Source organism: Pyrgilauda ruficollis, unplaced genomic scaffold, assembly GCF_017590135.1.
Source record: "Pyrgilauda ruficollis isolate IOZ18807 unplaced genomic scaffold, ASM1759013v1 scaffold85, whole genome shotgun sequence".
NCBI classification, from domain to species: domain Eukaryota; kingdom Metazoa; phylum Chordata; class Aves; order Passeriformes; family Passeridae; genus Pyrgilauda; species Pyrgilauda ruficollis.
In genome coordinates, this window is record NW_024530488.1 from 3,657,391 (window position 1) to 3,729,479 (window position 72,089).

The 72,089-nt window shown below is 39.7% G+C and overlaps 1 protein-coding gene across 1 annotated transcript; it reads right to left on the reverse strand.

Annotated features, from left to right (window-relative positions):
- Positions 1–1,300: 1,300 nt before the first annotated feature.
- On the reverse strand, positions 1,301–51,436 carry SYTL5 (synaptotagmin like 5). The gene is made up of 17 exons (XM_041487926.1): positions 51,318–51,436; positions 41,440–41,655; positions 30,525–30,637; positions 29,138–29,267; positions 27,141–27,272; positions 24,204–24,333; positions 22,189–22,318; positions 20,317–20,423; positions 16,347–16,439; positions 12,521–12,586; positions 11,380–11,558; positions 10,044–10,146; positions 7,718–7,879; positions 4,492–4,600; positions 3,142–3,277; positions 2,055–2,263; positions 1,301–1,443 (listed from the first exon to the last, which is right to left on the reverse strand). The coding sequence occupies exons 1-17, from the start codon at positions 51,434–51,436 to the stop codon at positions 1,301–1,303; spliced, it is 2,277 nt and encodes a 758-aa protein (XP_041343860.1).
- Between the last annotated feature and the right edge of the window lie 20,653 nt (positions 51,437–72,089).

The following is a 72,089-nucleotide window of genomic DNA, read 5'->3' on the forward strand; positions in this document are numbered from 1 at the left end:
CTATCAGATTATATTCTGTTGTTCAATCTAGATTTCTTGCAATAATCTTTGGGGGAAAATGTAGGAACAGCTATAGGTGAATTTACCAGTGCAAATAGAAAGCTGTGTTTTAATTGTGGAAAATTCAGAAGAAATGCTTTTCACTCAGTTTCCTGATTTTCCTTTGTCTTACACCTTGAGGAATCACAAAATTACTGTTGAACAATTGTCACGGTTAATAAGATTAATGATTGTATTGGCCAAGACCACTCATCATTAAGTCCACTGGGGGATGTTCAGAAGAAAAGATGTCCCACTTGGATTATAAATAATGTGCATGGGCCTGGATGGGACCCCAGCCCATTCAGAGGAGATTTTACAGTTATGCAAATCATTTTGGCATTTAATACCATTCTGTTCTATACAATCTGTTGAATCAAGTTTTAGCTAACTCTGTCCAAACCTGGCATGTGTCTCATCTCAGCAACACATCAGATGGGGACTGGCATGTGGACATATTCCCTCTGTTCAATGACCTCAGAAGGTCTTGGCTAGAGCTGTCAACTGAATGAAAAACACGGTAGCATCATGCAATTCTGGAAACTGAGGATTTGTTATGGTTTATTTTCATTAGAGGCTCTTTGACTACGTTGAACCAAGTCTGCCTTTTCTGCATGTGCATTAAAATTCCCAGAGGATGCCAGGACGCCAGCACTGCTCACCAGCTCACTGCTGCCTGTTCCTAGGGCAGTGCAACACTGCTTTGGTCCTGCTTGTTGGGTTTTGGTCCCAAGCCTGTGGTGCTGCACCACTGCACAGCCCAACAGGCAAACACGGTGAAGAAACATTGTTTGTTGTCCTTCATAACATTATGGCTTCTTAACTTACAAACACCAAAGCACAGACTGACTCTGAATCTGCTTGTTCTGTGCCACTGCTGCCTTCTGGGCCATCCCTGAGCCAGGAGATTCATAAACCTGGCACTGCTCACTGAATGACCAGTGAGAGTTTGCTGTGTCTGAGCAGCCCTCAGGCAGAATGCTCATCAGCTGCACACCAGCCACCAGAGGGGACACAGAAAGCCAGTCTGATCTCTGTGCAAGGTCCACTTCTCACTGGCTTCAGGAGAAACAATTCACACAAGAAGCCTGGGTAAAGAATGTGTGCATGAAAGTGCGGAATGCATTAACATCTCACTCAGAGCCTTAATAGCCAAGGCAAAGGGTACAACCCTTCTCACGTTCAAATGGGGCAAGTGACAAGAGCCTGGAGACCCCTGAGGCCAGGAGTAGCTGTGGCACCCCCCAGCAATTAAAGTCTTTCAGAGTCTGCGTTTCCCCATGCTGGATCTCAGCATTAACACCCCTTCCACCGCAGCTCCCGGACTGTCAATCATCTTCTGCCAGAGGTGCTGCTCTTCCCCTTGGGAGTCCATCCAGTCAACCTCCTTGCCATTGCTCACACCTGAAAATTGTAAAAACATGGCAATTTGCCATTTTAGGAAGCAGTTGGATAACATCATTCCTCATTTACTACAACAGCGTACAAGAGAAATGATAAGCGCTCTACACTTCCACCTGTACAGGGAGTTGTAGTGAAAACAGGCAGCTCCTGGAGAGCGCCAGTTTGTCACTGAACACCTTCAGGCACATGGGTAGAGGCTCATAAACCTCCCCACACTGCACCACAAACAACTTTTTCCCAGCCAGCACAGGGGGAATGGATTCACCCCTCTTCCAGCTCGCACCATGGCCAGCAGAAAGGCTGCACAGAAGTAGTTGACTCCTTCTCACTGGGATGCTAAGGAATGCTTCCCAAGGTATTCACAGTTCTTTTAGACTGTGCAGAAATACAAATGGGCACAAAATTTTTGTGTCTCGTTCACTGGAGGAAAGAACTAAATCATCTACAGGTTAACTACATGTTGCCTTTTCTCCATTTTCAAATTCCACAACTTCCCGTGTATTTTCAAAACAATCTGTAACATTTCTGTCCTCCATACACATGAATCACATGGGGTAAAGGAAAGAGGAGAGCAGAATAAGAGAAGCAACCCGAGTCAGATGGAACCTTACCATTTCCAGTGCTCAAACGGACACCTCCCAAAAAAATATTACTGGAAAGTGACTCCTTGTCCCACACAGTCAGCTCCAGGCAGACATTCCGTATGTCCCCTGAATTCAAGCCACTGAAAGCAAAGGTGTGATTCCACTGGGGGTTCACACTCCTTTTTACTATGGGAGTTTTGTGTTTTGTGGCCTTGCTGTCATCTGGGAGCAGGTATCTGGGAGATAAAGAAAAGGATAATGAATATGGAAATGGATTTTCACATAGTAATCATAATATATAACAATCATGTAGGAGCTCAAATGGGGTCAGGACCCCATCTCCCCACTGGTATTATGTTAAGCATCTACCTCAAGTCTTGTTTTGCATTTGTACTCCATTTGTTCTCATACCTACAGTGTCAGTTACCATAAGCAGAAATTGGAATTAGATCTCCTTGCCCCAAGACTCAAACACGAACTTTTTGCTTCAGTGAGGCTAAATATAGAGAGAGTCATAAAAACATTGGCTAGAAAGGCCCTCTCTGGAGTCATCATGTCCAGTATCTGTCTCAAAGTGCAACAAGAGATTGTCCAGAAAGAAATGAAAATTATTTTTTCTACTTGAAATGTATGTGCTGAGTGATAGTTTTAAGCACAGCATAAGATCAAGATAAATTCTAAGCTCCACCAGGGAATTAAAGACAGGATGTTTCCTTTGGACCCTGTTTAGTAACACCACTCAACCCATTACTATGAATTGCAACATATCTATTAATCAGCAAGCCTGAAAACTAGCATTCAGAGCAAAAAATGGCAAAGAAAAATGTTTTAAGATATCTATTACTTCCTAAATGTAACATTTATAATGCATGTCCTACATTTATGAGAAATCCATTATAATGAGACATGCAGGATTTTTTTCAAACACAATCATTCTGTGTAGTTTGGATTTTGAGTGTCCAACACAAAATGCTGCATATCTAAAAAAACACACATATGTTGTCATACTACGTAATTTTTTTTGTGTACCCACATGCTTACAGGCATGTGATACAAATCTTACATTAGATTCAGTGCAGTCATTAAAAAAAGGAGAGGAAAAAACCCCACAAACCCTTTAACAAAAGTATCAGATGTGCCTCCTGATTTCACTGCTGTTAAATTCTTTGCTTCTTTGATGAGGACTTCTAATATGCCTCCAGATGGCAGATGAGAATCTCCTTTCTTTCCTTTCTTGAAGCCTCTCTTTCCTAAACATAGAACAAAGTTGCAAAATTACAATCAGAAATTATATTGTAGTGTATATTATATACTCACAGACTCCAGGCTGAGGTACTGACCCCGCTCTAATAAATATAATATCTAATAGATGTAATGTATCAGTATATATTGTAAGACTGATTTAAAAATGTAAATTGTCTTGGCTAAATTTTTAAAAGTAATCATCAGGAGTGATGTTAAAATTTACTAATTTAAAAAAATGCAGACTGTATCTGGACTGAGCTGATAACAATGAGTGTTTAGGGGAGCAAACCTTGAGTAAACCTTACTACTACTAGAGGGAATATCATCTGTGATAAAAAAAAAAAAAAAGAAAGGAAAAGAAAGAAATCTAATCCATCAAATGCAAATGCTGACAAGCCATACTGTCACTGAAACAGTGATATACCTGCATCTGGTACATCCATGTGCACCCAGGTGCTACCCAGTGATCGCTCTCCCTTCAAAGGTTTGCTGTTCCTCATGCTAATACAATGCAAAGAGAGAGTAACTCTTCTCCCTTGTTCATTGCTGGTGAAAATAATGGCTCATTCCAAAGAACTCAAGTAAGATTTTACAGGACTAAATTGCACCAGTAATACAGTAAGACTGAGCAGAGGAAAAGCAGTGAGAAAAATGTGTGAAAATGAGGAGGCAGATTAAGGTGAATTAAGCATGAAGAACTAAGTGAAGTCTATTACTTGATCAGCTAAGCACTGTATATAACTAGCTCAAAAAAGAACTCTCAGACTACAATGCAGACAATTTATTTCTCTGTGGATGCCCTTGATCATGTTACCTAATGTCTGGATTTTTTTTTTTAAATTAAGTCAGAGCCATGCATCAACCATTGACTGCATATTCCTCTTCCTTTCTCTTTCCTTAAGTTTAGTGTAAGAGAAAAGAATGAAGCAAAAGAAACATACACATGGTTCAGAATTTCCATATATAACCATTAAGCCAGGCTGGATAAGGCCTTGAGCAACCTGGTCTAGTGGAAAGTGTCCCTGCTCATGGCAGGGGGCTTGGGACTAGATGGTCTTTCAGGTCCATTCCAACCCTTAGCATTCTGTGATTCTATGAATGAGCATATTAAAGTATGATTTCAATCTTCACCAATACCATTACTTCACCCTAAGTGAGGATTTTTAATACATCATCATCACATGATTTTTCAAATCCTCATTATTAATGTTTGTTTTACCTTGGAACTGCCCCAGAGGAAGCATTAGGTTTCTGTCTGGAGGAATATAACGTAAAACCACTGTCAGTTCTCCTTTGTATTGAAGCCCAAAATCTGTCACAGCCTCCACCTGAAGAGAAAACAAACCAAGCAGAAACCCAGCCAAGGTTAATCATTCAACTTTTTATTTTGATTTTAATTCTGCTGAAATACAGCAATACATCCATATAATGTTTTAAACACTTCTTAAACACATCCAGATGTACCAGCCCACTTTCAGATAATAAGACATTCCAAATTGGAGGCAATCACTTTTTAGAAAACTTTCTGAGCTAGGGAATGCAAGCTCTCAGAAAAATAAACCCATGTGGCATTAGACAATGTTCAGTGAACACACAGAGGAGAGAGTTATTTAGCATAAGTGAAAAAAAAACAACAGCAAAAACCCCCTCAAACTTATTTCTGAGTATATAAACTATAACTGATTAAAGCTGATAGCTGGCCCTTGTTTGCACCAGTCAGGATTTAAAATGTAATTAGTTTCACGGATTTTAGAAAAATCACTCCTGAGTCAGTCTTTGACTAGATGTGTAGGGAACAAAGGTGAGGGAGAGCAGAGTGCAGTTTTGAAATAGAAAAACCTCTTAAAACTGTCATTCCCAGTGTCCTGTCTCTTTTCTACAGAGCTATTATTTCTGCATTTCTACATATTTTTAAATCTTCTTTAAATTTTAAATCTTACCCAGAAGAATGCAATCAATGCTCTTCAGTCCATCCTTTTAAAAATATCAGGCCTTCACTGGCAAGGTACTGAACTTCCATTAACATTGTAAAAAGTTGGAAACTACATTTTAAAAACATTGGGTGCATCACAGAGAGCTCTAACTTCACTGGTGGAGCTGGGACTACTCAGATGCTCTCAGCAGCCTGGTCCATGACAGCTGTCCCTGCCCATGGCAGGGGATTGGAATGGGATGATCCTTAAGGCCCCTTCAAACCCAAACCATTCTGAGACTCTGTGATGTGATTTCTGTACATGCTTCAGTGCTTAGGTTTGGTACAAATGAACAAAACTTCCTGATTTCTTCAGAGGGACGAAGGACATGGATAAAGGGAGAGGATCCTCCAGCACTGCTGGAGGCACATGAGACACCACAGAAGCCTTTAAAGAACTGCTTGTGGAGGAATGTCTGTCCTGTGAATGTCTGACCTTCTATGAGATGTATTCAGCTTGTTTCCTGACACCCACAAAGGTCAGAGTTCTACTGCCCAGAGAAAACAAGCCAAAAAACCCCACCAGGAATTCATAAGGTGTGTGCAGAGAGCCAGCATTGCCTTCACCTCACAGACTCCAGGCTGAGGCACTGACTGCTCACTGGGCTGAGTCTGCACCCAAGGATGGGACAGAGAACAAAGCCATTTCAGTCACAGCAACAGGGCTCTTTTGAGACTTTGAAGCATTTTTAGAGCAACACAAGCACTACAGTGTTGCTCCACACACTCAGAAAAACAGTCCTGTCTGACACCAGTGCCCAATGCCAGCTGCTACAACAAAGGACTAAAGAAAACCTGTAGTAAATGGCTGTGGAATAATTTCCACATCTACACTTTGCCAGTCAGGCAGCTCACAAAGCAAATTTAGGATCAAGTTTTCTAGAAAGGCATCAAAGGTTATTTTTTATTTAGTTCTACTAGTGGACAAGCAATGGTGTAAGCCCTAATGTCAGAAAAAAATTTGTCAGCCTCTCCCCCAAACCCACATGACCCTGTCTGTCTTTAGCCACAGAACTATTTTCTCTACTGTTTCTGACTTAATCACACTCCTCTGGAAACAGATCTCTCAATGCTCATAGAAGAAACACATCTTCAAGTCGCCAACCTTTCACTAAAGTAGCTAAATGATTCATGATAAAACAAACAAAGCACTGTAATAAATCCCAGAAAATGTTTGATTGCCATTCCTCCATTCCTGTCTCTATCAGGAGTCCATGTAGGAGAATAGTGTGTATTTTTTGCATGGATATTAACCAGTGCTTCTTTTAGTAGTAGTAATTGATATATTTTTTTAAATATCATCCTTGCTGATCAAAAACTTTAGCAGTGTTCTAAGTTTAGAAAGATTATTGGTAACAACTTAGGAGGCAGAGAAGACCAATTCTGTGTTTGCTTTCTTTGACAGTAAAAGAAGTAATTTAAAAATATTTTTATTGGGTTTGGAAAAAAATCAGATATCACCTTCCAGCTGGACTGGCTGAAATGCTTAGTGCCTCATGACTTATTTTCCTGAGCAGGAGAGCTTCATGAGTCTCTTGGTTATTTTCCAGTTAGGATTAAAAGAAATTACCTAGAAATTAATTACAGAGCAAACAGATCCATCTCCCACCTGACAGAATGGCAAAAAATAAACACTCTCTCCTGATACCCAAAAGATAACTTGATTTCCTTAAATGTAATGAACACAGAAAAACCAAATTATCTAGTCAACCTTGACAATATTAGCTGCATACCTTATATTTTTTTGAAATTAGAAAGATACACTTTTTTAAATGTCAGTCTAAACCCCTGGAGTTCCTGGGGATTATGGCTGCTGCAGGAGCAAGCAAGAGAGAAGCCTTTAATCCTTTAGTTTACAACAGCTCTTTGAATGTCTTCCAAAAATAAAAAAATGAACACCTTTGGCAGTGCAGGAGAGCCCAGGGCACAGAAGTCACCCTACCCTCCCCTGAGTGCAGGGCATGCTCTGTGTCACAGACAGCTCAATCTGCTTTTTCAGAAACCTTTTCTTGTGCCTTTGCAGTAAAGGTGAATGAGAGAGATTAAGAAGTTGTTTTGTCACATCTGAGAGGTGTAAAGCACTTTGAACGTAAAAAAATAAAGCTTGTTTCTTTAACAACCTCTTAAGGGTTGGGTAAGGGGAATCATAGGGAAGTTCTTTGTTTTATGTGCTATTTTAAAAGATCAATGATTTTACTAAGTCATTTTTTTATTGGAGTTTATTACAGGATGAATTTACGGTTTCCTCAAAAGCTTTTTTTGTTATTGTTTTTAAGTAGCCAATAATATGTGAAAATTTCATGGAGACTTTAAAATCAGCAAGCTTTTACTGAATTAAGAATAAGTATTTTTTTTTAATTGTCTAATGAGACACTTATAAAGTCCTGCTTATAAAAAAGTTCCAAAGGGAAAAAATAACTAACTCTTGCTAAATTTGCTTCACAGCACTTTCACCAGTCCTGGAAACCCTTACCTTGGGCTGGAGCACAAACCATTCATCGCCCTGATTTTCAAAGTTCCAGGAATCAAATGGAATTTCCACTTCCCCAAGGAAGCTATTGTGTCCAAATCTGTCATAGTGCCAGACAGAGACCTGTAGGGTCCTGGTTTCCAGCTGTGAGTGGCTGATGACATACTACCAACAGAAAAAGAGAGAAAGAAACTCTCAGAATAAGCAGAAATAATATTTTCCACAGAGCCTTTTATGGCTCTAGCTCAGTTGCACCAAGCCCACAGCAGTTAACAAATGGAGCATAAAAGAGAGATTTGTTTTCCTTGCAAGCAAGATTGACCTAGCCAGAAAGCTCATAATATTAATGTGAAATCTTTATTTTCTGTATACATCCAGTGATAATTTATATATACATAAATTCTATCACTATTGTGGCTTTTCTTTTGGTATAGTTTACTGAGTGTTTATTACTATAAAGTAAATTATGATGCTTCAAAATATGATCCTACAAGTTAATTCCCCACAAGTTTAGGAAAAGAAGCAGATCAACACCCAGGTTGATAAAAAGAAGCAGCCCTACTGGTTCTTTCATCCCTACAGACAGTCTGCTTAACACTGCTTTCCAGAAGGCAACCTTTCATTTCCAATTTTTTCTTTGTAGCTTACAAAAATTTGTTCTGAAAACACATACAGCAGCATCTGCAAGGCATGCACTGAGCCTATCAGTAACCATTGCTGGGTTTGAAAGCTATTAAAAAACTCATGTCTAGCTATTAATACACCAAAAATATTAAAAAAATTCACATCTAGATATTAATATATCAAAGCTATTAAAATACTAGCATTGTAGTCTAGCAAATACACAGAAAATTATAAACATCTGGAATTCTGGCTCTGCACACTCTACTTTTAGCAAAAAGTCTATTATTTCCTTGACATTCACCCTTCTCCCAGCGTTAGCTGACGAAGCCCAGATGTCTTATTTTTGCATCAGGAACAATATCTGGGCATGGACAAAAGCTGAACCAGTCAAGTCAGTTGGCCAATTATGTACAGATACATCTACAGTGCCTAACCCTAAATGCCAACTGTTCCACTGTGAGAAACCTCATATTCTGCAACAATGGAGTAAAAGTCAAAGAGGGAAGATACAAGACAGATTTGTTTATTTTTTTTTTCTTTTTAACAGGATTTTCAGTTGGAATGAACAACTCTTCCTTACCTACGCACATTTCAGGTAACTCCCTTTTGTTACAATCCGTATTTCTGAGAAACTTCTGTCCTATCTTCACCCAGCACTTATGTTTAGTGCTATATTACTTGATAAATAAGGTCAAATACTTTATTTTTCCCAGTTCAGACAAGCCTTAATTTTACTCTATACCATTTAAAAATGAGGCTATAAAAAGTCTCTCCCTTGGCAAGCAGCACGGCCAGACCGAGTGTGTGTGCCTGCAAAATGGTTTTGTAGCCAGGCTAAGCCAAGTACACCAGCCAGGGAACATCCATTTGCTTCTATTATAGGAAATTTAAAATGTAAGTGAAATTTAAAAAATAAATATAAATAAATAAATTCAGGAGAAACTAAAAGGGGTTTCTGGTTTCATGGCAGCCTGCTGGATAACTCCTTTCAGTTGGTAGGAAAGGGAAGCATCAGGAGCCTTGAGGTCAAGGTGCCAGAGAGGCAGAGAAGGGGCAGCAGCCCCCCCATTCCCTCCTGCCCCACAGAGCCAGGGAGGTGAATAAGCAGCTGGTGAGGAGCTCAGCAGAGTTCAGCCTCTCTGGCGGGGATGGGAGAGCTGTGGGCATTGTGTCCTCAGGCACATCAAGCCCATTGCAACAGAAAATGAACTTCACCACGGGTTTTTAAGAAGACAAATAGTGAAGCAGATGCTAACATTTTTTTATCAAAGTTAGTTCTGCTTTAGAAATAAGTTAAACCTCCCAGAAGAATTCAGATCTTACTGCAAAATGTTATTTTCTCTTCTAAATCAGTTAGACAGGAAGTTCTAATCTGGCTTTGTTTCAGCATCAGGTGTATAAAATCTCTAAGGTGCTTTTAACAACTCTAAGGCCAGGCTAGATGGGAACATCAACAGTTTTGAAAGAGATCTGTGGAAATCAATGGAATTTTTAACCATAAAGGAGAGAACCAAACAAAACCAATTTCTTAATGCTGAAAGCCACAAACTGAACTCATAGGTTTGCTAGATGCTTTTGCTTAAACACCTTCCCTTTTGAGGCATTTCTTCCAAGTTCTAATCCCTGTACTGGAACACATATAGAAAATACCTGTGAGCACAAGTGAAACATTCATCAGAGCCTGAGAGAGAGAGACTCTTCTCACCTTCAGTGTTTCATTAAATTCTGGGTTGGTGCTGTTACTTTTAATTTTGGTCTTGCGCTTACTTTGGCGGGACTTATCAGGCAGAAGGTAGGCTTTGACATATCTGCAGAGCAGGGAGCAAAGGGTTAGCAAGGAATACAGAATGACCAGTCTGAGCAAAGGCCTGACATTGCTGCATCAGCAACACATATGAGGAAATTCATTTTTGCAGTATAAAGAGTGTAAACACGTAACAGAGAATATGCAAAACATGGAGAGGTATGGCCCTTACCTACAAACGTGGTGGTGTAAGTCAGATAAGATCAGAACAAGAAAAGGTAGAGCTAAATTTATTTATTTATCTTCAGAAATGCAACAAGCTTTCCTAACAATTTTCCTTTTGCCATATATGATTACCAGCTGGTCATATATGACAAGATATACACCAAACCACAAGAGAATTAAAGACTTTGCAATTTTTTATACCATAGATTTATCATTATTATAGACACTAACTGTTACTTTCTGCTGAGAGAATTTACATATTATACTGAAAACTATTATGAGAGGCTCAGAAAACAGCTGGGGTTGTTCAGCCTGGAGAAAAGGAGACTCAGAGATGACCTTACACTCTCTACAACTCCCTGAAAGGTGGCTGTGCTCAGGTGGGGCTGGGCTCTTTCTCCAGGCAGCAGCTGACAGAACCAGAGGACACAGTCTTGAGCTGTGCCAAGGGAAATATAGGTTGGATATTAGGAAAAAGGTTTTTATAGAAAGAGTGATAAAGTACTGGAATTGTCTGCCCAGGGAGGTGGTGGAGTCACCATCCCTGGATGTGTTTAAATAAAGATTGGATGTGGCACTCAGTGCCGTGGTTTAGTTGAGGCGTTGGGGCTGGGATGGACTCGATGATCTTGAAGGTCTCTTCTAACCTTGTGATTCTGTGAATTCTGTGAAAATATGGTGCTTGCAAAGTGAGTATATGGGCCCATGAAAACAAAGTTATTTCCATTAATCTTTGCTTCCAGAACATCACTCCTCTCCTATACTTCAGTTTTGATTACAGAAGTAAAAGAAATTCGATGCTGCCTGGCCATTCCTTCATATTTTTTTCCCTTTTAGTATCAAATAGATTGGTAATTTAAATAGTTTTACTGTTTCCCCAGAACAGGTACATGTTGCCTTAAGAAGCACACAGGAAATCCCTTCCCACAGGGAGCCCAAACCCAGCCATCACCAAAATGCTGCTTGTACCAACTGGATCCTCTGAATTCCCAGGCTTGAGTCCCAAGCCCTGGTTAGAGCCAGGATGGGACACCCCAGCAGAGCTGAAGGAAATTAAATTCTCAGTGCTTACGGGTCGGTCCTTTGCTTCCTCTCGTCTGCAATGGCCAGGTTTCTGCAGCTCCTCACCAGGATGTTGAGGGCCCCTGTTTTGTAGACGTAATTGATATTGAGGAGGATTTCCCCGCTGACCTTCACGTTGCCATAGTCACCGGTTTCACTGTAAACACTCACCATGCTGTTAATGCTCGTCTGGAGGGGGACAGAAAAAGGGCTCAGAGGCTGAAACACTCTACTCTTTCCCAAAATATGCTTCTCTTTTTTTTTTTTTTTTCATAAAGCTACAGCCTTGCAATATTGTCACACTTTTTAGGACTTGCTATGGAAACAGCTATATCATAGAACAGAATTGCCATGATTTGATATGAAGGGAATAAGAACTGTAGTTAATAGTAGTTTAAATGTCTAGACAGATGTTTTTCCATGCAAGACTCAAAACTATTTATAAACATGACTGAATTTAAATTACCGCCTCTTAATTAATATATGGACTGAAGAGCAGACAGGCTACATAAATTGTAAGCTCATGTAAGTTCCAAGCAGAAAAAAAAATTAAAAAATTAAAATTCACTTCTCTGGCTCACCTAATTTTTACTGAGTCTCGTAAGACAACTGCTGACAGAGCCCTTAGGAAAACTTACAGGGATGCTTCCCATAATGGAAATAGTATAAAACCGTATTTATTTAAAGTGGCACCTGTCTCTCATTAACAATTCTAAAAGAAGGAGCAAAATTCCACCCTCACCCTATTTCTTCATATTTTGTAAAGTAAAAAAATTATATTAATAATACCACAATTTTTTCTGCTACAGTGTAATATATCATCCCTCAATCCCTCTTCCTTCACACTCATAAAATGCAGAGTACTGCTATGAGGATTCCCTCTTCCAAAAGTTTACACTTAGGAAAAAACCTGAATATTTTTTAAAGAAAACTGGAGAAATATGACATTGCCAGAACCAAAAGCATTTGAGAAACCTGGCATGCCTTTCCTTTTGAGTCATTGAATAAAATTGCTCCAAAACATATATAACCACCTAAATTCTGACACACAGGAAACTTGCAAGACACCCAGGTACAGTCTTCAATAAAAAGAGAGAAAGGAGAGAGAAACCTTAAAAGTAAGCTAGAGCAGAGGATTCAGGAGAACTCACAGTGTCACCATCTGCTTCGGGAACATTTAAATATGTCCATTTTCTGTCAGAACCTTCTGGGGAGTTCTTTAAAGAAGTCAGTGCAAAAGATCAAGAGAAAAGAGCATTAGACTGCTGCAATAAGAAAGAGTAAGTGCAGTGAGAAATCTTTATCTATATAGAAAGGTAAAGGAAGTTTGCATTGCAAAGACATAGTGAGAAAGCAAGAAAAAGGTATCACCAAATCAGAGAAATGGTGTGTTCTCCATACACTTCAAGTATTGAAGGATGCATGGTTCAAAGTAATTACATAGAAATGAGGTCATCTCTGTATCAAAATAAACACATTATGTTTTAGAACAGTAGCTCAGCAGGTTTGGATTCACACTGGCTTACACTGGATTTGTTCTCATTTACATGTCCATGTCCTCCCTGAAGCCAGCCAAAATCTAAGCATTCCTCTGTTTGCAGCATCAGTGCCTCTGTAAGGAGGGGCAGTTTCTCTGTGGAGTTTGTAAGGACAGATGACAATTGCACTAAAATGTTGAAACATGTCACTCTGGGGAAAAAATACGGTAATTCATTACTGGGGGACACGTTTTCCCTCCTCTGCTTGCCAGAGCAGGATCTCACCAACTGTGTCTTGATCCATCTCCTTCCCTGGCAGCTGCAGGGAAGGGCACAGTCCAGGGAAAGGGCCACACAGAAGGAATTGGTTTGTGACAAAAGCCAGCTCTCCAAGCACCCTGCCCAAGGCCCCTGCAGCACAGGAGGCTCAAGGGATAAACAGTTCTGTGTCAATGTGGTAAACAACAACAGACAGGAAAAAGTGTTATTTACATAAGCAATTATTACCCATAAATTTAATTTTATATCCCATGTAGGAAAAATAAACAGCAAAAAAAAAAAAAGTGGTTTTGATGTATTTATGCTGGCTGGCTTTATCCTTAATTAAGAAAAAAACAAAAGAAAGAAAAATTATTGTCCTTTTAATCCTTTTTATAAATTTATGAAATTCCATTAACTGGACTGGTTAAAATTACTGGAGAATTATCAAGACATACCAACCAAGTGACATATTTCCTCCAATTTCTAACATGCCTTGAGCTAAATTCCAGCCTTTACTATTTATACATTTCCACCTCTAAAATACATGAAAATATCCTTTTATACTGTTAGGGAACTTAACCACTCCAGTATGTGCTAAAAAATGCCTAAATTATCCCTGCAACAATTTGTATGCCCACTTCAGAAAAAAAAAAAAAACCACCCCAAGGTTATACCAATACAAGGAGGTGGATGAGTTGTTTTCTCCTCCAAACACTTCTTCTCTAATCTAAATACTTTTTTTCCCTCAATCTTTATGTAAGCAGGCAGCAAGAGATAAATGGCTGGGGTAAAAAAAAAAACAAAACAAAAAACCATGATAGAAGGTCTGAAAAAAATAGATGGCCCCTGACCCTTGAATTTATGCAAACACAATTTCTGATTTGCTTGCCAACCATGAAGAAAATTATACAAATTTAGTAAAATTTTATAAACTTGACTTTTGTCCCCCACTCCCAGACTCTGTTCTGTAGAATTTACACTGGACATTGCATACACTAAATGTAAAATCCCAAAGAAAAATACTCATATTCCTGTTTAGTAAGTAGCAAACAACATATGAAGGACACAGAGTCTTATTTTGATACCTCACTAAGAATTATATTTGTTTTGCCTCATATCTTATTGCTGCAGTAAAGCACTGGAACATTTTAGTCTCACTGATGGGGTGGGTCTTGACAGCAACACATAAATATGTGGTGGAAGAAGGATGAAGAGAAAACTAAATTCACAGTTCATGCAATAGCACTGGGGAAACACAAAATAAAAGACTAACACAGATACAATTTCTCTTCAATTTCCTTTTCTATTTTTGCTCATTCATGTTGTAGGTAGATTTGAAGTGTCTTTTATCCTTTGTGATATTTCTTTCTTTTCCTCAAATAGTCATTGTAAGACTAGCCATACTTATTTCACATTCAAGGGAAGGGAAGGGAAGGGAAGAGAAGGGAAGGGAAGGGAAGGGAAGGACCCAGTTATGAGTTTACTTGTTCATAAATAACATTATTTCAATGTGATTTAATAGTTAACAGTCATTTGACAGATAGCACAAGATAAAAAAATCATACTGAGCAAGAAGGCTCAAAGGCTTAAAATAATCAAAGTGAAAGTAAAAATATGATGGGAAAATGTTAGTAACACATTTAAGGTGAATAAAGAAATGAACCTGTAAAATTGCCCTTCTCTTGCAGGGAGAAGCAGCTGGCCATTCACAACTTTGCCATTAACATTGCATGCAGTGACATTAAAAATCATGTCATGGTGAATAAGGAGAAGTGGGAGCATTGAGATGTGAGATTATCTCAAACCTACAGCCCTGGAAAAGCTGCACTTTGCTTAAGAGAAAGGTCAGAGGGAAATCTACAGCAAAGGACAAAACCCAACACATGGACAGGATGCTGCCTGAAGCACAGAGGGAAGGATCTCTAAATGCAGTTCCTAAATTAGAGAAAACACTTAAGCCCCTGGAACTCTCCTATCAATATTCAGAGGAAATGAAAATCATTCTGTCTATAAAATGCCTGGGACCAGCAAGCACTGGAGGCTGTGAGTCACTGCCAGCCTGGGCTAGGTGGGTGTAATTAGCCCAGTGTGCACAGGCTACAGAGCTCAGGTCTGACATGGTGTGTCTGTTTCTGTGAGCAACAAAAATCAGAGGGGGAAATGGTCTGACACAGCCAGATCTAAAACATCAAAATGCTCTGTCAGCTTAGGTTCAGCCAACTCCATTTCTTTGGGAGCAAGAGCTCCACTGGGCATTCCCTTGGCCTGGCTTAGAGACTAATGGGGGTGCAGTCTATAAAGCACAGTTCTTTAGTTATTGTCAAAGACAATAATTTCCCCCCTTTTAGTATTCAGACTCATCTTCATCCTCTTCAGCACTCACACACTCTACATAGAGTTGCAGCTTTGTGCAGTCCAGAGCTATTCTTAGACACAAGCCATAAAGAAGAGTGGCCAGAGAGGACTCTCTGAAGATATTATCAGTTGCCCACAGATCCCAAAAATGAGGTACACAGCAGATAGCAATAAACTAGACATGTTAAAGGTTGCTTTTATTATCTATTTTCTTTCCCAGTGATTAACAGGCTGCATAATCAACAGCAGAACCTTCTTATACCAATTTTGTTGCTACCATTAGGTGCAGCTACCTCTTTATTGTCACCAAACTAATCCCCAAGCACCTCTCCCCTGCAGTAAAGGGAAATACTTTCCAGATGTGGGTGGCATAGGAGTCATGCCATGAAGAATGAGAGAAAGTGAGCTGCGGGATGGACAATGATTCCATGGAAGTGGGATGTGTGCAAACACAGACAAATGTTTGTGTCCCAAGAACATAAAAGATCAGAGAGCATTTTGAGAAGGAACCCCCCCTCCACAGCCTTCTCTTTGTTTCAATTTAATTAAGATCAAGTGCTCCTCTGCCAAGTTGAGCAGTCACACACAGCAAACACCTTTGGTTTGCCTTCTCCACATGTAAGCTTGATAATAACCCCAGCATATGAGGAAGTCTGCTAATGAGTATGCAAAATAGTTTTCTCTTTCCATGCCCTGAAGTGAACAGCATTTTAGCTTTGAGCAGCATTAATAATATAATATAAAGTCTATCTGAATGTTAAAAGATGTTTCTCAAGTGTACAATGAAAGATTAATGTGATAAGTGATATGAAATAAATTCCTTTCTGGAGGAAATATGGTCTTTTGTGGAAGGACAATGCATATTTTCTGCCCGAGATCTTACTGTTGATAATCCACTTGTCATATGTTCATGCTTTCTTGGATAACAGGAGGCCACTATGTCATCAATATCTTCTTCTGTTTCATCCAGATAGCCCTAAATGACAAACAGGCATTTTAGTTGTTGTGTTCTGCACTGTATTTGGTCAGCCTCTGTCACTTAATTTTGGTTCGCAAGTTCTCCACTTTAGGAAGATGAAGCTGGATGCACTCAAATTCTGTTCTGTAAAGGAATTTTGGTTCACATTTTCCACATCTTTGCACAGACACAGAGCACAAGGGGAAGAGACAGCTGTGGTTTCAGGATTCAGTTTTTAAAGAACTGAAAATCTTCACACATACATTTCATGTCTTATATCAAGCTAGTTGATAAGCATTTTTAAAAGTAATTAAATTTCTGTATTGTATTAATAATAAAAAGGTGGAAAATCAGTAATTGCACCAAACTAAGTGTTTAGTAATTGCACAGCTTCATATAGGTGCTTGAGTTTTAATAAGCAAGACTGAAATTTAGCATCTTTAACATATATACAGAAAAAATTCATCATTTAAACACAGTCTAACCAAATCTTTACATGCAATTGATGGTCCTAATGGGACACTTAACTTTTACTTAAAATAACAGGAAAAAATGCCAGCAGATAATTATAATCCTATTAGGCATAGCTTGGAAATTTCAGTGTTTCCCTAAGCCTTATGGCAGGCATATTTTGAAAGGCTTTGTTTTAAATTTTAATGGAAGTCAGATTTTCAGGTTCCTTATATCTGCTTTGCAGCTATAAAAGCCCCACCTTTTGACCCACCTCCTTCTCTATTGCTTAGCTGCTCTCACTCTTTGAAGCTAAACAGAGAAATACTGTATTCAAATTCAGGAGTCTCAAAGACTTCTGTGCTAACCAGCAAAAGCAGAACAGGCAGAAATGCTGCTGGAGAGTTGAATTCACAGTTTACATAAAAAACCTTGCAGCAGATTTGCCATACTTTACATAAAACTGGCTGTTACATCTCTTCTCCTTTGCTCCAGTGACTGAACTGATATGAAAGCACCTAAAAGTGATTTTCTATTACTTTCCAATTGTAATATTGAGTAGAGGGAAATCAGAATAAGCTATCCCCAAAATTTACATACTGAAGAAAACATTTAGTTTCACATTCTTACCATGAGCTTTCTCTGCTGGTCTCTTATCTTTCTCATTTGTTGAAGGCACTGTTAGTACCCCACAGAAAAAAAAAAAAAAAAAAGGAAGTAATAGATACTTTATACTAAATGAAAGGAAAAACCCTTGGAGACCTAGGCACAACGGAGCAAAACTGTTTCAGGGAGACAGACAGCTGAATCGTTCAAAAGTAAAACCTCCCAAAAACCTGAAATAAAACAAAAAAGCCCAACAAACCACTCCACCTGTAATTTCTATTCCCTTCATTAAGATCAGATGTCAGGTGATGTAGTCTAGTTTTAAATTTGGAACAGGAATATAATTTTCTTACTTGCCTATGGAGCAGGAAGAAAAAATTCTATGCATGAAAAACTCTTTCCTGTACACTGTTGTATGCATACCAGTGAACTTGAAAATAAACAATGCTACATTTTTACTGCAAAATAATTAAACAGAGGGAGGGAAAAAGTAAGGCAACATTTTTAGATTGGGGTGTTTCAGGTCTAGACACTCAAATTCTAACATTGCTTCATGGAGTCCTAACAACTGCTGAATAGCAATTTTTGCCTGCAAGCAGAAATCTAAAACTTAAAAAGAAAGGTTAATATGTAACTTACTGTCTTATTTTGCACCACAACGATTAGATTTCTCAGGAGTTGTTACAGAATTGCAACTATGTAATTGGTTGCTGTTATTAGCTCATTAAAGTTGGAGCCAGTAGGATAGTAATCTCATGGTCTCCAGTGGGGGCTATGAAATGCACATTATCCAATTACTCCTAAAAAAGCAGCTGAGCATGTAATGAACACTACTTGGTCAGGAATTCAACACACATCTCTCTAGAAAAGGTGCTCACATTTGACCACAACACTGGATTTAGCTGGTTCCCCATGCTCCTTGATAAATCTGTACCACACCGTGTGGGTTTTGGGTCTTGTCCCTTTTCATTGTCAAAAGCAATACCACGATAGAGAAGCAAAATATCCATTCAATTTTCCAGCTGATTTCTCTGTATGGGTAAGGGGTTTCTGTGATAAAGGTGGGAGCAAAGGAGATAAAAGCTTTTCCCATCCTTTCAGCTGATGAATTCCAGCAATCTGCATATCCCATTGACACATGGCATCCCCCCCAGCTCTGCTGTCAGCTCCCAGCACCCAGGAACAAGAGACTGAAGGACCTCAGCTGGAAGAGAAGGAGGCGTAACTCCAGCTTTTCTCAGGCTGCAGGAGCTGTTGTTACCATCATCAGATACCTTTCTCTTTGGCTCTTATATCAAATAAACTAAATTCTAGCAGGAATACAGCTTTTATCTCAAACCACTGCATCCATAATGGATATGAGACAAGACTCTGAAGGACTCCTATGAGACAAACTACCCTGAATAAATATGGTAGCACAGAAGCTGATGAATGCAATCAATTCATTTCATAAGGCAGAGAAAGTTAGGATACGGGTAAAATCAGAGAACTGTGACTCCTGTTATTGAATGGATTTTAAAGGGGAATTAGCACCAGACTCCAGAGCAGCTAAATCAAGGTTATGCCAGAAGAGAGGTCTCCTGTGCTAGCCAAGAAGCTACAGAGTTGCAGAGATCCAACCTGAAATTTCACTCAGCAAGAAAGAAATACAAAATAAAATCTCTGATTAAAAAGAGAAAAAAAGAATGAGTAATGGAAAACCTCTCTAGATTTGTCATCCCTGGCAGCTGCCTCAGAGAAATATCTAAGTTGTAATGCCAATTAGTGCACAGAACAGATATAAAGAATATAAAGCGTGCATTTTTGTTTTGTGCCTTTCTTCTGCATTATTTTCCAGCTTCTTAATAAAGAACACATCCTTTTTTGTTATTACAATATAAAAATAAACCACTTATTTTTGAAGTTTTTCTTCCACCAACACCTGACACACAGGAAGGTCTTTTGTTAATTCCTCAAAGATTAACCCAAAGCAATGCTGCAGGCACATTCTCTGGCTGCTACCAATCCAAGAAAAGATGGAAATCCCTTCACATGGTTTTCCACCAAGACTCAAATTTCAACACCACAGGAAGGAGAGACATCTGCCATTGCCAATGGAAAGAGCAGATGGAAGGGCAGGATTACGACAGGCAAAATGCATCAGCTACCAGCACACATTTGGAAACTTTAGAATAAACTGTGATTAGATGAAGAATTATTTAAATAACTTCCCACCCCCCCCATGCATAATTAATAAGCTTGGATGTTCTTTTATAGCATTGATGCACATCTGCAGATCGCTTCTATCTTGGATATGTGCATAAGAGGAGATGGAAGTTGTGAATCAATTCAGGAAAAGCAGTCCATAAAATGCACAAAAAAGGCATGGAGATGTATGGAAGAGTCAACAGGAAGATGAGGCAAACAACTTTGCCAGAAGAGAAAGTTGGGTCTTCCTGCTAAAAATACAGATAAATGGAAAACCAAACCAGGTAGATATTAAAGCCTTTAAACTATGAACTTTCTCAGCATCAAAATTAAAACTTATGCAAATATGAATTAACAGAATTTTGGAGCACGTACAATTTAGTGCCTGAAATTTATTTTCAGGCTAGGTTTCTTTCATCTGTGAACTCAAACACCTAGCAAATTAACAACAAATTGGAACCATGACTATTCATTGAAATCACTCTACAGCAAACATACTCAGAGGATGACACTATTAAAAACCTCATTAAATATCCACAAAAGAATATCCTGCTTTACCCATATTTTGTACAGATACACACACAGTCCTGATTTCATTGGTCCAAACAAACAAAATTTCCACCAAATGAACATTTCCATATTTATTACTCACCAGTTCCTGGTCTAAGGCACTAGGTACAGATTTGCTTCTTATGCTCAGGGTATCCTCATTTCCTTCAGAGAAAGATTCACTCAAATCTATCTCAGATCTGCTGCGGTCTGGGGAAAAAAACCAATTTAAATGTTTGCTATAGTTTAGAAATATTCCATTTCATCTTCCATACAAGTACTGTCCCAAACCCAATGGTTTTTTAACAAAAAAAAAAAAAAATTAAAACAATATTTTATGTCAAATCTATGGAAACTGAACATCACTATGATAAATGGAGAAAGAAATATGCTTTCTGATGTTGCTCAGCCTTCTGGGCAACAATTTTACCCTTGTACTGTTTATGTATCCACTCTGAATGTCTTCTGTGGATGATACCATGGGTCATCAAGTTTTTTACTTTCTCTGGCAGGCTTGTTAGCCTGCAAAACTCACTGTCCAGGTGTTCACAGTGATTGTCACATCTACCACCACCACCACCACTAAAATCTCCCCAGCATCTGCATCACAATCAAGCACCTGGGATACAGACGGATGTAGAAAGTATTTCTGTCATTAGCAGTGTTCCTGGTGCAGAAATTAGGGGGAAATAAATAACCTCAAGAACTCCAGCAGTCTCTCTCAGTCCTACAGGTCTCTTATCCACTCCATAGCATAAGACATAGAAAATCTTTCTCCAAGGTCTCTTAGTCCTCCCCATATAAGTATTTTGTGTGACTGTTTCAATATATTTAGGAAGAGAAGAGAGTACTTTTAGATCCTGCAGGTAGGAATCTGAAAGGTTTTTGACTGTTCATCTTCTACCAGCTCTGCAGCTGATGTGGCAGGAAAGGTCACTCCCCTGAGCTTAATGTCCTTTGAGTTTTGTCAAAGAGACAAATGTAGTCTGAGGTTCCCAAGTTTCCTGTAGTTTTGCTTGTGTTTGGAAAATGGAAATGGAAAAGTCTATTTTGTAAAGTAGCAGAAACAGGAGACTTTTTACTTCCTAAATAAGTAGCCATCTGTAACATCTCTGCCTGGAGTTGCACTGAGCAATATTCTCAAGGAAACTCTGACACTTTCAAGCTGAAATGTCTGAGGTAAAGAACATTGCCTCCTTGGATTAGCTCTGTGGGATACACCTCTGGGTTTTTGCTTTGGGCTAAATCCAGCTACAGTAAAGAGAGTCCTGCTGTGTTTCAGAGAGAAGCCTGTAAACCCAATCCCACTCCATCAGCCCTGCAGGAAGCTGACTGAGTGCTTGGGAGAAGCAGAAGAGTGCAGGATGCTCCTGCCTCCCATTTGAGGGAGGAAAAAGAGGATTTCTAGCCACTGCTGTGGCTGTGACAGCACCTTCCTGTGTGAGCCCTTTCTATCTACCAGCCTCCAAAGAAATGAGGTAAATTACAGATGGATTGGTGTGTTCAGAGCATCACACATAAAAATGAATAGGCAAGAAGTCTGTGAGGGGCTTGTTCTCTGACCACACACTGTTTGCCAAATTTGCTTCTGGGCAAAGTGGGCATGAAATGTAATGGCAGCAGCAGAGTAATGTTATATACAGGTAATATTTCATACAGGGGGGCACAAAGAGAATGACTGAACACCATGCAGTTGTGAATGAAAGCTTGTAACAACTCAAGAGAATGTGATTTACCTAACAATAATGTTGTACCAATGTTTCTGGGGTAAGGATTTCCATTTTTTAATGTAAAACTTGTGAAGGGGTAAAAACTTGATTAGTGAAAGTGTTTTGTTTGCAGAATGAACAAGTTTATGAAACTAACATTTGGTCTTTCAACATGTTTTAAGAACAAAAGGAGAGGAGTCACAAGAATGGGCATAATCCTCTGATAATATAGGCTGCCAGAAAGAAGAAAAGGACTTAATACTTGCCTGATGACAAAGATATCCGAGAAACTGCAATGGAAGGTGTTCCAGATGGTTTCCTGCAGTGCTTCTTTACTAAATCTTCAGGTACACTTTCACTTGCTGGAATAATCATGCCATTTTCCATGCCTATGTCCTGCCCAAGAGGAAAAATGCCCAAGCCACAAATACAAAATGTAAGTCCTATTCGTTTATGAAAGCATAATTTCTATTAGATTCCAGAACCCCAAAGCTCCTTTAACATCCAGTCTATTACTGAATATATTTAGATTCCAGTTTAATCTGCTTTGCTTAGCACTGATGATGCATAAAATTAGCACAAAGATGCAATTCTTGTTTACATTCTGAGTTCGCAGCTGAAGAATCAGGGTAAAGTATCAGGGGAAAAAAACCACTCAAAAGAAAGACAGAAAGAAAGAAAAAGAAAGAAAGAGAGAAAGAGAGAAAAAGAGAGAAAGAGAGAGAAAGAGAGAAAGAAACCTATGGGTTTTGTACTAGCACAATGATTTCAGCCAGAGCAAAACCAAATGCACTTGAACTAATTAAATTATGCCAGTATAACCCCTTAAATAAAGCCAATATCCTTGATGTCATTATGACCTCTTGCCTACCTGTAAAAGAAATGCTAATAACATAACTCCATCTAAATAAAATGGATTTTTCAAACAAACTTAATGCACTTGAAAAGAAGTCAGTCTCTGTGCCGACAAGAACATAAATAAAACAACTGTTCATTTATTTACAGCTCCCAAAACTGCTCTTCATATACACTAACTTATTTTTTTATTAGGAAAGACAACATATTAGACCAAGTATCTGGAAGTTAGAAAGAAAATTTATGTGTTCAAGGGGTCTGATCTAAGCACTCTTCTACCTTTTTTCCAAACTTTAGTGGTAAATATCCCCAAAGAGGTCTAACAGCATGTGAGAGGTGTTCTGATGTTCTGATAACATGTTTATAACACATTTTGTGTTATGGAAAAATTTATGCAGAAAGTTAGAAAGAAAATTTATGTGTTCAAGGGGTCTGATCTAAGCACTCTTCTACCTTTTTTCCAAACTTTAGTGGTAAATATCCCCAAAGAGGTCTAACAGCATGTGAGAGGTGTTCTGATGTTCTGATAACATGTTTATAACACATTTTGTGTTATGGAATAATTTATGCAGAACCCAGTGTCCGAATCCAGAAAAAAACTAAAATCAGTTTGGCCTGATTTTCTGCAAGTGCTGGACTTGCAAAATTCCCCTTGGCAGTCAGTGGCAGAATGCTAGATTGCACATGCTTGAAAGTCACATCCTTATTTTACAGCACTTACTCAAGGCTCCAAAGTGCCAAAAAATGCTTATTCCCATCCCTTGTCCTCCCAGTTCAGATTCTGTAACTCATTATCTAATGCTGGACATCCACAGCAATTTTTAGGCAAAAGAGAAGTGCCTGCCAAACCAAAAACCGCATCACTGGTAAGAGCACGAGGAGCTCTGCTCTGGCAGGGATCTCCACAGCAGAAAGGAGGCTGAAATCAGACTTTCTCTGTCAGGCTCATCCTTATCAATGCAGGACTGATCCCCAGCCAGAGGAATAACTTTCAATGACTCCATGATTTCAGAAGGCTGAACTACTGCTTCATTAAGTTATATGATATGATTCTATATTATTCTACATACTATACTATACTACTAACATACTAAAGAAAAACCCATGACCCTTTCAGACAGTCACGACACAGCTTTGACCTAATTGGTCAATCAGTCCAAACAACCACCACCAGAGTCCAATTAACAAATCACTTTTGGCAAACAATCTCCATAACACATTCCACACGTGCCAAACAACAGGCGCACCAAATAGAGATAAGAATTGCTTTCTCTTCTCTCTCTGAGCTTTCTCACTGCCTTCCCCAGGAAAAATCCTGGGAGAGAGAATTATGTCTCTCCCTGTTCAAAGAGTGTGTGAATGCCACAGATCCTTGCTGTGCTGCAAACCAACCTCCCAGGGAGATCCAGCCCAGCGCTGCCCTTACCCCGCTGCAATCCGCGGTCATGCTGCGCTTGGGAGAGCGTGCCAGGGAAGCCTTGGCAGTGCTGCCTCTGCCTCTTGCATGTCCTGCAGCAGCCCCTGCACCGCTGCTGCCCAGGGAAAGTGTGCTGCCTCTGCAGTGGAGACAGAGGAGGGAAGGGTTATTGCTCTGAGCAAAGCCAGACAGCTCATTTAGCAAATTTAGCAAACCGCTGCAAGAAAAGCACTGTGCTAACTTTATGAGTAACAGAGCCCTGATGGGCTGGGGGATCACCTGGAAAGAAAAAACACAGGCAAAGATGAATTAAAATTGCTTTACACATACAAGTCATTTGAGTATTGTCAGTGCTTCTAGCAGAACTGCCCAAATGGGCAGCTCTTGTCCAGGCTGCAGGAGCTGCGTTTATCCCTGTTCAATCCACACTGCATTCACATCCAGCAGGAGGAGAGGCAACTCATGCAGCCATTCCCACCAGGCTGTTCCACTGGTGTCAAGGGAAACTGCAGTAACATGACACCTCTGGTCGCTTCTGCAGCCAATTTAATGCCAGCACTATCTCCAGAAACTCTAAAATCCTTGTGTATCCATCACTATCCATCCGTCCATCTATCCGTCCATCCATCCATCCATCCATCCATCCATCCATCCATCCATCCATCCATCCATCCATCTCCAGGAAAACACCCACTTATCCACTGTCCTGTTTCTATGTGTTTTTTTGGTGATGTGGTTTTTTGATGTTCAGTTAGGACTTTAGACCCAAACCAGTTGATTCTTTCAACCAATGTAGAAATTTAGGAAAGTTGGACAGGTCTTCTTGGAGGTTTTGTAAAAGAGACAAAAAATAATCTGTGACCAGCACACCAGAACCCAGTTTCTGTCTAACATCACAACAGCAGAAAATTTTTCCATGGAACATTTTCTGCTAGAAAATACTGGCAAATGTGAACACTGTGTGTTAGAAAGGGTAATCTTTTGCACTTTTTAAACGTTTTTAAACAACAAAAAATATTTTAAAATGTGTCCTTAGTTCTTATATCAATCTGCTATTAGAGAGAGATTTGACACATTTTATTCATGTTAAGTAGACAATAGAAAAACAGTGTTGTGACTATGCCAGGCTTCTCCTCATGGTAGAAAAGACCTGAGTGCAGTGGGGTGAAGTGCCCATGTAAACAAGCCTGAAATTCCCATACTGTTTCTCCTAGAAGTATCCTGACCTGAGGCAGCCTCCCAGTTCATTCAGCAGCAAAAATATTTACAGCATTCAACATTAAACATTTTTGCTGGAGTAGAAATAAACCAGGAGAAGAGGTGAATTCATGGCCTGGGTTTCCCTGTTCCCAAATCAATACATCTTCTCTTAAATGGAAACATTTAAAAAGAATAAGAATTCTCTCTTGGTTTCCCTGCTGGTAGGTGAAATACTACCAATTTTGACAATATTACTCTGGGCTTTGCCACAAGATACCAATTTCACTAGATGAGAATGAGATGACAAGTGGAGAAGAAGTTGTCATAATGACTCAATACCCCTTAATTTAACGAGTCTTGCACTCTGGCTCTGGGAACCAGCTAGAAAAAGATTATTTGTGTGAAAGTGAAGCAAGGCAATCAAACATAAAAACTGTCTTTATAGACTACTTCACTCCTAAATCTGTACAGAGAGTTTATCCGGTGCTGAATTCCACCACCCAAACAAAATTATTTTGCTTCATTCATGGTTAACTGCATGATAACTTATAGTTTGGCACACAAAAAGAGCTTCACAGACCTCTCACAAGCATCCCTTTGTCCTTATCCTGGTAAACTCTTAGAGAAAGCTACTAATATTACATAACCTCTATTAATCAGCACAGACACCAGATTCCTCAGGATTTATCCCTTAGATCCTTCACTTATCTCTATTCAATGAAAATGCAGAAAATGAGCTAAAATTCTGCTTCTGGTCTCATAGAAGTCAGGTATAAGTCTGGTGAGATATAGAAGACCTAATAAGCTTAGTGAAAAAAAAAATAGTGAACTGGAAGGATTAAAGAAAACTGGCTTGAAAACTGGATTGGCTGGTAGGGTTGCAGTACCCAGTGGAAAAAAAAGAAATCAAATTAGCAAAAAGAAATCAAGAAGGTTGTCACCATCAGTTTAAGGTATATTGCAAAACATCTAGAATTTGGGATTTGAATTGTAGGTAACAAAGAGAAGCAAGTTCTTGCTTGAACAAGAAGGTTTATCTATGTGCATGCTAAACTCCCTGATGTTCCTTTTACCTGCTCCTTCATATCTCTTTGGAAACACTAGTTTAGAGACAGGAAATTGGTATTAAAACTTACAGAAAATTGTTATTTTTTTGTTAATCCAAATTGTAAAATTTCTAGGCGTATACACCTGAAGAAAGGATGTGGGTGTATATTCAGAATAGGGTATCCAACTGAACAAGGGAACAGTGAGCTGCTTTTTGGCTTCATTTTGAAGGTAGGATATGACAGGAATGTTGCTCTTGGAATTTTACAATGCCATCAGAGGCACCAGCAGAGATCTCTTAAGCTCAGAAGAATAATAAAGTAACTGGGACAATAGTCATGGAAAGAGAAGGGCAAACAGGCTTTGAAGAAGAAAACATAAATTACAATCAATTAACATTTCATTAGTAAAGAAAGCCAAAGAGCCTCAGTTCTGTAACATGAACACAGCTCATCCATTAAAAGTCAGAAAACAAAAACAACAAGGTACTGACACTGGTCACCAGCTGAACACAAGGAGAGTAAGATGAGATAAGTGGAGATAATTTTTTGGTTTGTTGGGTGTCTTTTGGTGTTTTTTGTTTGTTTTATGAATACAAGCTCTGTTTCTCAGGCAGCATCCAAAGAGACAGAGCAGCCCAGGGCCCTGGCACACGGCCCCGGCTCGGTCCCAGCAGGAGCTGTCCCAGACTCTGCTCACCTCTCGGAGCACGGAGCTGATTTGCCTCCACGCAGACCTGAAAAGCCCATTTCAGCCTCTGAGCCTGTGCTCCTTTCACCTTCACCTTTTCCATATGTGATTTCTCCTTTGGTAACTGCCCTGATAACCCTCCTGTTGAAAACAGGGAATAAAAGATTTTCAAAGTTGTGATGTACACAGTCCAGTAATTTCATCTAACCTATGGACAACTCTGGATATAAAGGTCAACAGAGCTATGAAACTGGTTCCTGGGGGAAGAAAAACATTGTATTTACTACAAACTGCATTTTAAGACACCAAAACACTAAAACATTCCTTCTTTTCAAGCTTAGGACCAGAATTGCCTTTTCTGAAAATCCATCTCTTTTTTGGGGGAGAGTTTATAGTTAGCAAAGTATTTTTGACTAAGTGTGTGTATTTTCCTTTAGAAAATTATGCTATATGTATTTTCTCTTTAGATATTTCTAGAATTACATGTATCAAATGCCCCAAACATGCCATTCCTGAAAAAAAACATAATATCACCTCCTTATCCTGCAAAACATGGCCTAATGGGACAGAAATGAATGAAATGAAATTTTGCACAGTAATGGTATTCCTCATGACCTTACAAACCACAATAGACTGATAAGTTATCCCATTACACTGTCAGTAGCAGCTGGCCCCAAAAGAGCCTTGCTAAAACAAATCCACTCATGAGATACATGAATGTGGAACCTGAGGGAGGAAGAAGCAAGCAAGGAAGAGGAACAATAATGAAATATTTAGAAAAGAGGGCACCAACTATACTAGGAAAAGCAAGCCAAATTCCTGTAGGATTAAATTTCTGTTATGGGGAATGTCACCACCAAAAACATTTCTGCCCACAAACAGAAACATCACCACTAAAATAAATAACAATTATAAAAACAATTGTTTCTTGCAAGTGAATATGACTAATTCGTTTGCCTAAAGGATTTAAATGGAAGGAGGATTGGAAAAGTAAACTTTAATGCTCTCTTAGTATGGCTACCACTTAGCATGACTCAGAGCAAAATCTAGGTCTGTTATAGAGGATTCCTTAGACTGGTTCTTTCTTCACCACAGTTTAGGAGGCCAGAGGCATTCTGATGCTCTTTTTCCCTATATTAAAGAGAGATAAATCACTGATGTTAATTTCTGGAGTCACTGGAGCAGGTAATTCCATGCTCATCTCTCCTTGGAAGTAAAAAAGCTGTGAAAGCATCCACGTGCCCTATCTTTAGGATCCCTGACAAAATGTGTTCTTCCTTTCAACAGAAACAAAGTTTTCCAAGCACCACTGGGGCTCCAGCCATGACATGAACTTCCATTCAGGTTTTCTTCCCACTCACCCAATAGCCTCCAGCTAGGTCCAGACACCACTTGTGCAGCCACAGTCAGTGCATCTGCCTGTGTCCCCTGAGAGTGAATGCCCCTCAGAGGGCAGAGCCAAACTGGGGTTAAACCCTGCAGGATGAGCAGCAGCAGCTCTGTATATTCACTGTCACACACACACACTCTTAGGCTGTACTTGCACAGCTGGAAGCTCCAAGGAAAACTTGTCTTGGGAACCAAACTGACCAGGACACTTAAAAACCCCATGTCCTACAAATAGTTTTTTGGTTTTTTTTGCATTTGCTTCTCTGGCAAGCCTGCCTTTAAGGACACTCTGTTACTTCTGAGTAGAAACAAGAAAAATCCAAAAGTAAAATTGACTTTTTTTTTCTGCTGCCTTTATGGCTGAAGGACAATTACTGCTGCATTTCCCAGGAAACAGCATTCCAATTATAGTAAGTATGCCTTTAAATGAGGCAGTTTCTAATCCTGGGAAGTTTGAGGCTGATGTGGAAGACTGGAAAAACTCAAAAGAAAATCTCTCCAACCACATACAGCTGATTTTAGATTTATCAGTTTTCAAAAAAAAAAAAAAAAAAAAAACCCAACAAAAACCCAAAAACCAAAACAAAAACCAACAACAACAAAACCAAAGGATTTACCCAATCTTTCTAGGTCTGCTAAAGACGGATTTGTGCCCATTTGTGGAGCAGACTGGTACACCTGGCTTTTCTTCATTCTCTTGGGCTTGATCTTTGAATGTTCTTTCATCATTTGTATTGGAAACTGTGTCTGCAGTGAAGGGAGAAAGAAAATAAAAGGTGAGATTCTGCACAAATAACACAGCACGTCAAACAACCTACAAAAACAGATAATGAAAAAGCCTTGGGGGCTCTTTGTAATAAAATAAAACTTTATCTTGAGATGTTCTTCATTATCAGCTCTTGTCTTGAAATACACTTCCAGATTTATTGCTGACAATATTTAATAACCAAAGGACCTGAAATTTAATTTTGAAATGTACAGTATCTTCTGTGTTGAATGAAAGAATGTTTTAATAATTAAAATATTTGTTCAACTAGGAGCAAGGTATGGGAAAATGACTTAAATAGATTTTTCGATATATCTATCAAGTATTAAATAATGAAATACCCAATCTGACCACTGACATAATATTAATAACTTACACACTTGCCAGTTTTACAGTTTCTGAAGCACAGTGTTATTAGCAAGGTCTGTATTTTCCAAGGAACAAGTTTACACCATGTATTTTTTCCAGTGGCAGTAAACCAGTCTCTTTCCATACAAGATAAGAGATAAAACTGGGCATAAATGTTGCATCTGAAACAGACTACCTAACAGCCTTTGTGTTCAGAGTGAAGGAATTAAGTGAGTACAAACCATCAGCATCAGGAGAAACTCCAATTTCTTACACCAGTGGTCCTGTAGTACCCTGTAAGGTACCAGAGCAGCTCACACACTCTGTGCTTGGCCAAGACAGACAGACAGACAATTTACTGTACCTAAAAGTGCAGGTGCAGCTTGTTTGAGATACCTGGGCAAAAGGAAACTCTGAATACCAGGTAGCCTGGATATAGCCCATGATCCAACAGACAGCACAGGAGCTGAAATTTACCTTTCTTTTTCAGAGTTGAAAAAGAAAATTTGAGTGATTTTTACACACCTCTATCACAAATAAGAGAGCCAAAGGCAAAAAATGACCAGGCTGAGATCTCTCCATACAGCCAAACTTCCCGGCAGGAACTGAGAACAAACTTTCTCAGTTTGAACAGTGATTTTTTGGACAGTGAGTTTCCACCTGTTTGGACAGTGAATTTTTCAGCAGCTCCCTGTCTCCACAGAGATACTCCTTTCATATAGTCCTTACCTTTCCTGAATATTAGTCATTCATAAATCACTGTATAGGCACAAATAAAAAATTAAAATACTGGTTATACTTCAGTCAGGATTGAAAGACAAACCAAACACTCAAGAAACAAGGTTTTGAACATATAAAGCACAAGTAAATCTCCCTCTCGTGGTCCCTACCTGGGAATTTGTGAAGGATTGACTGTCTGACAACATCAGTTCCAAGATTTGATTGTTTGAAGCGCTTTGCTCTCTCTTCAAAAAACCATTCTCCTGTCACTATCCGTAGCTCTCTGTGAGAGGAAAATGAAAAAAGCCAGAGACACATACTCATTAACAAACTTGGCCAACCAAAGCTACTGCAGTTCATCAATCAGTTGCCACACTCACAAATTCTGGACAACATTTGCACAGTTCAAAATAAAGTGTAAAGAGACTGATTGTAGAGCTTGGAATAATAGGACACTTAGCAGAAAAATATCACCTTACTTCGTGAGTGGAAAGGAACTTTCAGTAGATGGAAAATTACTTGGCAAAAAAGTGTTTCAACCACGTTTACAAGATTTCTGTAGAATACACAGAACATTCTGTCATCCTTGTCTTTTGTGAACTACTCAGCATCAGAGTTTCCAATATCTCCAAAATTACAAGAGACATAGAAATAGCAACACTGGATTGAGGGAGAAAATCCCCCAGCAAAGCTCCTGCCAGGTGAGTCAGCAGTTCATGGACCCCATGTGGTTATAGAGAGGTTGCTGCAAGCCTATAAATATTTTTCATTTCTAGTTTTATATGCTGACACTATATGCAGTTTCTTCACATGGCAGTGCTACTATGAATTAGCTGTGTACCAGCAGTTCAGAGCAATGAAAACTTGTCTTTGCTGCTGTTCTGGATAATGCTGCTTTTCTGGATTCAAATGCTTTTACCTATACTAGCAATTAAGAACGCCTGTACTGGCATTGCTGGGGTTTTAATCTGGGTGTATTTTTATGCTGGTTGTTAGCCTTTTCCTGAATTAGTTTCATTATGGCATACCATCGACATTTCTACTGCCTCACTACACATAACTGATGGCAAAAAGCTACTAATCATGAATACTCTAATAAAAAACAAATAAACAAACTAATAACCCCCAAATATTAAAAATTTATTTAGCTCCAGACATGTTCCTGCTTACTGTTCAATAAGAAAACTTTCAAACTTTTACTGGAAAAGAAATCATGCAGTCTCTTGGGCATGAAAATTACTACAGATAGATTTAGAGCACTGATCAATATTTTCACTATTAAGTTATTTCTGAGTCATGCCTGAATGTTGTCTTTCTTGAGAAAGTACTAAAAATTACAGAATAACATCCTGACACTGGTGAAAAGACCTAATATTATCAGTTTGTCCAAACCAGTTAGTGAATCATGCATCTTTCATGACTCACAAAAAAAAAAAAAATAGAAAAATCAAAATCCCAAATACATGTCCACAGGCATAGAAACAGATTATTGCCTTATCTTGTTGTTGCAGACTCCTAGTGAAAAAGCCCTCCATAATTCATCATCACAATCACTCAGTCATTGTGAAAGGTATTAAATAAAATCTTTATACTTCAACTGGGAATTTTTAAATTACTTCTGTTGGTTCCAAACACTGTAAAGGATTCACTTCATTAGAAACTATGCCTGGCCTGGCTGGTGTAAAAAATGTTTTTTTTCTCGGAATGTGTATTTTCACAATTCTCTAACAGCATGCACTTCTCTGTGCAGTTATTTTATTCCAAGACTTATGGCATGTTTAATGTTTTGTATCAAACCATAAACCTTCCAGACCTTTCACTACACCATCAAATTCAATTGCAATGTGAATGACATATCACACTGCAGTATGATCTATATAATAAATTTGGTTTTTTCCTCAGTTACTGCCAAGTTTTACCATAAAACTCCACAAGTGCTGCTTCCCCCTTGGATGGAGATTTCACCCATCCCTGATATTTTACCAGAAATACTTAACTTGATCAGGGTCAGACAGAGCACTGCCCACATCCTTATCCAGAGAAGCATCTTCACCCTTCTCCAGGCTCTGACACCCTAAAGGAGCTGTGACCCTCACCCAGGGCTGCTGCTCACAAAGTTCCAGGCTTTCACAGCCGAACCCTGCAATTGTTTCCACACACAGCCCTGGCAGTGACACCCACCTGGGTGGTTCATGGAGGGGCAGCTCTTTGCCACAGAGCCCCTGTAAAGCCATCCCCTACATTTTCTGGCCAGATGTGAACAGTGAGGAGGCAGAGAAAACCTCTGGTGCTGACGGGGTCTCTGAGGTCGGGATGACCCCGACATTGTTAAAAAGTCTCTTTTTCCAGCCCGGCGCTCGAAGAGGGAGTCGGAGTTCCTTGGCTCTGGTTTTCAAGGGTGTTTATTTTCTCTTATCTCTTAATTCTTTTCCTGACCCGCAGAGCTCTGTCTGGCAGGTCGATTTGCAGCACACTGCCCGCCCTTGGGCTGGTATCAATATTTTATACTAAGAACTACATGTACTTTATTTACCGTTATTTTCTGATACCTATCACCTATGTTAGACTGTCTACTTCTACTCTAAACCAATCCTAAAGTGCCAACACCACACAGAAGATGGAGGCTAGGAAGGGAAAGGAGGAAGGACAAGGCAATGCCCAAAATCCTCCATCTTGCCTCCTAAACCCCCCTCTAAAAATCCCCAAAATTCCACTTTTCACCCTGTGATAAATTATCATTCTACTTAAACTTTTGTGACTTGTAAATCTTCATACAGGTTGGTAATTTTCTCCATGGGTTGATTGAAAATCCAAGTGTCCTTGGCTTCATGCCAAGGTCTCTGAGCCCCTGCCAGGGGCCCAAGCCATCCAGGGATGTGCTGGGTTCCGACATGGAGCCTCCTGCATCACAGGCACCCAGGGGCTTTCAGCCTGGGTGGAAGGGTGGCTGAGACCAGAGTGTCTGCTTGTTTTACTGTCCACTAGTTTTGTGATCTGATGGGAGATTTGACCCTGCAATAGCAGGACCAAGAGCTCAGGGGGAGTCCTGGGGGCTGGAGAGACCGAAGGAGCTGCAGATAAGGGAAGGATGGTTGGGACAGCTGTGGAAGCAGATGGAGGACTTTGGGCTGTGCAGGGAAGGAACAGCAGGGCTGTTGCTGGTGGAGGCATCCATCCCTGGGAGAGGGCCCTCCTCTCCTCCATTCCACTGTGGTATGGGACCTTAGAGCTCACCATCAGACCCCCGCTCTGTGTCCCCACTCCATCTGATCAACCTCTGCTGCTCCTCTCTCTGGTAGGAAAGCAGCCTCCAAGGTGGGAAAGGCTGGCACCAGGCTGGCAGTGAGGAAGGAGAACTGTACAGAAGGACTTTCCCTTCCTTTGCCATCCCTGTGTAACTACTGACCCAATACTCATCTTCCTCAAAACATTAGCTTTGCAGAGAAGGGACAGATCAGTTTATTTGGGCAGCAACAACTGATCCCTTTATCTTCTGGCAAAGGAAGAGCAATCTTCTTCTCTTAATAATCTCTGTTATCTACAACCTGCCACTATCAAACAGCCCCAAATTACACAGCTTGTGCTCTCTTGCTTAGCCAAGGATGTTCCTGGACATTGCTGACAAACACAAATTGGGCCCCAAGGAAAGAGGAGGGTGCAAATCCCTTTTCCAGGGCTGAGCAGGCAAAGAGTGTGGCAGTCACTACAGTGGCAGAGCTGAACTGTGCCTGTCAGAACACAGGACATCCCTCTGGGTGCCCTGGATTGCTCAAAATCCTGACAGGGGCTTGCAGATCCTGGCAGGAAGCCAAAGACACTTGGGATTTCAAGCTCAACCCATGGAGAAAATTACCAACCTTGTATGAAGATTTACAAGTCACAAAAGTTTAAGTAGCATAATAGTAGCTGTCACAGGGTGAAAAGTGGAATATTGAAGATTTTTACTATGGGGATCTAGGAGGCAAGATGGAGGGACTTGGGCTTTGTCCCATGCTTCTTCTTCTTCCTAGCCTCCATCTTCTTGGTGATGTTGGCACTTTTGGATTGGTTTAGAGTAGAAGCAGGCAGTCTAACATAGGTGATAGATATTGGAACATAACTGTAAATATCAAATACGTAGTTTGTAGTATAAAACACAACACCAGCGCTGTGGGAGGGCAGTGTGCCTCAGACTGACCTGCAGAACAGACCTCGGCCGGCCAGACAGAAAATATTTTAGATAAGAAATAATAAACAACCTTGAGAACGACGGCCGAAGATTTCTGACTCCTTCAACAGCTGGGTTGGAGAAAAGAGACTTTTAACACACCTCGGGGTCACCTTGACCAGAGGACATCCCAAGATGTGCCCATTCAGGTAATGACCCCAAACTGAACTGCCCACCTTCCTCATTGGGGTGATGTTATTAAAATCCACCTTTTCAATGAGGTGCCAACTCCTTGCCAGGGATACTCTGAAGAGGCTCAGACCCATTCTGCTCTGGCTTCACCAGATGAATGAGGTCTGCGGCAAAACACGGACAACTCTCTCAACTGAGGCACAAAACATGGCACAGGGAGGGAGAATTGCCTTCCTTTAGTCAGGTGCTTCACTCCTCTGGCCAGCCCTGTCTGTCCTCAGTGAAAGGGGAAAAGCAGCAAGCACTGACACGCAGCCATTGTGAGTGCTGCATGACACAAGAGGCCTCAGCCCTCACTTCAGACCTTCACCTTTATTTCCATCAGCGTTACTGTCTTCAGATCCTAAATTCAGCTGGCAGATCATTTTTGCAAAAATGTCCTTACTCAACAGATAATTTCTACAAAAATATCACTTTCTAATGAAATAAAGGAAAAATCCCCAAGCTTTGCAGATTTGAATTTATAGTGCACTACAATTGGATGTATTTTCCATGTATGCTGAACAATTCACACAAAGACTAGTGTTCATGTTATCTTTATCACTCATACATGTCAGGAGTACCTATTAAAATAATTTTTGCTCTACACATAAATAGAAATGACTTCAGATCAAATGATTGCCTAAGTCTCTGACTTGGAAGTTTGAATTTAATAATTACATTTGACATTCTGAATCAAAAAATTGAAGAGCAAGACCTAAACAGCCTTATAATAATAATAATGTTATTTTCATACAATTATGACAAGGGGAGTCTCTCTCCTACTGAGATGCACTATTTCAGATACAGGATTAAAATGAACCCTTTCTGTCTAAAGAACTCTTTCAGGTGAAAAGAAAGCAGGGCTTTGCTCAGTAGCAAATTAAATCAATGCTTGCAGGTTTGGCTTTGTTGTTTGTAAAATGGGCCCAAGGTCCATGCGGACTGCAGATCATGCTGTGTGAATGTGTTTCCTTCACTTCCTCAGTTAGATGTAGCCCATGATGTAAACAACGTGTAATTTCTACCAAAACAGGATCTAGACTGGCCTTTCAAGGTGTTCAACAGATGCTGAAGTCAGTAGCTTTAGAAAAAAGGAAAACAGTGTTATAAACTGTAATAACAGCAATTTTTGCATGATTGCTCTTTCCTACGCTCAGAACAGCTAGGAAAATTAACATTCAGGCAGTTGAGTACCAAATACTTCAGGTATCTGCTGAAGTCCTTCTATGTTAATTACTGATCCACCTACTCCCATCATCAGGGGAGAGGGAGCAGGTTATGGTTCCATGCTTCTTCCCCCTCTGTGATCTCCCACTTTAAAAAATTAATGACACTCTGCTCAATTTAGAAACAGAACATAACCTATGGCCTGCCCCTCAAAAATTCAGATTTTCCACTCTCACTTTTGTGAGGCACTTCATGGTTAAATGTCCCAGTTAATAATAAAAAAATCCATTTCGGATGGAAAGTCCCAATTGTTACTTTCAATTATTTCTTTAGGGCAAAGCCCCACACTGGTAAAAGAGCTTCATCTCCATTTGATCATCTTGTCTAACTCACATCCACAGCAGATGCCAGAGATTCAGCCTATCTTCCTTTCCATCCCCTGTTTGTCAAGTTATTTTACTTCCTTCTCAGGAAGAAAATGTGGGAAAAAAAGGCAAAACCAAAGGCTGGATAAAATGCAGCCTGTGTTTGAACATAGCAAAACCCTTATCATATACTCTCACATACCCTCATCTTTGTATTAAATTCCACACAGTATTTTCTGCACCATAAATTAATTCCACTGTAAGTTTTATTATGCTGTGAGGCTATTAAACAGAATTTTTTGACCCTGTGAAAAGAAGGCAAACTTGCCTAGAAGTTACTAAAATAAAATTATAAGAAATTTGAAATGAATTTGCATACTAAAACATTGGAAATGCCTCTATTTTTAGGCTCCTAATGGGAATAAATGTTACTAAGAGATTCCAATGAATTTTCATGACATGTTAAGACAGCATAATTATTTCAGAGATTAAGATAAATTTTCCATTACTGCTTTGTTCTGCTGTAATAACTTGGGCTAGCTAGACATTTGATATATAAAGGCAGTGCTCTCAGATACCTAGACACACTTGCAATGGGAAGAACAGACAGCATCAAGGTGTGAAATCAGCCCTTTGGAAGACAGCTGGAAGAACTTTATTTCCCTCAATCTATTGATCACTTTGTCTGCCAAATTTAAAACACAAAGTGATCACAATTTAAGAAAATGCAGGGGGAAAGAAGAGACCTTAATGGAAAGTTTCTCTTTTAACACCCATGTTAGAAAGCTCCTGATGACCTCAGTTCCTTGTATGGAGGGAATGGAGCAGAAATCTTCCTCTTTCAAGAGCATCACTACATACAGACTGGATATACCCCATTAAATAGAGCAACAATACAGCTACCAAACAAAACCACATGGATAAGGACTGTCCTGTTCTCTGACCTTAGCTGGAGAACTGAGTTTGGCCGAACACTTAGCTCTAATCCTTCTTGACCTGTTAATGCTTTGTCTTGAGGCTTTATATTTTCCTTGGTAAGAACACCCATGATGGGCAAAATCCAACTAAACAATTTTCTCTTTATGGACATTCAAGGGAGATATTCTTTGACAGTAACTCTAAACTGTAAGACAACTTACATATAAACCTGTTTGTTATACTTAAAAATACTGATGACCCTCTATCACTATTCACATTCAAATGTCTTTCCTCAAATTCACTAAATCTCTTTTTTTGAAAGCTTTTCAGAATGTAATTCTGAATTTATTGTAACAAGCTTCCCTGTCTCCATAAGCTGTTTTTCAGGCAGGTCTGTCTCTGGTGAAATGGCAGATGAAGTGCTCTAAGTATTATTTTATAGAAGTCACATTCTCTTGTTTCCAGGTGATGTTCTGATTGACAGATGAACAGAGACTGTATTATTAAATGAACTGGTGTCTCACCCCTACAGCCACCATCATGTTACTATGTTGTTCTTGGGTTTTTTTAATTTGTTCATATAATAATATTATGTTTTACCACATACTCATAAAATTAGCATCTTGAAATTACTGTTCTTGAAATCAAAGTGAGCAAGCTTGCAGTTTGCCACCTTTTTCCCCCTTTTTTTGCTAGCTGGGCATAAATCCACCATAACTCTTAAAGCAATGACAACATTTGATCCCAGGCCACATGACAAAATGCCCTTTCACTGTATTGAAAGTATCCCAAACTCCTGTGTTAGGACTGGATAGGCAGGACTCAAAAAGCTCATAAGGAAAGAAATGTCAAAATATGCTAAATGAAGAAACAGGCAGAAGGTGGCTGATATTATCTACATTCTTTTTATTGACACAAGTTGTTTCTGCAACCACTCTGGATTATCTGTGTAATTCAAGGTATTTCTGCAGTAATTTGTGCAGTAGCTGTCTTTGAATGACCACACTCCCCACCCAGTACCAGACCTTCTTCTCTGACACTAAATGTACTCATTAGGTTTTCCAACAGGGCTGAAAAACTTCTGGGCATATTTCTGCAGATGTAAATTGTGACTACGAAGAGGGCTAGTACAAGCTACTGCTATAACCATCATCTTAAATAACACTTAAAAAAAATACGCTCTTGAGCACAATTTGGGGAGCACAGCATGAACTAGTACAGCACCAAAATTGTACAGGGCTCACAAACACTTCTCCTTGAATTCTGAGGGTCTCACAGTCTGTATGACAGCAGACATCACATCACAACAACAGTTTAACCTGGCTCAGCTAATGGAACAGCTCAGCAGGGGCTAGAGTCTATACAGATATCAACATAATGAAGGCTGCTAAAAAAGGGACAAAGGAGAGGGACAAATAGAAAAGTTTTCCAACACTCTTTGGAAAGCATGGCAAAACAGACCAATTTGACAGACACAAACACTGCATGCAGGTCAATGCTACAATGCTAAAAGATTTTTCTCCTCTTCCTGCCTTTTGTTTGCTACTTATAAAGCATAAATCTCTCTTAACATGTATTATTTTCTCTTCCTTGCCTTCTGCCTTTTCATCTTGTCAAAGGCCCTGTTAACTTAACCAGCTCCTCCATCAAATGTAATTAAAAAAGCCAGAAAACCCTGATTCCCCCCTGCATTTCTCACTCGGTAGAAAAGCAGAACTGAAATAATTTAAATGAAAACTATGCACAATGATGTAACTGAAATGCCTTTCCCAGACTTCCATCTCCACACTGCCCACACAGAAGATTATCTCTCTGTGTACTCCCAGCAACGCAAAAGACATTTTACACATCATTAACTGTCATGAAGTCTTGCAGAAACACCGCATATGAACAAAACTAAAGGGGAGAGAGAGCTTTCAATTTAATCAAGATACTCAACATGGACAGAATGCTAGCTCTTGAAAAGTTCAGCACTTTGCAAGCAAATTACACCATGGTGTGTAATAACCTAAAGGCAGGCTTCAACCAGAATAAATTGTCAAGGTGGTTGCTAGGACCCCTGCTTGGCACACAGAACTGCAGCACGCTCAGGAGAAGCAGAAGTCACACAGGCTTTGAGAAAGGCTTTGAGAAATTGCCTCACTCATCTCTCAGCCCCAGAGCAGAACCATCTTTGCTGATGTCATCACCCCAAGAGAGGTTTATCCAACCCTCTGTAAAGCAACATTCTGCAACCCTTCCAAGTTATGTCAACGTTCACAGCATCTAAATTGCATCCTTTCACTTCAAGTATCACATTACTCTTCCTACCCAAAGAGGGGTCTTAGAACAGCCTGTAAGCCACGTTCTGTAGATTTAAAACTCAGGTATTTTCTGTTGCCTAGGCTGAACACTTGTGACTCCTTCTATTGCTCTGGACATCCTGTGCACTAAGTTTTATTATTTTCTGCTAAACTTTCTCCAGGTGGCCAGTATGAATTCTGATACACAGAAATGGGCAGGTACTCTACATAAAAGAGGATTTTATCATGTATATTATAGGTTATAATTTGGCTTGTACATCATCGTGTGATGCTCAATTTTTCTGCTGTGGAAAATTCTGTTGATTCATGTTCAGCTTTTTATCCAGTACAATACCCAGATCCTTTCCTAAGGAACAGCTGCAGAAGCTGTTTTTATTCTCATTTTATGTTTCTGCAGCTGCATTTTTTCCCAAATGTAGCACTTCCACATGCCCATAGGGAGCCATCACTTGCTTTACCTTCAAACCACTTCTCTAAATCCTAAGCATCACTTTGAAATCCAATCTTGTCCTTGAGCATACCTGGAGCACCTCTCAGTTTTATGTCTCCTGCAGGTGTAACTGGCAAATTCATCTGCTTCATCAAGGTCCTTAACTAAAATATTTAACAGCAATAAGCCAGGAAATATTCTGCTCTATATCACTGGGGTTTTTAAAAAGGCTTTTTGGTTTGTATGTGTGGTGCTTTTCTGGTTTTTTTGTGTTTGTTTGGAGTTTTTTGGGCTTTGTTTTCTTGAGCTTTTTTGGCAATGAAATGTCCATAACCATGCTGAGAACAGTTTTACAATTTTCCAGGCAGGTCTGCAATCACACTGGCAGAATTTATTCCAGGGCACAGCTACCCTAATTTGTCAGCCTATTAGAAAGTAACAAGAGAGAGTATCAAAAGGTTAACTTCAGCCAAGTTATAAGACAGCAACCAATCCTCCTCTGTCACCTGTCAAAGGTGGAAATTAAATTGGTTTTGACATTATTTATTCTTGAGCCAGCTCTTACTCCTCATCCTGTCACCTTGTCTCGGCTTTCAAACAACACAGCTACCGTTTGTTTCAGTGTTTTTAGAGAAATTAGAGGTAACATGGCAGAATCAACAAATCCCTTTTTCTTTTCTTCATTTTCAAAGAGCAGCATTGTGTTTGCTGTTCCCCATGCTGTCACCTCACTGGCACCCCATCACTTCTGAAAGGCACAGCACTGACATTATCTCAGAAACTGCCTGAGGCAAGTACAAGGAGCTCAGCCAGGCCCCTACCGATTTAAAATCATTTCACAAATTAAACATTTTTCGTCTTAAGAGGTGAGACACTATCCTCTGGATGTGCCCCACTAGATGCGGAGGAGGTTAAGCTCCTACTTAAAAATGGATGCAACCTTCTAAAGTTTGAAGACACAAACCTTAAACTCCGTGCCCTGCTGTGTTAATTTTTCACTAACTGTCTATGTACCCAAAATCTTGACAGAATTAGCGATTTGGGGTCACTTACTGAAACAATTTACAGAAAGCCTTCCCTTTCTGATCCCATTAGTTTGAAGGTCTGCTAAAAAATTCTGTCAATTTCTTTTTTTATTCCATCTCTTTCTTACATTATCCAGTCCTTACACTAGAATACATAACTGAGCTTTGTTGCCCAACACATTTCTCCTTCCCTTCATGGTTATCTTACCAAATGAAGCAAAAAAATCCCATATTACCAAACTAATCCTTCCTTTATGGTTGTCTTACCAAATCATGCAAAAATTCCCATATTACCAAACTAATCAAGTGAATTATTCTTCCAAGTCTTTGGAAAACAAGCTCATTGAAACTGGCTTGGAACTGGGAAAAGAGGTAGTGCAGCAAATGAAAACCCCAGATAAGCCTCTCCCTTTGTGTATTCTCTGTAAGGGGATGGCACAAAATCCCTGCCAGGGCTGTAAGTTCCACACGTGGTTACAGGAACTGCCCAACTTACGCAATCTTGGCACACACCGAGCACTTCCAGTGCCCCTCAGCTCCCAGCACACGACAGGAGCTGCAGACCCGCAGCTGGCAGGTCTGGCACAGGTCTCCCCTGTCAAAAATGAAGCCCAGGCTCTTCTGGCAGCGAACACAGACCCTGCTGCTGTCCTGCTGAGAGTGGCGGTTTCCGCCTTTCCTTCGCACTTCCAGAAGCTCGTTTTTCAGTTTCCTGGAAGTAAAAAAAAAATAAAATATTTTAATTTGGAGATTCAACTCAGTGATCTGTAAGAACTTATTAACAGATTAAGATTTTATGCTAAAAATACAAGACATGAGTTAGTGCAATTATTTTGTTGTTGTTGCATTTGCTGTATTTCTTGACACACACATGACACAGAATAAATCTATTCCCCAGCTGTCAAGAGGAAAATCTGGTAGATCACTTTGAGTAAATGCAAATAGCTGAGCAGTTCTGGGCAACTGATAAACCATCGTTGCTTGTCCTTCATCAATAATTCAAGTCATGCTGAGCCCAGGTTGACAGCAACTTAGAACTGAAACTATCCAGAGCATGCACAGAAGGAAAAGAAGAAAATATTTTCTACAATTAGTGTGCATTTAATAATATGCCAGTGCAGAGTTAGGTATGATTACATATGCAAATCTGTTCCAGTTATTCAATGCCTTAAACCAGCCCAAACTAAAAGATCAAACAGGTAGTGGTGTTGTGCTGTGATGACACAATCAAAGTAGAAAAGGAGAATGCCACTTTAAATAGTGTGACTTGCAGACCTTACCAGTTTTACCACTGACTCTACAGAATAAAAATATTTGTGTTTAAGACTAAGTTTTGAAGTCTGCAGTTTCTATGGCCAGTGAGTTGGGTCCTTAAGAAGAAAACAGCTGTGGGATGTAACTAAGCTCAGTGGCTGCTAAATTCTTTCCGTTTTCCATGTCTAGGTGTTGCTGTGTCCGTATTACCCCACCCTTCCCTATGCTGTCTTTCATGCCCATCAGCAGCCAGGAGTCCCCAAAGTCCCTCAGTCATGAAGCACTCCAGCTCACTGAAATCACTGTCTCTGTACCCACATAGATGCTTAAGGGGGGGATTTAAAAACCTGCTGCCACCTTCACCACTAAAGATCAGAAAAAATGTGCCAGAAGAAAACCACATGGAAGATAAAATCAATGAAAGATTGCAGGTTGCAGCTCAGTAAAGGAGGCCAGGAACATTGCTTGGGCCACCAGGGAGTCAGCTCTGACACAATTATGTTATTTGTGGATACACTGCCTTGCTAAAAGACTGGCCAGCATTTTGCTTCCCACTGGGATCCTATGAGCAGCAGCTGCTCTGCAGCCACCTGACCTGTGGATGCTCAGCCTCTGACAGCTCTAGAAAAGGGATGTCCAATCCCTCCAGGCAGCAGCTGCAAATCCCAGTCAAGGGTTTTCCTCTGCTGGCCTCTATCCAGAAGTGAGTGCTTCATCCATCTTCAGACCCTTCTCCCACATCCAATCCAAACAGCCTTTCTCTCATGCCCGAGCCTTCAAAAGTCTGTCCAGGCTTCATGTGCTTTCTTGGTACTTTGCTAACTGTTCTTGCAGTTTATTGATTGCATCTTACATCTCCCCACTTCCTGCAGAGATGTAAGATGCAATCAATGTTTTGGTTCCAGGCCAGTTTATTGATTGCATCTTACATCTCCCCACTTCCTGCAGAGATGCTTTTGGTTCCAGGCATGTGCCCATTTCCTTCTGTGAGTCAGCTCCAGATGCAGAGAGTGTTGTGCTGTGCTGTGCAAACTGCCCGTGGTGCTGGGTGTTGCCACTGTGCACGGAGAAGGGAGATGATCCCTATTCTTGTCAACCCCATCCTTGGATCTACCTTCCAAGCATCAAGAGAGAACTCATCTACTTCTTCTGGACTGAGAACTAAAGGCAACCCACCACCAGCATGCTCTTGACCACACCGTTTTCAAAGGAGACTCAACATCTATCTGCTTGAATAACAAACACACCTTTAGGAGCTTGGGAAGACCTCTAAGTACCACTGAGTTTATGGTCACTCACATCTCACTAAACATCAAACAACATTCACGAATGTTTAATGATTTACTGTCACCCCTCCAGCAATGTGGAGTTGTCAGAGATAAAGTGCTGTGGCCACTTGGAGGACCAGCTGACCTTAGGGAAATTTGTTAAGAATGATTCTCACACAGTGAGAGGTATTGCAGGACTTTCCAGGTTCAAACTCACCTTGCCCTGGACTTTTGTAATAACCTCAGGAGCTGGAATTCCAGAAGATCTGTCTGACCTGTAAGGACTGAGGCCAAGAAGTTGTTGTGCACATCGGCCTTTCCCACATGCTGTGTCACTGGGTCCTCTATTCCACCCAGCAGCAGACCCACCCCTTTCCATGCTTTCCTTAGCCTCCGTTTTCTCAATTACAATGTTCTCTCGTTCATCTCACCTAATCTGATTGCCAAACTGGACCACCACTTCTTTATCTGATCATTGGTCATTCTCTCTCTACCTCATATTTTCTGAGGTCTCCTGTCAAAACAGTGACTTTTTATACAGCAGAACTGCTGAGGAATGTTCAACAGAGAGTCTTTAAGAGACAAATGCATTTTTACCTCTTATTCAGGTTTGCAATGATTTGGTCAATCACATACCAAAGAACTAAAGAGGCACAAATAATTCAGTTCCAGTTTCTTTTAGCATTTCACTATCTGCATGCAAACCAAGGACCTGACCCTTACCCAAGTGTCAGAGTAACTCAGAAGACAAAAAATTGTTAATCCTCAAATCTCAAAAGGGCTAGAATAATGTGCACAAGGAAAGGCTTATTTTTTCATAACAGATTTCTCTTCAGTGGCTTATTTTTACTGAATAAAAAATATTAATCATGACCCATTGCATTTCAGGAACTTGACACGCAGTTATTGGCACTTGCCATCTTTTGGCAATAATCACAGTGTCCTGTGCACTGCATCCAGATGTCTAGGGATGAAACAGAGTCTCCACTGAACTCCTTCCACTCCTTCTCCCTCCCCACTGCAACTTTCAGGCCCTTTTATGCTTAGTTAGAAGTATCTTTAGACACAAAATCTGTTTTAAATAGTTCCAATTTAAAATTGGGAAATGTCTATAGGCCCAAAACAATAAACAGAGCATTTTTTTAATAGTTTGCTTAGAGATCAACGTGTTGGAAAACTTATCAATGTTCTTGTGACATTAAAAAGACATTGTTCCTACTATTCAGTAGTGGTGATTGCAGCAGTATTTCCCAGTGTTTATGTGAAACACAATCTAAAATTCTTATCAGGTGATAGCTGATCTGTTAACAGTAGAAATTCTGAGAAGTGTTTGTTTTCTTATTTTTGAATACAAATTGCCTTTAATGACTTCCAGGGAACTGAGAGAAAATAAATCAACCCATAGTTACTCCACTCAATTAAACAAATAAGAAAGAAATTTTTTAAAAAGAAGCAAAGAGTGCATGGACAGATATACTGGATATGAACATTTATTTGAGATTCCCTGTATTATTTGTTGAGCTGAACTTCTGATTGACTGCAACAAATACATTAATATCTTAGAAAATAAAAAATTAACTGTCTCAAGGGCCAGAAAGAGCAAGAGAAGGTGGGTGAGTAATTTTAAAAAATCCATCATCATAACAGTCCCTAAACAAGCCCAGCTGAGCTGCACTGCTTTCACTGCATTGAAAAGGGATAACAAGTGCAGCCTGTAGCTGCACTGACTTACCACTACATTTATTTCCCAGGGCAGGAAGCAGCTGGATTATAAACACCCAATTTCCTTGTGCCAGTCTAACATGTGCACTCTCCATGATTTTAAAGGAATACATTTAAAGGAGTTAGACAGTTTTAATCACAAACATTAAACAAGAATTAATCTTTATCCATCTTCTCCTAGTAATATGAAAAGGAAAATAAATCTCAGCAAAAGCCAATTTAATAGGCTGCTGAGAAATAGAATCCTATCATTCATTGGAGTTTCTAAACCTTTTATTACAATGGTTGTTTGATGAAAGATAGCTATTAAAAATAAATATGATTCTGCCAAGTTTAACAGAATATGTAGCCATTTTTCTAAACTATGAATTTATATTAAGATCCCTCTACTGTCTGAGAAAATATGTTGAGCACGTTGGAGAAGAGCTCTGCTGTAACGAGGATTCCAGGTAGCACTGAAAGTCTCAACCTGACCCTTTCCAAATGTGGCCTAAAGGACCAATGTACTCAACCTGACCCTTTCCAAATGTGGCCTAAAGGGCCAATGTAAAATACAGCAGGAAACAAAACAAAGCAAAAAAACAGCCAAAATACAGCAGGAAAAAAAAAAAAAAAAAACAAAGCAAAAAATCAGCTAAAGAAACTGACTCCAGAATTCACAGCTCTTGGCACAGTTGCCAGAGGCACAGGAATCCCTGAAGAAGTCGGGTCCTTCCCTACGGATGCTGAAGGCTGCATTCACAAATGCAGCCTCAAGAGATGAAATATTCTCAAACTCCTATAACACTGCAAAGAGGAAGCAAGGAGAAGCCTTAACAGATCCATTTCTTATTAAAAGTAAGCTTTACCCTGGAGAATATTTATCCCTCAAAAGTAAAATAGCTGTACTGCTGCAAGAGGCAAGACATTCTTTGCCCAAGCCATTCACTTAAATGAATGCCATAATTTCATTTAACTCTGTAAATATTGTCCACTTGCTTTATGGTAGGTAACTTTTCCTTTAATACCAAACTGACTGGTTTGGATGGTTTTTTTCTATTTCAGTAGTGTCACATTCACATTTTCTGAAAAATCCCATTGCTCAGGATTTTTCTCCTGGGAAGCTGAGAAGCCTCAGAGAAAAAAGACAACAATTATTATCTCATTTGCTTCTTCTGTGTTTTGCTCCTTTGGAATGTGTTTGGAGTTGTTTACCCACAGGTGATTGTTTCATTGGTTTCTGGTGTGAATTGTTTTGTCTCATTGCCCAATCAGTGCCAAGCTGTGTCGGGACTCTTTCCAGAGTCACAAGTTTTCAATATTATCCTTTTAGAATTCTGTAAGTATCTTTTTTGTATTCTTTAGTATAGTATAGTTTAGTATTTTTTAGCCTTCTGAGAACATGGAGTCAAATTCATCATTCCTTCCTTCATCGGGGCACCCCACAAATACAACACAGTAGGATTTTAGAAAACTTTATTTTGATTTTTTTTCTAACTAATCTCCTCTCCATTAAAAAACAAACAAACGAACAAGCAAAAAACAACCAAAACCAAACAAACTGTTAAATGTAATAGCATACATAATTCCTGAGTCTGATTTTCAAATTTTCCTGGATCTTCTTTCTCCCCATTTCAAACCCCTTTTTTCTCTGAAGATGTAGAGCAGCATAATCCAAGTCTACCTAAATTTATTTTGTCATACTAAATTTCCAGAGTTCAACAGGTCATAAAAAATTGAATTAAAAATAAAAAAGAGCAACCCTCTCCCTCCCTCAGTCAATTATAGTTAAAGAGTTTGGCAGGGAAAAAAAATTAATTGCTTTTGCACAGACAAATAGAAACATCCTTGTTCTGAACCTGCTAATTTAGATACTAGAGAATTTTTCTGTGCAGGACCTGGCATCAAGATACTTCAGTACGAGGAAGAAAGGCAATTTTCTTTCCAGACTGATTCTCAGTACCTTCTCCGAATTCAGCCAGATTCCCTTCACAGTCTGGCACAGTATGCAGGAAATAACAATAAATATTGTTGAGACTTCACAAAAAGAACTGGACTATTACCAGCTTCCATTGAGGTCTCCTTGGATTGTAAAATATGAGTACCTGAATAATTTTTTATACTTACTTAATAAGCACAGGTTTTCACATTTTGTTTATGTAGCAGATCAATGTGACAAAAACTGTGTTAAGAATACCCAAATATGGAGGCACATCGATGACAACACAAGGAAACAAGCAAATAATAAATTTGCAAAGAAAAAGAGATCTGGCATAAGGAATGGCAGAACAGAGCCCAGTGAAAAGGAATGGAAGCATGGGAACTGAAATTATACTGGCTCCCATAATGATGGCAAACTTCCATAGATTAAACTTTTTCTGGGTAACTCACTTACTTATCCTCTCAAATAAAAATGGTTACTAAGATTGGGGAAAAAAAAAAAAAAAAAAAAAGAAAAATCAAAACAAACCAGATCCCCTGTTGGTTTCTTGCTAATCCTCAATAAAACAGATTCTCCCAGCATATGAAAATTAGTCACCATGAGAAATGCTTTCACCACTGCAGGATTGTGGTTCTCAAAGAACACAGAACAGCAAAACAGGCACCTCTACCCTTAGAGTACTGGCTGTAGTAACTACCCTTGAAGGAAATGTCTTTGATTCAAAAAATAACAATGTGTTAGACTGTGCTCAACACACCTCACAAATGACTGGGCTGCCAGACAGGAACTTTGCAACCTCCAGACACAGATGGCCAACGTGCTTCAACACAAGGGCTCTCTCCTTCAAATATTTATAAGCAGTTTTACAGAAACACAGACCATGCACCATATTACATATGTTGTTCTGCAACCATTTTGTGCTTATAAACAAATCCAATGTATACTCAGCAGATAAGTCACTTCCCATTCCAGTCCTCCAGCTTCTGCTTTTCTAAGGTACTTGCCTGTACCTACCACATGGTGGTATCCATGCTAACAAGTTCTCCTATATTATAATGAAGTTAATACCAGAAATTGTTTCCATGGATCTCTTTGGACTGATAAGAAGATGTCATTTTAGTCAGATGAAAAGACAGGAATGGTAACTTTCCTTGTCAGTGCAGACCTGGGGCTGGTGCAATTCTTACACAACCTCTGGCAACCTAAACGCTGACAGAGAGGTTCAAGCAACAACTCATTAAAGCCTTTTCTTGGACAAAACTGCAATATTCTCAGCACAACGATTATTACTTTATCTCCTCTAAAAGCATGGTATTCATAGCTGTGCTCCATAAAGAATGGAAAGGAACTTTGTATGTTAAAGCCTAAGAAAATAGTTAAGGTAAGAATTAATGATTCTACTCAAATAATCTTAGCAATTGAAAACAACCTGATGGTAATTCAACTGACATCAAAAGGGTCATAAAGCAATGTTTAGAACACTGCAGGTTATTTGTACAAGTAATCTATTAACAGCTTCAAATCAATATTCAAAGAAAACATCCATTCACGCCAGATGCACACTTAGAGTTCAGAACACAAATCATAATCTTTATTAAGGAGGTTGATTATTTGTACTATTAAGGAGGTTGATTATTTGTACTATCAAAACTAGACCTCAGAAAAATAACTTGATGCCTTCTGTGTTTCTCTCTCATGTGAGTAAAATAATTGTCAATCAAACAAAAATACAAGAACAGCCACCTGCACTCCAGAGAATGAGTATGAGCAGCCATAGTAAAAACAACCCTTAACCATTTTATTATTAGAACATCCTCTTGCATTTATCATTGCTTTCACAATTAATAGAAAGGTCTTTTTAAGCTACAAGGGCTTTTGAAAACTAATAGGAAGAGAAAAAAGCAATTGTCAAGATAGATTCTGAAAGAGTGAAACAGGATAATAAGAATTCTTCAGTACAATGTACAAGCAAGCTTCTTCCCAGAGTGGAAAATGCCTTGAAAATAAATAAAAAGGGACTTGCTCTTCTGCAAAGTACTTCAATAAAGGATATAACAGATTGTACCAAATGGAATTTTAAAGACAACAAATGTTCCCCTGAAGTGCGCTTATAAGCCATGATTATAGATCCTTGCCAAGTAGCACTGAGAAAGAAAAATTAAAAAGTCTCATAGGAAGCAGTTAGCTATCAAATTCCTTACAGCTTTTATATTCTGGAAATCTTTTATAGACCACATTCCACTGTTATCAGGAAAAGTATGGTCTAGTGGCAATAAATGAGAAGCCCTTTGGTTCATACACAGGTGCTAGAAGTATGCATAAGCACCACATTGCATCATTAATTATTCTAATTAGCATTTTATTTCAGATTAGCTTGATTTTGAGTATTTTCTTAGTGGGCTTTTTTGCCAAAATACTGATAAGCCAATGCCACCTGTGACTTCACTGAATTGTGCTGAACTGTCCCCTCCAGGAGTGCTGCAAGTTCCCAGACTTAGAAGATTTGGCAGAGTGAATTCCAGCAATGCCATAAAAAGCAGAAAAATTGGGGGGTTAAGACATGATATTAAAAAAACCCCAAAAATAAAAAAAACCTCAACAAAACAAACCCCAAACTAATCAAATGAAACAAAACAAAAACCCCCACAAAACCTCAGGAGTTTCAAATTTCCATTTGAGATTGGGCAATGACAATAGTAGAAAAAAAGCTTTCAGGGGCTTTATGACTCCAGTGATCTGATACACTCCAACTGATGCCTTTGACAGGTGATTATTGGCACATCACACATTTCCAAGGCCACCACCTCAGGAAACCAAAATAATTTATTTGAAATTTTAATTTTATTACTAAACAGAGCAGAATGCTCTGGAACAAACAGTGCTCCATCTGTTTTCTTTTTCATCTCACAAACAATTAAGGAGACAAAATTATTAATTTGCCTACACTACCTTAAAGAAACACCAGTTTTCAGCCCCTCCTTTCAGATGAGCCACTGCGCTCCCCCAGGTAAATGGGCTGCACACCAACAGGGGCATTGCACTTAGACTGGGTTCAGTTGAAAGAGAAAAGCTTTCAAAACCTGTGGCTAACTCTGCATAGATTTCCAAATACTAGAAATTAATTAAATTTCCATTAATTTTCAAACAATGATTTTACACAGTAGTAGCTTCAGCAGGTGCTGAACATACACCTTTGCAGTGTTTAAAATGTCTTTGCACAATGCCTAAAATGTTTTTAGAAAGTCAAAGAGAAGAACAATGCAGCCTGGCTTTGGGATTCAGCAAAGGCTGGAAATTTTCCCTCTGTCATTTGCTGTATTCAGCAGCCTCACCAACACCAAGTGCTGCATCCATCCACACTAAGCCTCTTTCTCAGAACCAACACTGTATGAAACTTCAAAAGGGCAGTGGGAGGAAGTGAAATGAAGCAGCCAAACCATCCTTGAAAAGCATAGGGACCTTTCCTGAACTGATACTTAGCTGAACTAACTCAAACTGAGCCTTTAAAAACTGCTGACTCAGCCTGCCTCCTCACATTGTTCTCTGAAGTTTGGTTTTATACTTTCCTGAATAGAAAAAGAACACATGGGTTATATTAATTCCCTGAGACTCTACTTCTCCTGACACTGACTTTTGAGATAAACACCTGAGATTTTAAATTTTATTTATTAGTAAATTTAAGTAATTTGAAAAATGAAGCGTCCCTCCTCCCATTTCTGTAAGCACCACAACAAAAAGAAGGACACCATCATGCTGTAGGAAGTCCTGAACAGAGGCAGATGCCAACTTTCTGTCCCTCTGACCCCTTCCAAACTTCTGTCCCTCAGTCAGCTCTGAAGACAGGCTCTGTGTGCAGCTCCTCTCTGAGGAAGAGAGTTCAAGAGCCTTACTAAAACTTCCCATTTACGGGGGGAATTTCAGCCAAACCAGACTAAATTTACACAATCTGAAATTTTAAAAATACTGTTGTGTATTTTTGCACTTGTTGTCTTGCTTACACTTTTGTCTTGAAGCAATGGGCATGATTTTTGTTTGCTGAGAACCATACTAGCAAGCAATTTTCTTTTTAACACATTTTACTTGAACTTAACAATTACCTGTGTCATCTTGCAGCACTCATCCTTGTATGAGGCACATAGAAAACCTTCACTGGGTACCACAAAAACATCTGCCAAGCACATATGCAAAAGCAATAACAAAAAGGGTTACCTGATTCTTTTATCTTCAACTTTTTTCAAGTACTCATCTCTCTTCAATACTCCCAATATTTTTTCCCTTTCGTGTTCCAACAGAAATGACAAATTGATGATCTCCAAGTGCTTTGTCATGGTCCTTCCACAGCCACTCTAGCAATCACCACTTTGCCCAATCAATACTGCAATGATTTATTTGCACAAGTCCAAAGGCACCTTTGTGGCAGAGTTACAAGATCCACGCAGTCAAGAGGTATTTTGAAAAATGCTTCTTTAAATTAACTGGGTGTCAAGATTGTATTGCTTTTCCTTCCAGCTACACGATAAATAAAGGTTTCTCCTTTGTTTCTTCCTTGGGAAAGGCAGTCATGTTCCTGGTTATTGAAGGCCCTTGGGTCCTGGCTGATGCTCACTCGAAGACTTCAGATTTCATCCACTGCAGCTGCAGAATCAGCTTCCTGGATAATTGTAGTTTGGAGCCACAAAATCACTGGGTATGCTTATATCAAACTACCTGAAAGTCAAAACAAATTGTGTGGGTGATTTTGAAATTACCATCAGAGTCTGATTTGACAAGAGCTAAATCTAGCAAGGGTTTGGAAGCCACTGAAGAATGGCCTACAGACTTAGGAGGTTGTCTCAGGGGCTACTTAAACACAATTGGCATAAAAGTTTGGGGTTTTTTCCTAAGAAAAGAGTAAAAACTATCGTTGCTTCTGCAATACAGATCCAACTATCAGGTCACTTTCATCAGTAAGAAAACAGGACAGGAAGGTGATACACAAACTGTAGCACACAAGTCATTGCAAGGCAGAAATACAAGTCAGGAGTGCCAGTTTTGACCTTATTACTGAAAACTGGGAAACAAGCAAACCATAGACAACTACTTTTGGTTAGATTGCTGTCTTAGACATATAACAGCTGAGTAATACAAACACACATGGAAAAAAATATTCTTTTATTCTCTGCATCTATTTTAATAAGAAAAAACAACACATACACACTCCACAAAAACCCCAATGCCCAATTAAGTTTGTTCTTCAATTCGTGAAAAAGGTGTGTCTATTCATACCATAAGACCAAGTTACTTGTAAGCAAAAGGAAGAAATCCAACATGTGAACTCTTCTTTGTTATTATCAAGAAGGTCAGGTTCTTCCTTGAACTGCTTAGAAAAATGCTGGGTGAAAGCACTTTTAACCCAGCCAGATCACAACATCAGCAGACTGGGGAGCATGGGGCATCAACACAAATCTCACAGAGTCATTGTTTGTCTGGTCAAGGAGCTCTGAAATTCTGTTTGCTGATTTTCCTTGCAGGGGCAGCATGGGTGATATGGAGTATTATTTTCACGGGCATTTCTTATTTTTAACTGGGGAAAAAAAGACAAGGTTTTATTAGAAATGGAAAGCCAAGACGTAAAGGGGAAAGACTGAGTGAAACAATCAGAAATTCAGAACAACAAAAGTCTTAAAAACTATCTCTGACCCATTATTAACCCATTATTGGGTTGATGATGTGCTACAGGTAAGCAGGGTTCTTGCAGAACCCCAGTGCAGTGGGATGGCAAGCAGGCTGCCAAGTACACTCTACCTTGTGAGATATTCTGGCACTGGGAATTCAGGGAAGATAAAAACTGCTTGAGAAGGTTAACTTGACATCTGGTAATTTCTTCTCAGCTTTTCTTTTAACTCTAAAGAGATTAGTACTCCTATCAGACCAGACAAAAGCCTCAAATATTCCCTTTGCTAAGTGTGTTGCTGATCCTTGAATGTCCTGGGAGATTTTTCTCTCAGTGCAGGAAGGCACACATGACATTCAAAATTTCTAAAGCCATAATTGGGAATCCAGTTATTTCATTTGCCACCTGGAGGGTCAAATACACAGAGCCCAGAGCAGAACTAAGCACTGGTGAGAGTGATGAGACCACAAAGTGTCAGAAAAGTCAGACAAAATTTCAGAGAGTGCTACACACTCCTGGCCAGATGTAAATCAGCTGAAAGATTATTCCATTTAGTTTCTTACAGGGAAGAAATCCTAAAACACCAGTGGTCTATTCAACAAAATTCTGGTATCTCATGCTGACAAATGAATTATGGTGAACGCTGTGAATCTTGACCAGAAATTATTACAGTCTTATTTTAAAGACAACAGAAACTACATCAGAGTTTGTAACAGAAAGAATAATGCAGAGCATTAGGAAATTTATCAGATGGACAGACAGGCATAAATTACATTCATGTTACCCACATTAACAGAAATATGTTTGTAGTAGATTCTATTATAGAATGGCTATATTCAACTGAAGTTGAATTATATTCACAATGGTTTGTGTGGCTTTCTTTCTGTTTTTTACTGAACATTCCTTGCAATTTATCCTTCAGCCACATCTATGGCTGAAGGATGTGGATTTTAACTGCCCTTATCACCTAACAGAGGGATTTGGCAGCTATCAGGAAAAAAAATTTTACCTGCTTATGTGTTCAACCAGTTTTATGTAGATTAAAATATATTGTAAATTAGCAACAGAGTCCTCCTACAGAAGCAGGATGGCTGATTGTTTAACGGTCTCAGTATTAGCAAGATGTAAAACCTCACCAATGAGAGTCTTAAAAGCAGCATCCTACAATTATCTTATTGCTTTGGTGGAGGAACAGCTCCAGCACACTGAGCACATCAGCAATGCAGGTTTTGTGTTCAGGCTGCAGCAGCAGACCTCGTGCTGGAGCAGCCCAGTTTTCCTGCCTGCCACCTGTCCAACATATGGGCACCTACCAGATGACTGACAGTAAGATTCAGACTCACCTCACCTTCCAGGTTTTCTTCTGCACTATGAAATTGCCACTCAAAAATATGATTTCCTAACCAGATACTCCCTTCCTGATGAAACTCCAGCAAATACCTCAAGAGAAACTCCTCTTTGCTCAGACAGGATTCCTTCTAAACATCTTACACTCATGATCTCTGCCTAGGTAGTATTTGGTTCCCCAGGCTAGCTGAAGTATTGGCAGCAGTTAACTTTGCATAAAACAGGTTCTCCCAATTCTTTTATAATTCTTAGACATTATTACCCTTGCCTAACTTTTAGGACTGGCTCACTTTTAGGACTGAAGATACTGCAGATATCTTTACCTCTAAGGAAGCAGATCTAGTGAAAAATCCTTGGTCCTGCATTCTCCATCACTCCTGCTTAATTAGACAGATTCTGTGTTGATGCTCTAAAGACTGCTGCTTGTTCTGCCTTGTGCTGGTACGAGATGTGCCAAAACCACCCCCACCTCACAGGACACCACCTGGTCTGGCCCCCTGCCCTCTGTGGTAAGTGCTGGGCACCTCTGTGGCACACGTAGTGTTTAAACAGGAGAGCAATGACATCACAACCTGCAGGAACATGTGCTCTATTGGAAAGGAGACTAATGAGTAAAGAGATACTGGTTTTAATAATCTACCACTTAAGACTTCCCTGCTTTAGACTAGACATTACTAGAGACCTGGACTGTATTTCAAATTAAGACTTAATAGGAAAATTTGCTCTTCTTTCCTGCACTACTTTTGCTCTCCCTCTAAATGGCCCAGAATAAATTAGCTGACAAAAGCTGAATCATGAATCAACCTAGGGCTCAAAACCAAACCAGCCAGCCAGCCTTTAAAAAGTGACAATGCTCCTTTTAACAGACTTGTGATGTTTTATTAAGCAGCCCTGGGGCTGATTAGGAAATGCAGTTGTTTCCATCCTAGAGTGAAAACTTCACACAACAGAGCATTTGAAGAGCACTAAAGTGTGAGTTAGGACACTGATAAAAATGCAGGCCTCCCCTTAGAGGATGGGCTTTGTTCTAATCCACATTCAATATGTAGAGAGAAGATTAATTTCTTAAGTCAGAGTAAAGCAAAGATCTGATATCAGAAGTGCAGAGGAAGGAGACACTTCTTTCCTTCCTGCTCCACTGTGACATAATCCCAAGGCTGTAGGGAAGTGAGCTTCTCAAGCAGGTGGTAGTTATCTCTTTCCTCATGGGAAGGGTAGAAGAGATGCCCAGTGAGACTTTCTCCAATGCTTTTGCCACTTCTCTTACCCCCAGAGAAATGTGTCTCTAGAATGGAGTTTTACTCTTTGAAGCTATTGTTGAGGGAAGATACATTAGAAATAACATGCACTTATTAGCATAAGATAACAAAATTAGACAAAAATTAATAAAAAGGTACAGTTTGTCCTGCATATAACTGCATCCAATGCACATAGGTACCATATCTATCCACAGAGCATTTGCTCACTCTCCCAAGACAAAAGAATTAAGGATTGCCTAAAAAATAAACAACAACACAAAAAAGCAGGAAAAAAAGAGAAGCTTTACAGTGTGGAAGAACACACCACTTGGTTTTGTTAACTCTAGCCACACAGTTGCTTGTGACAATTACAGCACCCCCAAAATTGAACCTCCCTGAGGGACATCAGAGCCACAGGAGTTATGGTGAATAATAAAATATGGTGAATCCACTTCAATCAGGTTTGCAGTTACCACAGGCACAGTGACCATGAATGTTCCTGCCACGGGCATCCCCCCCAGCCCAGCAAGACAACTGCACTCCAAAACACCTCTGCTCCATCTCTCCTGCATCTTCCTGGGAAGGAGGAGAAGCATCCTGCTCTCTGGAGACAGATCTGAAAGGATTCAAGGTGAAGGGAGAGGAATTATCCTCTTTTCTTCAATGGCTCTGACATCAAATTGCCTGGTGCAAGAAATTGCTCCCACAGCTGAACCATTAGGTTCACTTAGCTGGAAGCCAGGACCTGGAACAATTTAGTGACTCAGCAACAGAGGCAACATTTTCCACATGCCCTGACTGCAGTGGGGCAGGAACCACAGCATTGCCTCACATTGCTTGAGCGATAGAGCCTCCACCTACTGCTGGCAGGAAATTCTTTGCCAGCAGAGAAATATTGTTTGCACTGCATATATTTACTAGCATGGGTGTATTTAGGATAGGCACAAACTGCATCTTCATACTGGTAAGGAAATTCCTAACAAGAGTAGCTGAATGCAGCATGGTGTGGTGGCTGTAATTGACTTTTGCCACTTAGGAAGCTGAGGTGGATCATCTCCTGACAAGGCACCAATCACTGCTGGAACCAAAGCTGCAGGAGGTACCACAGCCTAGCTGGAGAACCCACAGGAACAGGATTAATGGCATTACTAACTCTTCCCTACGCTTCAGGAAGCCACAGGTTCCACCTCCCAGCTCAGTGCTGGCACTGTAGATCACAGCATGGTGAATCTAAATCCAGTGCACACAGCTTCAACACTCAAATGAAAAGAGACACATATCATACGTGTGCTGCTTAAAACACACAAATCCTCTGCACACTGAGTTCATTCACATGGGGGTATGAAGTAAAATTCAAAACTAAGGTGGCATCAGTAGGCAGCCACCAAAGCATGGTCCACATCCACAGCTATTTTTCTCTTTTCTGAGGCCCACAGCCATATGTAAGCCAATGATCGAGGAAGGAGGGGAAGGGCTGCCCACATTAATTCTAACAAAATGGCAGGAAGACATAAAAATGCACAAATGTAAACCTTACCATGCTGAAACTGTAGTGTCCTGCTTGGTTTCTCCTGCTCTCACTTAAGCATGCTGCTTGCAGAATGCCATGAACAGGAGCAAGAAAAACCAGCTTCACTTCCCAGCAATGTATTTGCAGAGGGCACACGCCCAGTGAGCAAATCAAGTGTCAGCAGGTACTGAAGGACCAGGAAATGCTTACTGCACAAAATCAACAAATTTGTAAGGTGAGATAGAGCCAGTCAGGACACCAAAGTCAAGTGGAAAAAAGGATAACCTAGCCACACTTGTTGGATGTGATCTTGGTTAATTGCACATGGATTAGATGAGTGAGAGCTCCGGTCAGTATTACAATGTAAATAGTAAGCAGATTCTTTGGTTAAGAGCCATATTCAAAGACCTTTAGAGGTAAGAGCTGGAAGACTTGTGAACTGGGAATCATGTATTGCAATAAAGAAAGGATCATGTCTCAGTGACAGCAACACTGTCTGAAGAGTCATTTAAAGCACAAGTTGGTATTAGTGCACTGGAATGAGCACAGGCTGAGAGAAGCTGAAAATATGATTCCTTATACCTACTGAGCAGTATGAGTGTGTTTGACTTCAGAGTAATTAGAAAAACTCAGATTTGTTAATCAAACAAACTAAATGGATTCAGAAGCAGTCCATTTTTTAGGCTGGGCAAAATTCCAGCTGTCGGGAAAAGTCTTGGCAGAGCTTTGTGTCCCTCCCTACAGGACTGCAGATCTCTGCAATGCCTGCAAGCTATATCTAATTTCTACAATTACTGTAATAATATTTCAAAACCAAAATCATGAGTGTTTAAAGACTAAAGCAATAATGTTAAAGCTCATTAAGTCTATGGAGCAGACCTTGCTGTGTAAGAAAGCAGTAAATTAACCTGCCTGACTATACAAATAACAGAGCTAGGACTAAGCTCAGCACTGACAACCTGACCATTCATTAAACATTGCTTCTTCTACAGGTCTCCCTCTGATTATTTTTCAGCCCTGATAAAAAACATAAAATAACACCAAAAAAAAAGCATTTTTTTCAAATAATAAATTACATTTTCTGTGTCCCTGCTGTAGAAATTTAGGCTCATGCAACTGCACAGCCAGGTTACAACCCCCAGGAAAAGGGAGCAGCACTGCCCAGAGAAAGCTCACTAGAGACACTGCTGGCTGCCACCCCAACAAGCTTGGCTGATTTTTCAAACTGGGAAAAACACAGCAGCCATTCAGGCAGGAGATCAAGGGCAGAGCAAGCCACAGGTAGAGAGAGCACCAGGAACTTAATTTGTGAATATAAGCTCATGCTCCCTAGAGATCCTACAAAACAATGAAAGAATTTAACTCCTTCAGAGATGCTTTAGAATATACAAATATCTAAGAATCTTTTCTATATTAAAGAAGATTCAGGAGAATCTGTCATGTTTAAAATTATGTATTTATAAACAGGAGGCCAGGAGTGGGAAGAATGACACAATAGGGTGGCAACATTTTCTTTTGTTTTGCTCATCATTGGGTAAATATGGTTTACCTTCCTGGCTGAGTATTCAGCCAGAAAAGAAGACACTTCCCAGGGCAAGAAGGGAAAGAAAATTCAGTGCATCAGTTTGCCATATCAAAGAAACCAAAAAGATCTGAATCAAAGAATGAACGAAGGAAAAATACTTCTACTATTGCTAAGCAAATAGCATCTGTGCAATGTTAAATCAGCCATGAAAATATGAGATAGGGCTTGAGTCATCTCAGTCTTATTACTTAGTCACAGTGTGTGAGAAGGCAACAATTCATTCAGCACTGAACTTTACCTTAATACGTGTGAGTTAATCCCTGCATCCTTATACTTTCTGTGATGAAATGGAAAGAGAAGCAGTAAATTGAGGTCTAGAATAGAATGGATTTATACACAGTTGTAAAACAAGCTCTAATCTTGACCTTACACATTTTGCTTAATGCATAAATTATTAATTTAACCAAGACTTCCCATTATGAAATTTAACTATGACAAGAACATTTATCAATTGTTTACATCTAAAAATCTGTAGCACCCTTTCCCCACATTAAAATAGACATGGTGTTTTGGGAGCAGGAAAAAACTTGTTTGCATTGAATTCTTGTCAAAATTGAAAGCAAGCACAATGCCAGGCAGATTCCTAATTCTTCTTTCTAACTACCAGCATTACTTTACAGTATCAACACAGCTCAGGGGAAGTTAAATTGATACATATTGTGCTATGACAGGACTGTATTTGACACCAGGATCACAGGAATGGAGCAGCTCACACAGGACACCCAAAAACCCCTCTCTTGTCCACTACAGATCTGGTCACAACCTCTACTCATCATCCTTAAGTTCCCTGTCTCCTCTTCACTGGGACTTGAGGCTGCAGCCACCATCAGGTGTTGTGAGATCCCTGGGGCAGTGGTCTGTACTGCAGCCCTGTTACAGGAAGATTCATCTGACATGAAGTAGAAAATGCATGGTAAAACCAGTGGACTATTTTCATTACTTAACAAGATGCCCTCACAAAAATATCTGTTTCTTTTAACTGCAGCAAGTGATGGACTGAAATATCAACAGGTTTATTTGATTTTTTCCCCCCCCAGCAGAATTTTCTCACCAAAAAGACAGCAGCAGATATGTTACACAGATATGAATGATGGTTCTTCAAACACAAAATAGAAATCTATTTGTATCTTCAAATTCAAATGTTTTCATTAATTTGCTAATTAACTAAGAGTACTCCAAAGGAAGCGCCTTCACTTCAGCAAACATTTCATTTTGCAGAAAAACTCATGACTCATCTGAGGTTTAGTCCACTTGAAAAAAAAATCTGTTATTGATTTTGCTTACTTCATGAACAACCCAAAATGAAATTCTCTCTGAGCTCTGCAAGAGGGCTGCAGGAAGATTGCTGAGGAACTGCTGCAGAGTCAGAGAAGAGGGAAGCAGAATCTACAAGAGGAGCCTTTTGGAAAGGCATCCACCAAGCCAGTGACACCCATTCTGGGCTTGGGGAGAAGGTAACACAGACCTGGTGTGGGAGTGCTTGGAATGAGGAAAGGTGCATGTGGAGTGTCTCTGCAGGAGATGGAACACCCAGTTCTCCATTATTTCAGCCTGTTTGATGCCAAGTGCTCATTTGCCTTTCTGCCACAACAGTGTGGTGTAGTAACACTCGTTTTACACTGTTCTTGACAGTGACTTTCTATTTGATTTAACAGAGCAACAGGACTTACATTTTCATGAAAAGAACTCAGTTTGATCTCCACGCATACCAAAGGTATCTCATAATGCATTATATGACTTCTCTCTGTAGAGGTGTGAAAAGTCCTTAGGAGATTCACCTGTGCAGGGAAGGGGTGGAGATCAGGGTAGTTTGTGGATTTTGGACTAGGTAATCTTGAAAAGTCCCCTCTAATTCAAACCATTACTTTATTCTATGATTTCTCTAATTTCTTCTGACCTAATAATTCCAGTCTCTCTCTATAAGAAACAGAGAGAACTAGACATTTCCAGGGCATGGCTCACCTCATCTTCATAGGAACATTTCACAGAGGTCAGAGGAGCCCTTCTCTGGTAGCACCCATTTCTCTCCACTGACTGTGATAGGGATGAAGCACGACTGCCTCAAACACAGGCATGGAAAATGTGAGCAAACATATCCTGCTTCTCACTTCCAGCATAAAATGGGCTGTTCACAAGGACACTTGTCCAGACACCTACCAGAGGATATAAACAGCTAATCAGAGAATGGGATGAGTTTGGATCCTTGTTTTGTTTTCCATTTCATACAATGCTGCAATGTTTTTCTCTACAAGAAGCAAATAAAGCTAACAGGTATGTTAAATCTTCTGTTAAAAGCATCAGTGTGTTCCTCCAGAGTATCTGCCTCAAAATGAACATGGTTAGAGAATATAAGAATATAATTTTCCAAAATTCTTGTGGCAGGCAGGACAAAGCCCCACAAACACCTAGTTAGAAAATGTATTCTCACAGGTGACACTGCTGTGTGTCTGAAGTCTGGGCTGTGCATCAGCTGTCAGAGCCCTGAGGATCCCTTCCAGCTGGACACATGTGGAGTTTCCTTCTGCTTCCCAAGGTGAGATTTGCAAGAAAATGCCTAAATATCTATCCTGATCAGCCCAAAGTAACAGGAGATGGTTTGTGGGGAGCAGCCTTGTGTGGTTTATGGCTGAGGAGCAGAGTTGGATCAGTGAGAAAGGAGCTGGGCTCTGCTGCTGGATCTCCTCAGGACCCCAATGAACTCATGGAGCCCTTTCAGCAGCAACCTGCATGGACTGTCTGCCAGCAGCAGGCACAGATCAGCATCCTTTTTCTCTCACTGTATGACAAAGAGAAGTGGCAGATTCCCCTGAAAACACTGTTATTCAAACCAGAGGAACATCCGGAATGGCTTTCCTTGCCATTTTAAGCTCTGCCCGTGCAGTGCAGCCCATGCCGTGCCTCAGATGGATGTCTCCTGAGGCAAAGCCATGCAGCTGAAGCTGCCAGTGCTGAACAGACTGTCTGGCTTCTGCCTACTTTGCACGAAAAGCAATCACAGCTCTTTGGCAGCACAGTCTCCCACAGTGGTCACTGAGCAGCAGCCAGGGATAGGGCTGGAGGAGTGAAGTTCAGAGCTGCACGAGGGATCACTGTGTGGGAAGTGCTCCAAACCAGAGGGAACTGGGTGCAACTGCTAAAGATCACTTTAGAGAACATGACAGGAGAGTCCAAATGTCCATAGAAGAAATACCTTATGAGACCTAAGGTCTCAACCAGTCTTTGTCAGAAATCTGAATTTTTCAAACAAACAGCATCTAATACACACAATACTATGGTAGTTTCTACTCCTTATCAAAAACTTTCTCATCTACCCTTCTGGCTGTGATCTGCCAAGGAAATTCCATAATATAATAGTAGGGTGCTGTAGAAACAGCAGGAAGATACAGAAGCCCTCAAGAGGCAGCTCCTACTCCAGCACAGACACACCTTTAATCATGTCTCTTCACTACAGGTTCTCTTTGTTTCCATACCATACACATCTCCCTCTTTCCAGCTAGATGTGTAGTTCCAGTGGTACCAGAAGAAAAAGAGTTCAAGAACCTGGAAGTGAACTTCCAGACTGTCTGTCCATCCTAGGGCTACTTCTCCAAATTTCCAGAAGAACAGGTGCCAGGCACAGGCAACTACTACTGGGTCACCAGCTTTTAGGTGAAACGGGAAAAAAGAAATTATTCTAGGAGAAAGACTGCACAGAGCTGCATTCACAGGGTATTAATCACAACTTGACTTTTCTGCAGCATCTTTCTGCCTCCTTTTGGCCAAGATTTACTGCAGCTATCTGCATAATAAGTGTTTCAGCCTTTTAATTGCATTTGCAATAAAGACAGTTAATGAACACCTCAATTATACCAAATTTGTCATTATGTGACATTATGTGAGGGTTATGACATAATGTCATTATGTGTCATTATGTGAAGGTTAAACTACCCAGTGGTCAAGATTTGAGACAGCAAGCACAGTGGATGCACACTTCCAATAGAAAATCTATGAAAAATCTTGCAGAACAGAACAAGTTCTCTGATGGCCAGTGTGCACAGAGGGGGCAACCAAAGTCTGCCAGCCCAGAAGGGATGGTGGCCCCGTGTCCTCACCTGGAATGAACACCTTCAGGATGGCTGGGACACAGCCAGGGGCTGCTGATAGTGCTGTCTCTTGCCACTGGTGCTGCCTCTTGCTACCCCACAGCAGTCATCCCATCACAACTTGATTGTAAAGCCAACTTCCTCATTTACCAGTACAGGTTTTAAGTGCTAAGGATATATTTATGGAAGCCTGGTTAATCATTTTCAGTGTGAATAGGGCTACATTTTTTCCAGTGATCCAGTGCTAGATTCCCATGTTCCACAGCTGAGCATTTCTCCTTACATACCATGTGCAGCAGCTATAGTTTAATAGATGCCCTCAGGGAGTGCATAGGAGTGATAAGGACACAGATTTTAGCTTGGAACTATTGAAAGGTTAATAAGATTTATCTATTCAATCACTGACTCATTCAGAGCAGAGATTTGGGGTAGGTTTTGTTATTTTCTCACTCAGAGTACCAGCTTCCTGTTGCACACTGCTCATGCTCTCAGCCTAGCAGGGATTCCTCTCAAAAGGATTCCTAAATGCCCCTTGTCAGGGGCAGTTTACCTTGTATTCCAAGATACTCTGACAAAAAAACCTCCTTACATGATAAATAGACATGACTATGGGAGAGAAAAAGACTGGTTGTGCTTTTGGTGATTTATTCCATAATAGATCAAGTGATCTTTCCAGTCTGTTGGTTTTGGAGCACCACTCCCCAGTGGATACTGCCCTGTGTTCCTACAAGCAGCCTTTTGGGGACAGACAACCACTTGGGTCCCCTCAGAGACAGAAAGGGAAGAACCTGTCAGAACTAGAAATCTGTTATTTTATGACTGAAGAATAAGCCTCCCCAGTTTTAAAAAGGTCCATGGTTTTGACTCTCTCTACATCTTTAGTCTTTCCTCTGCAAACCAGCAAGTTCAAAGACACTTCTCCTCTTTAATTTAAGGTCCCTAAAAGAATGTTTCCAGAAACCAGGGTAAATAACCACAAACAAAAAAGGTATCTTAACACAAACACTTTCTGATCATCCTAAGTGAATAGTCTATAGCAATTCTTACCTTTACCACTTGTGAAAATCAGTAATATTCCAACTTTCAGCAATTCAGCTTGTGTGTGTGTGTGTGCACAATGCCCCTAAGCAACTGTTCCTCTATTGTGAATGATATTCCTGGAATTCTTCAGGAAACAAAACCAAACCTGTAAGTCACAAGGTCTTAGGTACAGCTTTTGGTACTGCTTCAGGATTTCAACTGTTCCACATCTTAAAAATGTGTCAATTTTTATTCAGCTCACTTGACAGTATGAAAAGATTTTTAAAATACACAACCACAAGTCTTGTTTTCCACAGGATTTCTGCTCCATTCAACAATCAGGAAAGATAACGATAAGGCAGCTGCCCAAAATTTCTTCCAAGTTCCTCCATTCAGCATAAAGCCCATGTCTCATTAGTGGTGCATTTTCTCATTCCTGAGTACAGAATTAATAGAAGACTTCAGCTTTTATATCTTACTTGTATACATGTATCTATGTGCACAAACATGGATCTTTATATAAAAATTCTGATATATTAACTTTTATTTAGAAAACCAAAATCCTGTAAGTTGATAGCAGGACAGGAAGGGAAACAATTTGGTAACCAAAATATCTTGATGCCTGGACACTCCAGTTACAGACAGCCTGATTTTTCATAGTGTATCCATAATCCCATATTATTTTCAAGAAACTCATGGATACACAGCAGTTTGAGTGTCATGCCCTGAAGTACAAAATTCTTTACCTTGTAATAGGGAACAGAGATCCTTCACTCATTCTCTTCCTCCCTTTCAAATACTTCCCCCTCCAAAAAGCCACAAAACCTATTTTTTTTAAGGGGGAACTCCCCCATATTTATCTTTTGCATATTTTTTAATGTATGCACACCGATGCAGAACTGTAGAGCAATGACTGTTTAAGAAAAAGTGATTGTGAACAGGAAAACTGATAAACTGGAAAACCAGTTACAAGTAGTAAAATTATATTTCCATATCCCTATTCATCAGAGCATCTAAAATCAACTGGAAATCTGAAACTCTTCTCTACAACATTTGTTTACAAGCATCAGCACTATTCCAAGCATAATAATTCCCACACAGAAGATTAGTAAGAGACACTGAGAAGGTCTGTCATGGAATCTAAATGTCCTTTCCAGCTGTGAGACAGCATCTTCTTATGAGACACCATGGGATATATATTTCTATAAGCTTTTTCTCATGTAAGATTTTTAAAAAAATTAAAAAATGAAAGAAAAATGTTGAAAGAAAGAATGTTATTAGGGTTGAATGATGAACAAGAGCAAGCAGTAAAATGCAGGAAAAGCCTACATTACAAAAGGAAAATACACTAAGCTAAATATAACTAATGGAGCTTTGTCTTTGGCACACATAATTTATTGAATGAGAAGCACAGCCTTGTAAAGAACACATCTCAGGCCACTAAAAGCATGTTGAAAGAATAAAATCTCCTCCTCCAGTGTGAGGGGATTGTACTTGGAAAGAGATCATTGAAGTTTCTCAACTGCTTCAAATTTACTCCAAAAACCTACAGACCAAACCCAAAACAAGAGAGGCCAACCTGATCCCTTTATCAACCTGCAGTCTCTCTGCAGGGGTAATTCAGTGTTACATACTTGTTGAAAATAATATCTGAAGACAACATTGTCATCAGTACATTAATCTGCTACTGAAAAAACCGCAAGACATTTCTGAAATAATAGATCACCCTTATAAAGGGCAGTTACTTTTCTTAAATAATGAGTCCTAGAAACTCCAAGCCATGTTTTAACAAACATATTCTGATTCTCAGCCTCTGCTTCCACTCCTTCATCTCTTATATTTATAAATAAACTACCTGCAGCAATACTGCATAGCCTCTTAAAAAAAGAAGCCCAGTACATTTCCAAACAATTCAGGATGGCAGATGGAAGAACTTTCTGGTTGAGCTCAGCATTGTTTAGCAGCCTGTTTGATGGCACAGCTCTGCAGTGCAGCTGTGCCAGCCCATAGGTCAAACACAGCATGAACTGCAGCACTCACAGAGAGACCACAGGATGCTGAGCTGTTTGCACACAACATCCTCAGGAAGGTCTCCTGCCACAGGGAAACCTGTGGTGCTCAAGCAGGGAACACCACTCCATTAACAACAACAACAAAATTCTAAGCTTTCCTTGAAATAAAGCTTGTAATTTCCTTAAATTACGGCTTGAGCACTTTGTTTTGGTGCATAGGGAGGGAAAGGGTTTGCAGGCTGAACTGTGCTCTTCTACAGAAAGGATCAACCTTTAGATCATTGGATTTTCCAACCAAGACATTACCAACTTTGGTATGTTCTGGTAATGTTACTCAATAGATCTGGCAAACTAATAAACAGACACACTATAGAAATGACTTCATTTTTCAACATTCCATTCTTCCTTTCTCAAGAGGAATTTTACCATCAGAGATGCAGAGCTCTCAGATCGCTTCCATAAGATTCAGTCCACTCCCACCTTATGCTCCTTTATTGTTCAGTTTTCCTCACAGCAACCCAAGTGCTTTTCCCTAGTTGTGAACAAACATCTGGTCAGCTCACCACACATCTGTCAGATGAGATAAGAGGAAGATAAAATCTGATTTGCAGCACCACACCTGAACCTCTCTCCTGGTTCATAGCCCACCAGCGAGCTCAATTCCTAGGTGCAGTTTCCCTGTGCAGATCCAACCCTTCCAAATAACCCAAAGTGCATGAGAAGCACCCATCCCACAGCTCAGGGCAGAGGTGTTCCCCTGACACAGAGAGGGATACAAGAGAAACCAGAGGTTTGGAGATGGTGTGGGCCAAGGATACCTTGCCCACACGTAAGCAAAATCTGACTTGCCAGACTAGAATCTCCCTGGGATTCTTGGCAGATAAAGGAAAGGTTGTCTCTGTCTAATCACTGAGATGATCTCACATGTGGGATGTTCTCCTCAATTGTTTGTGCAGTGAGTAAGCCAGGATACTCAAAAATATTCTGTTTAAATAAATAAAAATAAAATAAAGAGCTTAATTACTTATACACAGTCCAAATGTTTGGGAACAGGGATGTGCTACCCACAAAGGCAAAAGGAGAGGCACAATTAGATTTCCAGGTCTCTAGGTGTGGACTAAAATTGGTTTAATAAATGAATTCATTGCCCCTAGATGTACTAAGTTCAGGCCTTATTGCTGGTACAAACTGAAGATTACTCATGACCTGCTGAGGAGACAAAGGGAAGATATGACTGAATGTGAAGTGTATGAATGCTTTTAGATCCTGGAACGTTCCCTCCAGCCTGCAGAAGGAAGATTAGCTGACCACTTTGACACAGATTACTCAGACTTCTCATTTCCTGCTGCCACAGAATTGGGTAAGGAGGATTTAGACTGTCTGATTTAGCAGAATTCTGGGGAATACATGATATTTCATTTTATACGTGCTTATTTATATAATAGCCCATGAAACTAGTCTCAAAATACTTTCACCAATTTACCTACTCTGACCTCTTGTATTGAGCTCTGAAATTTTCATCAGCATTTCATGTATTCACTTCTGCTGTAGTAGCAGGCAAAGCTCACTACAACTCATTTAAAGGCAAATTTAGAATTACTTGGCTCTCTTCAACTCTTCAGTGGATTGTGTCTCCTCAGTAATGTATTACAGAGATTTCTAAAATAAAAGCTCCATTTATACAAGTAATTTTCATGTATGTTATTATAAAACCCTCAAATTCTTGGGAAGTTTCTTGAATGCTTTTGTTCTGTGATATTTTGTCATGTAAATTATCAGTTCACCTCTGCTCAAGAGAACTCCTAAACCCATGCAAAAATATGGAAAGGGATAAACCTCCAAGAGGAGGAGCAGGCTGGTACAAAGAAGAAATACATGTATACCACAGCAAATCTCTCAACTTCTCTCTGTTTCTGCTTGCAGCCAGCACAGGGAGAACTCCAGCTCCCGGTCCAAGAGGTTATGCCAAGGAAAAACAGGGTTTTTTTCCATTATGAAAGACCAATTTCCTAATAACTCTGTCATGTTACCTATCAAAAATTAGGGTTTTTTGCAATACTCACCCTGATGCTTAGGGACACATTCTAGATGAACATCCTGAAAAGAGCATGGAAATAAACCCACCACATTGCTTTACTTTGTCACAGGTGTACACCACTTCCATTTTCACAAATTCATACACAAGACAGGGACTTCAGACTTCAAAGGATAGGAAACATTTTCTGTCAGGGAACATTTTTTTGCAGACGCTGTTAAAATTTTTCCAATTAAAACCATATTTTAAGCTTGTGGAGGAAGGCATAGCCCATACAAGTTCAATAAGTCCTGCAAAAGCTACCAAGTACATGAAGACAAACTTCCAATGGTCAAATTCAGGAAGTTTTGGAAGAACATGAAGGAAAAAAAGACCCAAAAAATAAACAAAAACCAAACATGAGCACAAAATAAATACAAAATGAAAAATATACTATGTGCAAGAGGTATTGGGCAACCTGGTCTATAAGAATTTCTGGTTATGCCACTTGCAGTGCATCCAAAAGAGTCAATTCTCACTCTTAACATAAGGGAGGTTCTTTCAAGGCTTCTATAACCATCTTTGTCCTTCTATAACCATCTGTATCCCTCTGTAACCATCCCTTTGTCATACCTAAAGAAATTCAAAGTTCTGGGACAGCTGAGACTATTTGCTTAGTTAGAAAAAGAAACTCTACACACCAAAACAATTCCTTTGATGACTTTGTCATCTAAACCAATACTATAAATGGTGCAAAAGTTAATTAAACTGTAGATTGAGAGAGCAAGGCACTGAAAGCTAAGACTAATACCCTGGGGCTCAACTATAGAAACAACTCAGTTTGGGATGTTTTAGAGAATTTAGAAAGCTGGCTTTGATTTTTAGGCTATCAGGTCTATGAATTGCAACAGTCCAGACACAAATTTAACTAAGGAAGCACAGGGGCACCGGTTTCATTTAAGTTTTGATTTATGGACAGTTGTGGGAAGGAAAAATAAAGTATTCCTTAGTATTTGCTCCATTCTGTTTGTACTTTCTGGCATAATGCAAATGCTCTTATCTTTTGGTCTCAGAGAGCAAGAAAAACTGCACTAGCACAGGTCATGAAACATCACTGAAATGTATCACAGCTAATGGTTGTGAGCCTTAAACACTATTTTGCTCTTTTCCACTTGGATGACTTCTCTCCCTTTTTCTTTCTTTTCCATTTTGTCACAGCTTCTCTCACCCTCACCCTACTTGAGGTCTCTAGACACATAAATAATTAAAGTTATTTAATGTGAGGAAGGTGTAGCAGTATTTTGGCAAAGTAGTCATTCTCTCTTTAGTGCTCCACAGGAATAAAAGATTGAAGAGCAATTGTACCAGGGGTTGAAAAAGGGACTCTGAGGGTGAAATAATTAGACCTGTGAAAAACTATCTGGTTTTGCTAGATAGTCAAAGCTATTATTTCCTTCACGTTTCAGCATTGTGACTGCAACAATCATTCTGTTCACACTCACTCTAGACTAAAACTTACTCAAGCCAATTCAGTTTAGATGTTTTTCCAATGCAGAACTACCACAAACCTTGGAAAGCCTAATTTGATTGTCAAGATTGACATTAAAATCTGTCCCCATGAACATGCACATCTTAGTTTTGGGTTTTTAATGAAAGATTGAGAATTACCCGCCTCCAGTTCTGCTTCCAGCCTCCAGCAGATTTCCAGATCTGCAGGGGTTCCCACATATAGCTGAGTGTCCACGTGTGAGGGAATGAACCACTTAAATTCATGTCTGGAAGGACACTAAAAGGACTCTCCCCATCCATTGTGCCAGACAGAATTGCCCATGAGAACAAAGAGCCCAGTTTGAACTGCTTTAAATACAGAATCCGATCTGTAATATAAACTGATACAGCTCTGCTGAAGACATTGAATTGTCATTATATTGTTCAGTTTGCTTCAGCTCCATTTTTTGTTTCCCTCAAAACCAACACTTTTAATGCAATGTTGTGTTACAGCTGTTGGAGAAAAACCAAAAGGTCTCAGGTAGCCAGGGCACTGCAGCAAAACCAGCACAGGCCCTGAGTGCATTAAAACATACTCTTCCTCTGGTAGGATCACTGGACCAACTTGAATTTACAGAATTTGTAGAATTTATATTTATTTCTAAATAATCCAAAACATCTCAAGTAACACACAGCATTTCATTATGACAGCACCATGACTATGCTGACTTTCTGTTTACATTTCATTTTATGCCAGGGCTCCAAGACACCATGGGAGAAGTCAGCCTCTGGTGCTGAGGATTATATACTGTAGTGCACAAAACCCACAGATGGAAAGCCAAAACTGTGCTGCACTGTACTGTGTATTTATCAAATCAACATCCTCAAATTCCATCAGGTATTAGCTGGAGATGCAGAAGTAATAAGCTGGGTGGATCAATGCAATGGAATATTTTAAATAATAACAGAAAAGTGGTAATGTATTAATAGTCAAATAATATAGTCACAGTCTCTTAATTTAAGAATGTAGACATTTTATAACACAAAAATTAATTACATTTGGCTAATCTAAAAACATTTGCTTGGCTTGTGACTGACCAATTGAAAGAATCTCATTTTTAGATTGCTGTGCGGTTGGCCTATTTTCTTTTTGCACTACCCATACGCACTGGTAAACAAAATACATCAAACCACAGGGAATACATTTCAATATTAGAGGTATTTTCCACTGCTATTTTTAGGTACTCTTTCAAAACAGCAAGTTTCTGTCTATGCTTTTAAAATGAACCACAAACTGATCAGTTATACAAGGTCCTTCAAAACTCAAGAGAAACCCACTGGGAGCAGACACTCTTTCTAAACCACAAACACAGGTTGCTAATTGTCACTGGCCTCCTGCTTATTCTTTTACTGGTTATTTTTTTACTAGAATTACTGATTAAACAACAGCAACAACAACAATAAACACCCTGAAACAAAAATCTTGCATTCCTGGCTGTGTGAGGCTGCCACATGATGATACATTATTCTATCCCTCATTCCTCTGTTCCTTGAATGTCGCAGTGAAAACCTTCAACCTGGTCTCATTCCCTCCCCATTAATAAAAGACAGAATTTCAAAAGGAGCTTTTTTTAGAATGCTAAAAATAAACTCAGTTTGCAAAAAGTCCAAGTTTATACATGAGGTGTGCTCTACTGCCGAGGAGAATCAGTAGAATTGTATCAAATCAGAAGGCAAGGGTATCAAAAAAGACTTGGAGTGCTTTTAGCTTTTTGAGCCTTGGGCAATCAAAAGCACATGTGCTACACACAGCATGTACAATTAACTACTCCACCATGACCCCCTTGTGCAGTTAAAGTGCCCTCATTTTACTGAACTCATGGGGTTTTCAAAGTGGAGATCAGCTGTTCATGTGCCAGTTATACACACTGACACACCCCAAACAAACCTGCAAGCATCCATGACATACTGTCTGATGGCTGCTTTTGGTATCCAATCAAATATGATATTGCACATATTTAAAGTTCAGAAACAGTTACTGCTGTTTAAACATTACTTTTTCAATTGAACAGAGAAAGGTCAGAAGAAAAAAACATTATTTGTGATATTGCTATGCCTTTTAAGGTGGCCTACTTACAGACACAGTGAGCCTCTGAATCAATCTACAGTATGTTTAAAATGAATTTAATGAAATTATTCTGTCTTTAGTAACAGAACTGGCTCAGATCAATCCCATCAGAAACCAGGATGTGAATGAGTGCAGAGGCTCAATGACTGAAATCCAGAACCTTCACGATCTCAGCAGGCACAGGAATGGGACAGAAGACACACAGCACTGTTCAGAGAGAAGACTTTTACAGGTATCAAAGTCTTCAACAAGCCTGACACTGAATTCTTAACTGCTTTTACTCCCAAACACAGTCTTTTCATATTTGGAAACATGGTGGGACAAACTAATATGAAAATGTTCTCACAAAATTAATCAGAAGTGAGTTCATATTTTCAATTCAAATACAAGGACTCTAACATTAATTATTTAGACACTTAATTGAGAAGGTGCACTTTCAAAACTAACCTAACACAAATCATGTTGAAGTGTTCCGGCTGTCTTCCACAATAAAAGTGAAATGTCACTGGCAAGGTCATGGTTTAAAGTGATTTCATGGCAAACAGCAAATTCCTGCAAAATTGGAGGTTGTCTCAAGAAAGGCTTGTAAGAAAAAAACTTGATCAAGAGGGAATTAATTGCACTTTATTATGGATGATACCATTTAAATAATTTCATTATAGATTGTCACAATCATAACCAAAATTAACCCCTGCTGAAATACATTCAGGAAAAAGAGGAAATCCAAAGGAATATTATTTCTAGTGCCCAGTGCTGACAGCCCAGATAATGGGAGAATGCATGATTAAATTTCCATTAATAAACTCCATTCAGGTCCTGCATCTTCATCTAGGAAAGCCAAAGCCAAACAAGCACTCCCTAAAGGCAGCAAAGAGTTTCCAAACACACCATGGCACACAGAATT

What these genes read in the sequence shown, in the direction of transcription:
- SYTL5 (XM_041487926.1), bottom strand. Translation starts at nt 51,436, where the DNA reads ATGACAAAGCACTTGGAGATCATCAATTTGTCATTTCTGTTGGAACAC. An exon ending in TGACAAGTGGATTATCAACA is followed by an intron (nt 12,587 to 16,346) that starts GTAAGATCTCGG and finishes ACTTCTTTAAAG; the next exon opens with AACTCCCCAGAAGGTTCTGA. An exon ending in AGGAAGCAAAGGACCGACCC is followed by an intron (nt 10,147 to 11,379) that starts GTAAGCACTGAG and finishes CCTGCTCTGCAG; the next exon opens with ATATGTCAAAGCCTACCTTC.